The 63,643-nt window shown below is 39.9% G+C and overlaps 2 protein-coding genes across 2 annotated transcripts; both read left to right on the plus strand.

Annotated features, from left to right (window-relative positions):
• The first annotated feature begins 392 nt into the window (after positions 1–392).
• Positions 393–8,831, plus strand: SALL4 (spalt like transcription factor 4). The gene is made up of 4 exons (XM_053453987.1): positions 393–607; positions 4,101–6,488; positions 6,766–7,058; positions 7,275–8,831. The coding sequence occupies exons 1-4, from the start codon at positions 550–552 to the stop codon at positions 7,692–7,694; spliced, it is 3,159 nt and encodes a 1,052-aa protein (XP_053309962.1). The 5' UTR covers positions 393–549; the 3' UTR covers positions 7,695–8,831.
• Positions 8,832–13,274: 4,443 nt separating this feature from the next.
• On the plus strand, positions 13,275–44,657 carry ATP9A (ATPase phospholipid transporting 9A (putative)). Its single transcript, XM_053452839.1, has 28 exons — positions 13,275–13,432; positions 17,620–17,764; positions 18,597–18,710; positions 19,657–19,765; positions 20,854–20,912; positions 21,127–21,178; positions 21,269–21,363; positions 23,775–23,855; positions 24,293–24,368; positions 25,199–25,275; positions 25,621–25,781; positions 26,426–26,568; positions 27,257–27,369; positions 29,300–29,506; positions 31,850–32,011; positions 33,853–33,945; positions 34,609–34,692; positions 35,345–35,515; positions 35,634–35,732; positions 35,819–35,908; positions 36,510–36,654; positions 37,170–37,234; positions 37,597–37,752; positions 40,214–40,278; positions 41,348–41,456; positions 41,834–41,891; positions 42,198–42,401; positions 44,371–44,657. Exons 1-28 carry the CDS (start codon positions 13,365–13,367, stop codon positions 44,505–44,507), a joined length of 3,138 nt encoding a protein of 1,045 aa, XP_053308814.1. The 5' UTR covers positions 13,275–13,364; the 3' UTR covers positions 44,508–44,657.
• Positions 44,658–63,643: the final 18,986 nt, after the last annotated feature.

The following is a 63,643-nucleotide window of genomic DNA, read 5'->3' on the forward strand; positions in this document are numbered from 1 at the left end:
AGTACCACTTGTGAATTTAACAGTTACTGATCAGTTTAAAAAACCTTTTGACTATTTAGCCCTGACTATTGTATTTCACTTGCAAACAGTTTTTTCTCCCCCTTTTCTATTCATTTGCAAACTATCCCATCCCCATTGTGTTTACTTGGAAATAATAAAAAAAAAAGCATTTCTGTTAGTGGGAGGAGGGGGGGGAGGGTGTTGTGCCTGAAAGTTGATGTTTTTGTTCTGGGAGCATGGGCTACTAGCAGAGAGGACTACATTTCCCATGATGCTCTAGTCCTTCACCCCACCTCTCTCTCTCTCTCTCCCCCCCTATCCAGTCCAGTATTATCCTACTGATCAATAGACCTTATTTGAATAATCTGTGAGTTTTTGGACTCAGGCCAATCAGCTGTCAGGGACCCATGATAAATCGCAATGCATTATTGATAATCATAATTACTCGGACATGCGCATTTCTCGGTGAAGGGGGGTAATTACCCGACTCTAGGAATTTGTTGAGTAGAAGGACATAATTGCTATTATTTGGCTTCTGATGCTTGGACCATGTCGAGGCGCAAGCAGGCTAAACCCCAACACCTCAATTCGGAGGAGCAGACATGTGGTAAGTGCGTGGGATGTGGGGGTCCAACTTCTACTGTCCTTCACAAACCCCTGAATGATAGTTTGGGGTTAATTTAAGCTTTTTTGATTAATTTTTTTTTGTATTTTTTGGAAAGTATGAGGTTTTTTTTTCCTGGACTTTCTCTTGTTGACCACCTTATTTTCCGTGTCCTACAAATATAACTTCGATTAAGTGGATTTTGGTTAATTTGGCAAACTGGAACATCGTGATCCAGCGCTGGAGACCTCAGGGGGTTCTGAGACCGTAATTAGAACGTTCGGCTTTAGAATGTTTTGAAACATTCGAATAGATATTTACAAATATTTAGCTTTTTGTTGCTATTTCCAGATCGCTTTATAAATAGTCCTATTTTGTTTTTTTTTTTTGATCTTCGCTATGGTTGAATCTCTCATCTCAAACCAAAAGCCACCTGTTTTTAACTCCTAGGCGGTCGCTTGTGGTATTTTTAGGGTGTATTTTTGGAGGGGGGTGTAAGCGTGTGATGGGGTACACTGATAGCCGATGTGTGCTGTTTTAACCCTCTCCTTGCTACCTACACTTTTTTTTTCTTTTCTCCCAAATAACCCATCCTATTTAGATCGAGATGTAAGTAAATCGAGTCTGATCCACAGGGGAATTTTAAGGTCTAAGAATCCATTTTTCTAGATAACAAGTAAAACACTAACTTTATTCTGGCTTCTTCTAGACCTTGTTCAGCTGATGTTGGTATATTTAACTTGTGTATATATTCGTATTTCCTTTTGATGTATCCCATCATATTAATATCTGAATTATAGATCGCGTTCTGGAATAAAGTGTGTTTGGGGGGTTTACAGTGAATGAGATCTGCTGTTTATCTTGTTGCAAATCAGGCTAACACCCCCCCCCTTAGGTCAGTTAGTATTAACTCCAGAAATAGGCTGACCAGAAGGCTATAAATGCCATGTTTAATGCATGACTGTTTCTCTTTGTGTGTATATGGTTGGGATGGGGGTTGGGGGGTGCATGTAAACCTCTGTGCACTGTAGGGGTCCCACCTCTATGAACTTTAAAATAGAGGCAGTAAGTAGTCGTCTTCATACACTGCCCCCCTCATACCCAGTTCACATTTTTTGGTCTAATTTTATTTTGTGTGTATAATAAAAGCCTTTATAGTTGGTGTAGTTGGGTTACCTTTCTGGTGTATTGTATTACTGTATCCATTGGAAGTTTTCTGTATAACTGGAACTATTGGTGCACGGGCGCCACCTCCTGGCGCATTATAGTCACTGCACAGTAAGGACGGTATAAATGTGGCCTTTGACTCCCAGGTGACATTTGAGCTTTAATTTGTGTTTTAAAATGCCCCTATTGTATAAAACCTATAAATCATGAAGGTAATGAAGACTGCATAAAACTTTGCACTCTTTATTTACATTTTTTCCCTTTTGCTTAAATTTGATATCCAATTAACACTTCAAGGAGTCAGCAGGTAGTATTGTGGATACAAATACTACATATTGCAAATTAGCATTTAAACAAAAGGGCCGGAATTACAGCTTTTCTTTTCTCAACCCCCCCCATTCTAAAATATATCTTAAAGCTCTCAACTGAGCATAGTTAACTTTTTTTTTTTTTCTTTTTTTTTTACTGAAACTTTTTTGTTCCAGTATACCCTGAACTGTATCTTTAATTCATTGAATAATTACAGTACATTTTGAGGTATTAAGGGAAACCTCATCACCACCACCCCCCTCCACAAAAGTCCTTTCCTATGGGTTTAACAAATCTAATTCATCACAGCAGGAGGTTGGAGGATGTCAATGAGCTACTCAAATGCCAGATGGTCAGACAGAGATCTGGAACTTGTGTTAAGGTTTTGAGCTAAAAAGGATATGTTTGGGGGAACTGTCCAGATTGTAGCCAGGTTCCGCACAAGCTGTTAAACTCGTGTTAAGTTTAATGTATTGTTTAGGTATCTTCTAGGGATGCCCTATCCCCCTAAGTACTCCTGACTTGTGTCAATTTGGTAGTTTCTAAGTTGTCTCTTATCTACAGTGTAACTTCTACTAGATCTCCTGTGATGTTTGTTTTACCTCTCACTACCAGCGAGGTGGTTTATTTTAGTCTTCTCAACAAGAGGGTTGCCCACCCTTCCACTCATCTCTGCACCAGGAACTGTGAACAATTACTGGTTGCCTTGTTGCTAGCCCTCAGGCGAAAGCCCAATTGACTTTTTTTTTTCTTCTTTGACTCGGCCTCCGATGTGAGGCTGATGTAACCTTTGCCTCCTCCTAGCTTGCCACGGGTGGTAATCTGATGTCAAGCTTACAATTAGGGCTTCCACAATTGACCTTGGCAGCAGGGTATATGTCTTAAACACAGCATCCCTGCCAAGTGTAGGAGCGCGGTTTCTTTCTGCTGTCATTGCTCGTCGGAGGTAAAGCAACTCTCCATGTAACAAATATTGATGTGATACGTCCCCCTAAAGGCGTGTTGGGGGGGGTGTTTTTTATTCCCCCCATAAATGTATAACTGAGTGTAGACAACAAAAGTTATTAGAACAGTGATTTGTGTCGGGGTATGAATGTCTTTGTGGGATCCGCATGGTACTCTAGCTATCTCTCACTCACACATACATTGTATTTATTTTTTTATCTCCCCCACCTCCTAACAATCCATTTGTTGATTATAATCTAGCCCCCTGCTGGATTCACTGCATTCTCCTAACTTATTGGATAATTAGATGCTGAGAGATAACAACATTCCAGAAATTTAGGGGCGGAGAAATGTTGATATCTGGAACTTTCTGGATCTCTGCTTTTGACAATGAAAGGGTTTTTTTGTTTTACCTACATTTGCTTGTTATAGATTGTAAACAGCAGGCAATCGATCAACATTTTAAGTGCTAGATTATAGATCACACAGACGTGCAGTGTGAAGATCACTTTTAGTAAAGTTACTTTATTTATTTCTTCCTTCTCTTCATCCCCGCTTATCAAGGATCATTTGGTCTCTTGTGAAATTAACTTACAGAGAAACTTAATTGACGGGTCCAACTTTATTTTAGTACTTGGAAGTTTCTTTACAAAAATTGGTTGTTGTGATAAATCCATCTCGATCGGATCACTTAACAAGGAAAAAAAATATATAATCAGTTTGTGTAATGGTTTTGAGCTGTGAATCCACAATCCACAAAATATATTTCTATAAATTAAAAAAAAATAATAATAATAATAAAAAAAAGCTTATAAAACCTTTTTTTACTGATGCAGAAAACAGGAGTGATGCCTATTAGGTCAAAGGTCTGTAGGAGGCGCTCAATAGCTGTTGTGAAAATGTTAAGTGTCTGTGTAAACATTGTATCACTTGGAAAGTTTACGCATTCGTGTGAATCCCCCTCCCCAAAACAAAAGCATTCTTTTCCAAGAAGTTTATGGTGTGACTTTAAGAATATGTATAGTGTGAACAGCTGGGCTAACTTTTGTTTTTTAACTTTTCTCTTTACATCCAGCTGACCAGCAAGACTGCCCAAATGACAATGGGGACTGTGAAAGGAAAGTAAAGATGTGCAGGATGGAAGAAACTCATGTCTGCGAGAAGTGTTGTGCCGAGTTTTTTGAGTATTCAGAATTCCTCGAGCATAAGCAGAGCTGCACCAAGAATACCCAGGTTCTTATCATGAATGATGGGGAGTCGGGAGTTCCTGGCGACTCCTGTACGTCCGCTTCTTCTGAAGATGCCTCCGAGCCGACCGATAACATCGCAAGTGACTTCGCGACAAAGAACTCTCCTGACCCGGTGGAGAAGCTGGATGTCAAGGCGGATGCTGCAAAACTTAAAACCGTCCCTCAGCCCGCTCCTAAGACCAATGGTCATGGCTACCTTTCAAAAACCAGTGTGTCGAACACGAACGTGACTTTACAGACTATCAACAGCACTAAAGTGGCTGTTAACCAGCATGTATCGGATGGGGTTACAACAACGACATCCAACCCCAACGCCATTCCCATGATCCTTGAACAATTAGTATGCCTACAACAGCAGCAACTTCAACAGATCCAACTCACTGAGCAAATCCGCATTCAGATAGCAATGATGGCTCCCAACTCCTTACACCCATCAATTGCCGCAGCCACAGACCCTTTAAAAGCTTTGGGTGCTCATCTGTCTCAGCAGCTGTCTGCCGCTGTTGCTTTAATTGGACAAAAAGCAGGAACGCAAAATCTTACCATGGAGTCTTTAAAGCAGGGCAAGCTACCTCATGCTAACATGCCCATACCGTCTAGCACTATTCCTCTAACGCTCTCCAACTCTCTCTTGAAACCTGAAGCTAGCAGAGGCCTTTCAAGATTCCCAAACCCTGTGCTACCTCATTCCCCTGGCACTGTTATCTTCCAGAATCCCCTTTCAGCCGCAGATTCTGCAAAAAAACTCAAAGGGAAGTTTCCGAATATGCCCACTCCTGAGAGCAAGCCAAGTAACGAAGACCAGTTCTTCAAACACAAATGTAAGTTCTGCGGCAAAGTGTTTGGCAATGATAGTGCTTTGCAAATTCACCTACGCTCCCACACCGGAGAGAGGCCTTATAAGTGTAATATTTGTGGAAACCGGTTTACGACCAAAGGTAACCTGAAAGTCCACTTCCAGCGCCACAAAGATAAGTATCCACACATAAGAATGAACCCATACCCCGTTCCAGAACATCTAGATAACGTTCCTACTACAAGTGGGATTCCATATGGAATGTCTGTTCCGTTGGACGAGTCAAACGTACTTGCGGATATAAAACCAGTCTTGACAAGCCATCCCGGCCTGGGAGTGAACAACGGCGTTGCGGATGCTTCGTTAGGAGCTTTTCCCCTCAACATGCAATCCAGGCCGTCTCCTGGAAGTGAAGGGGAATCCGTCTCATCTGGAGTTGTTGGTCATGAATCTGGAACTGACCAGAGTTTAAACTCTCCATCTGTAAGTGGATCGAGTGAGCAGGGTTCAGAAACCAACAAGCTTCAGCAACTGGTGGAGAAGATTGATAAATCAACATCTGATCCTAACGAGTGCTTAATATGCCACAGGGTGTTAAGCTGTCCTAGTTCGCTAAAGATGCATTACCGTACCCATACCGGCGAAAGGCCTTTCAAGTGCAAGATTTGTGGACGTGCCTTCTCGACAAAGAGTAACCTCAAAACGCACTATGGTGTTCACCGAGCAAATACTCCTCTGAAGATGCAACACTCTTGTCCTATCTGCCAGAAGAAATTCACCAATGCTGTTGTGTTGCAGCAACATATAAGGATGCACATGGGTGGTCAGATCCCCAACACCCCCATGCCGGAAGGAGCAGGTGATGACCTTGATTCTACCATTGATGAAAAGAATGGTGAATTGAGCAACAGCTTTACCGATGAAAATATTGATGATCTTGACATGGAAGAAGACTTGGAATCTGCAGATGCTCCCTTGGGATCTAAGCCGCCATCGCCCCAAGGTGAAACTCCTGCAGATTCTCCAACCGTTGTGTCCCAAGAGAGTGCAAACATGCCTCCAAGTCTGAATTTGCAGAGACAAAATAGTGTAAGGTCTAGTGAAAATATGTCCATGGAATGTGACGACTTGACAAACGACTCCTCATCAGTTGGCGATCAAGACCTTGTTAATGGAAAGAGCCCTTCACAGCCTGACTCTAGGGCCTTGTCACCAACCAATAGCCAAGATGGCAGCCTTCCGTCCAAGTCTCCTCTTTCTTCTAATGGTAATGATGATGTCGGTATGCCTATTAAAGGAGAACATCAAGAGAACGGCTTCTCTGATCCTGATGGAGATGGGGCTTTAGATTTGACCAATAGTGGCCTGGGTCGGAAGATCAAAGAAGAGCCAGGCATCCTGCAGAATGGAGAATTTGGTAATTGTGCTTTTCTTTGATGTTCTGTCTGGGGTTTTTTTTTTTTTTTTTTGTACAGTAAAATGTTTAAATATGCCCCCTCCCCAAAGTGCCAACACTTGTTACTAGGTCATTAATTGGTGGCGTACAATGGTGTTTCTAGAAACAGATTGGTTCATACACTAATCTAATTTTTCAACTGTAGTGTAAGAAGGTTTAACTTTGATGGCATTAACCTTACTAGTGTTGATTGGGTCCCTACATCCTAAAGCTCTGTTCTTCTTTAATTTCTTTACAGGTAGAAGTGCAACCCTGTATGCTGGGGCACCACCGGCACTTATAAAAATGGAAAAGCCTACAGAACGTGTCATGGGAACAGCGCAGTTTGTTGGGCCACCGATCTTGACTCCTGGAATGACGCCGCTCGTTGTTCCTCAAAGACGTTCAGCAAAGCAGCATATCTGTACGACTTGCGGCAAGAACTTCTCCTCGGCTTCTGCTCTACAAATCCATGAAAGGACACACACTGGTGAGAAGCCATTTGCGTGTACAATCTGTGGAAGGGCTTTCACAACCAAAGGAAACCTTAAGGTTAGTAATTTTTGGCTTTTGCCAAGGTTGCACCTTCAGTTTAAGTGGCTGTGCAGTCGTTTCTCTTACAGTAGACTGTTCATCTCATGAGTCTAAACACCAAGTATTAAATCCTCACGATTATATAAGCTTCAGGGAAGCAGACACGGCTTTAGTTTCAGGTTTTTATTTATTTTTTTGTTCATAAATATTCTAATAGCTGATTTACCTCAACAGGTTCATGTGGGAACTCACATGTGGAATAACTCTGCTCGACGGGGGAGAAGATTGTCCATTGACAGCCAAGTTCCAGCCCTGGGAAACGACAGCAAGAAAGTAGGGGATATATTTCCAAAGTATCTCGTCCCATCGTCGGTTAGCATGGATCCAACTATGTGGAACCAGTATGCTGCGGCTCTTACCAATGGCTTGGCGATGAAGACTAACGAAATATCTGTTATACAGACTGGTGGCATCCCTACGCTGCCAGTCAGCAACGGAGGGGGATCCATAATAAGCTCAGCCACAATATCGAACATTGATGTTTCTCAGTCTGGAGTAAGTCAAATGATGTCAGAGATGGAGGAAGCAAATACGGACAGTGCACCAAAACACCAGTTTACTCACTTCATGGAAGAAAACATTGCAGTGAACTAAAATGCGGGACAGTTTCTGGGTCAAAAAAAAAATGTTTACCTGACTTAAATGTTGGCCAGAACTCAACAGGGCTGCGGATAAAGTCACTAGGTCAATAATAACTAAAAGGAAGGACTAAGGAAAAACTGAGTCGGCGGCCTTTATCTGATGTCTCTTACTTTCCAAGGTCAAAAAAAAAATGTTTACCTCTCGACGCAAATGCTTATCGAGGATGAATTTAAAAACTCGTGAGAACGGTTTACCGCTTGTGGTGTTTAAAGGAAAACTATGCGGGTAGATATTTGTGGAGTAACCGCCATCCTTTTTAGAAGTAGACTTCTAATGTCTCCAACGTTCATTTTTTACTCTGAAGACGGACGTCTCCTCCTTCTGTGCATCGGCTGTCCAGGCTTGACGCTTATGTCTGTCCAGGTCCGATGTCTGCACTCTTAAGACTTTTATTAGTTCTGTCCCTGGCCTTTGAGGAGTTACTGTGTGAATGTGGGGTTTAATACTCAAAATTTGCAGTTTTTTTTTTTTTGTGAATATCCATTTTTATTTTCTTTAAAGCAATCAGTATTAAATTATGACCACTTTAACAATCTACCTTAATCATTCATTTATAATGGTTTCAGGAAGAGCTGTTTAAGTTTATCTACCTCATCTGTATATCCCCATTCCCTTCTACAGCTGTACATTAAATTAACTTTTTTGGGGGGGCGCACCAGGCACTGGAATTCTTCAAGTTGGACTTATTGGATTCAATTATCTTCTTCGTTTAAAGACTTGTTTTGAGATGTGTACATATGAGGAAAAGAAGCTTCCGAAAGGCCGAATTACCAAATACCAAAACTGTACTTGCACCTGACTTGTTGCTTCTTCATATCATTGCCATTTTGTGCCTTTCCTGGACTCGTCTGTTTGGACTCTGATTTTCCTGTTTACAATGTCGAATGAATTCTGAGAACGGTGTAACAGTGCCATGCTCGTGAATGTATTTTGTTTTTTATTTTATAGAAGTTTATGTAGTTGACACCTACTGAATGTATTATTGACTTAATTTTTTTTTCTTTTATTTTTAAATGATTTTTTTTTTTTCCCACAACACATGGAATTTACTACTGAAGAGTGACTGGATTAAACTGAAATTGGGATAAACTTTGGCATAATTGTTGTCTTTGCTTAGCCAACCTTACCGCCCCATATGGGAGCGGTCCAGTGTGCCTCTTTCCTAGCCCGTCTTTCAATGTTTGGCCATTCTACAGTATAGGCATGCCTCTTGATCTGTGCTGCATGCAATGTATTAACTCAAGTTTGATCCTTTTTGGTCATCTTTGCTTGTAGGATAATTGCGATGAATTTGGCCCATTTTTTTTAACCCTAGCGCGATTTTTAAATTGAACCTGGCTTCAGTGTCCTCCCATTATGAATGTCTAACCCTAGTGAGCTTCTGCTGTGGCAGGAGCTTTGTTTTCCCTGTGTAATGTAGTTTAACTATTTATGAAGTCTCCTTGCTCATTGGCTTATACTGTGGGTTTTTTTTTTATAGGGCCAACTCAGGGCTTCTTGTTGGGGATAACATTTCATAATAAGTGAAGGGAATGGAAACCCAAAATTCGTTCTAACACTCGGTTTAGTGAATAAACCCAAATGTTAACTCCTATGGGTATATAGGCTGAGGTCCACACTTTGACTTTTTCAAAAAGTGCTTGGTTTTGAAAGGTAACAGGATACTAAGCAGTGAAAGGGGCTGGCCGCTGTCAGTGTGCCCCTTTTTACATGGCATCCTGTGTACATTAAATACATCAAATACCTAAAGCGCACATGTTTGTGTTCTAATGACTGTTAGGACAAGAGTTGTGCAGCATGACTAACAACGCAAATTATTTATATGCAGGTGGCAACGACATCAGCCCATTACTTTTTGGGGTTATTTCATTGCATAGGGTGCGTTCTGCAAACGGTTCCCATATGCATTTCCCCATTTTGTATAATGGCTTTCAGGTAGCTGCATATCAGCCATTTGTATGAGTTCTCTTGCTGGTATTGGAACCCAATCTGCTACACAAGCTCCATGAACAGAATGGCCCAGTCTTAATCACCAACTTGGATTAACAAAAGTCTGAGGTGTGTGTGTGTGTGTGTGTGTGTGTGTGGTGGGGAAGGCTTCCTTTAGCAATGCCAAAAAGCATCATCTCCGTGTGGTGTTTGAGCAGCGAAAGTCACTCAAAATATCACACGAGTGACGATAATGGCGTCCTCCGGATAAAGGGAGTTTGTTGGGGCAAAATGAGAGAAAACCAGGTCTCGTCATTTACTGTATATAACGCTTCCCGTCAGGCCCTACAACGGAGCCGAGTGGGACAATTGCCCCAGGCGGCACTTTTGAAGGGGCGGCACTTTGCCGCCCCAAACGTTTTTTTTTTTTGTTTGTTTTTTTTAAGCGGGGGGGAAAAGAGGGGCGCCGAGTGGTTTTCGCTTACCCGCTCGGCGTCCCTCTCTCTCCTCTGCGGCGAGTCTCTCCGTTCGGTCTCGGTGCCGGCTTGTAATGCTGAGCGCCGGAAGTGACGTCAATTTCCGGCGCTCAGCATTACAAGCCGGCACCGTGGCAGAGCAGGGAGACTCGCCGCAGGACTGTTTAAAGGTAAGTACAAAGGGGGGGTAAGGGTAGATAATGCTGTTGGCGACGTTTAAAACGCTGAAGCCCCCCCCCCGGCGTCGGCAGGGGCGAGGGGCGTCGTTTTAAACTTCGCCCCAGGCGGCATTAAGTCTTGGGCCGGCCCTGCTTCCCGTAAAATACAACAATGCAGGACCCTCAGCCTCCGCTCTAACGGAGTTGGTGTGTAACAGGCGGGAAAAGGACACGTGACAATCAGTGGTTGAATAGCTTTATTGTTCATCCAAACAGGGACAAAGATCCATTTTGTAACCCATACCATTACTGCCACGTTGTAGACATCTCCCATCCCCACTGCAATCTAACCCTTTATTCAAACGCAATCGACGGAACAAAAACAAGCTCCGGTATACATTTGCATTATGTTTGCAAATTGCCGGCCGTGTCGCTTAACCCTGTTGTTGACAGACAGACAAACTGTTGAGTGGAGGATCATTTGGCAAGGATTCTAAGACTTTGTCCTGAGCTCTCCCTCTATGACTGTATATTCAGCCCAAAGCCCTCAATGAGGAGGCCATAAGCAAATGTTAAGCTTTATTTTGTGTTTGGAATATATTTCTACTTTATTCTGCAAAATGGCATTTTTCATAACCTTTTTTCGATAGAAGACCAAAGTCCGATTGCTTGTCATTCCAACTACAATTCCCATCCCGGAACCGTAATGAAAATGGACGAATATTGAACGTCACTGACACTCCAACTACATAATAAAGGTCCCTGTGAGTAACCCTAACTCTGTGTGAGAATAAGCCACCTTCAAAAATAAGTAAATGCACTTCCGTGGCATAGAAGCTGCAGCAAATGCCCTCTTCCTTGCGGTTGGGCTATTCTTGCCACTGATTGGCTGCTTGAAGCAGCCAAAGAGCGGCCAGGAAACTGATCCCAATAAATTCAATGGGTGCACCTTCCGCTCATGCCCACATGAATAGACCACCACCCATGGCGTTTGCCGAGGCTGCGATGGAGCTGATTGGAGGTTAGCATATCATGTTACCTTTTGGAGCAAAGTCCAAAAATACCTTAACTGGGGGGGTTTTGCCTTCAAAAGCAGGAAGGATAGGTAGAAGGGTTGAAGTTTATGGACTTAGGTCTTTTTTTCAACCTAAATTAATGTTTTTATGTGCGAGGAGGTATGTTTGACCAAAAACATCTCCACCGAAAAAAGCAATGGGGGGGTTGAACAAAATGTAAAGAGGCCGCACAGCTATTGTATGCATTAAAGCGGTGGCTGGATTGTCCTTCAAGGCTTTATGTAAGACCTTATATTTGTCTTTGGTTTTAATATCATTAATGGAATTTACCCCCATCCCCCCCACCCCCGAAACTTCTTAATAGCAGGAAACAACCATTGTATTCATAATCAACTCATGAGAGCGTCTGTAAACCCAGCACAGATCGAGTGTCACACCTCTCGACCAATCACAGGCTGCCTCACAACAGATAAGCTTGGCTTTAAGGCATGCAAAGTTTATATGAACAACCTCATGGGTGTTAAGGGGTTAATGCCCCCATCTCCTTTTTTATTTATTGCATTAGAATATTTCAGATACCTTTATTTTTTTGCTATCTCTGCTTTAATTCAGGTGTTGGGAATGCTGTGTCGGAGATTCCATTAAAATTGGGTGGAAAAGTGGGAGTTTTACACAGTATTCCACAGATTATATGTATTGGGCATTAAAAGGTTAATATTTTTAATGGCCTCAAAGGACATGGCTATAAATATTCATGCAGCCCTTTCCATTATTCAAGGATTTTTTATTGGATGTGACTCTTAGATTCCGGAAAATTTGATCACAAAACCATTTTATACAGCGACGTAATCGCGATTTTTTTTCTTCGTCATTTTTTAGTTCTGTCTGCAACGTCACAGATTTTGTGACGTCCCTTTGTCTCTTACTTAGTTCTTTAGTTCTTGGTCGTGTATGTTTAATTCCTTCACCGTATTAACCTCTACCACTTCCGCTGGAAGGCTGCTCCACTCATTCACCACCGTCTCAGTGTAGAAACACAGTCTAAATCGAATTGAATTCTTGTTTGCTGCTATGTAAGGCAAAAACATTTTTAATGCAGCTTTGCAATTTTTTGGGGGGTGGGGAGCGCATGTTTTGCAAAGACAGTATCTTGTGCTCTGTAAATTTATAATTTGATGTATTTTAAAGACTGCTGGAAAGCTGTCTCGCAGGGTGTTTAACATTCATACCCATTGTACAGCGCTGCAGAATATGATCGCGCTATAAAAACAATAAATAATGATAATATTAATTCATAGGTGTCCTTTTTCTAAATGGCCACTCTAACAAACCCCCAGCCTTGGTGGAAAGGTAGGATAGGGTTAATTTAGGCGCATGTATTTTAAAGACTCCTGTGAAGCTGTCTCGCAGGCTGTAGAATTGTGGTAGCGCTATATAAAACAATAAATAATAACAATGATAATTCATAGGTGTCCTTTTTTTAAATGGCCGCAACTAACAAACCCTCAGCCTTTGGGGGAAGGTAGGATAGGGTTAATTTAGGTGCATGTATTTTAAAGACTCCTGTGAAGCTGTCCTACGATGGCGATATATAAAACAATAAATAATAATGATAATTCATAGGTGTCCTCTTTTTAAATGGCCACAATCAAATGGCCTCAGCCTTGGGGGAAGGTAGGATAGGGTTAATTTAGGTGCATGTATTTTAAAGACTCCTGTGAAGCTGTCCTACGATGGCGATATATAAAACAATAAATAATAATAATAATAATAATGATAATTCATAGGTGTCCTCTTTTTAAATGGCCGCAATGAAATGGCCTCAGCCCTTGGGGAAAGGTAGGATAGGGTTAATTGAGGTGCAGCCATTGTCTCTGATTGAACACAGCCGGGGCTGGGTGATGCAGCAGTAGCACAGCGCCTACTAGCTGCCAGACTAAGGAAGTTACCAGGAGATCCAGAGGGTTGGAGGGAGACTCCACCTTCCTCCTGCAGTCCTAACATTCCCATTTCCCAGCAACACCCATAGCCTCAGCAGCCAGCATGACGGATAATATCCCCCTGCAACCTGTCAGGCAGAAAAAGAGAATGGACAGCAAACAGAAAAGGGGGTAAGAGGCCTGAAATACTGTGGGTTCCGGTAACCGGTGCCTTCTCTGGTGTTAGAGGGAAGGGTGGGGAGGACATGTCTCTGTTGTGATACAATGTATGCAGGGATCACTTCCTACTGCAGCTCGGTAAGCTGCAGGTGCTGCGGCTGTAATCAAATCAAAGGGGGGCGAAGTGTCACCTACACCCGGAAAGGACAGCGAATGACGGTACGACTCGATTAGCTAGAACAGACAATGGGAGCGTTATTTAACCCTTTGTTGTCGAAATGAATGAGAGGTGTGTATATAACGGAGGCCTTCGCGTACGAAACAATATCGTATGTATCCATATCTGTCGTCGGCTTTATGTTTCCTGCATTTATTTTGACTGGACAAGCACCTTTTTCATGTATTTCAATGCTTTCTGGTGTTTATTTGGTAGATACGTAATATATGTGGTTCGCCGTATAATGTAGGGCGTGATATAGTGTTTATAGAACAGCGTTCATATTAGAAGGGGGAAAATCACCTGAGGAGAGCAGATGGTATGCGCCTCCACGTTCCCGGGTTTGTAGAGCCGCCCAAAACCCATTTGGTGAACAGTAAACGGAATTTGCGTACCCCCAAAGGCACTTTGTAGAAGCACGTGAAGGAAGCACAGAAGGGATCCGGTACGAGTACAAATACCTTCAGAGGTTTATGTTAATCTTGACACCCCAGTGGCTATATGTGGAATTGCAAGTAAAACAAAAAAGACTTCCTCATAGTGGCCCATAGTGCTCTGATTTAATGTTTGTGAGCCAATCTTGGAAGCTTTGCAGTTCAACCTTCTGCCACTGGGGTGTCTTGAGTAACATGAACTTTCGGCAGCATTTACACCCCAACTAGATTCTTTCTAAGCTCCTTTCAGGTGTTTCTATTAGAAAGAACGGTGAGGGAAACGGGACAACCCCCTCACTTCCCCGTGTTGAATTAGGTACCATCAAAAGTGTCTCACCAGTTTAACGTACGCTGACTTGCTGGTTGTAGAATCGCTGATGTCATGCAGTGATGTCATACGAGTGTATGAAATCACATAATGACCTCACACAAGGCACTGTGGTTGAGGATTGTGTTAGACAGGACTGGACGGTGTATTCACCCAAATGCGTTTGGGGCTGTATTATTACTGGGTCAATTTACTGGTCTTGGCCAATGGATTTTAAAAAAGAAAACTCACTGAATTGGACCCGTGTCATATCTTCATAGCTGACCTCATAAAACAGCTGGCCAAATCACCATATTTGGTAGTATATATTCCAGTGGATTTGATGAATTTTAAATGAATGTATGTTGTGGTTATGTTATGGTTTTCAGTGTTTATGGAAGGTGGAATCTGAACAGATGTGACGACACACACTGTATAATCAGGTGTGGTGCAAACGGCGTTCTACTGTATACAGATACACCCCTCTCTGCTCTGGAAAGTCATACAGAATCCTGCCAGTGACCTCATATAGAGTACCTCCCAAGTGTCCCTGATTAGCTGATACAATCCCTTTTTGAGTCCCAAACCCCTGTGTTCTACTGCTCCAAAAGCCACGATCATATGTTTAAGAACAACTGGAAATGTGGTCTATTCATTAAACCTGATGCCACTATGCATTGTAATGGGCGCACCTGAGTGAGTTCCTCCTGCTGGAAGGGCTGAGCTGACCCTGTAAAATGCATAGTTTAATCAATGGCAGAAGTTTAAAGAACTCTTCCACCTATGTCTGACGCCGGGCCAACTCAGGGCTTCTTACAGGGTTTGTCCTTGATAAAACACAAGAGATTTCGTGGAAGGAAACATTACTCCCCACTATTAATTATAAATTAATTATAAAGACGTGTTGTGTATATCGTATCATGGTGGCAGTGTATACAGTCTACATACGTAAATACCTATGAGGAATAAAATGAAGACACTGAACACTTTCCTTATTGCCCAACGATGAGTCTCAACATGGACCAGGTCAAGACAAACCAAGTCCACCTGCTCATGTTGGGACCACCTTCAGTACTGATCCTGATGGAGTCTTAGGTGTCAAAGAACTGGCCGAGTTGGCCTGGTTTGGGCTGGAGGAGTGAAGTAAGGAGATGCTTTTGGTAAACTAAGTCCACTTTGTGTTTCGACAATGTAGAACCGGAGCCAAAAACTTTGTTATTGTTTTCATGGAGGCTTTCCTCTATATCTGACGTGGCGTCTACCTCGTGCTCGGCCATTCCATGTTCGGCTTATGTTAGTTTGCTGAAAATTACATAAATATTATAACATTTGCGGTGATGCTGTAGGGCACAGAAGAGGACACGTGGTGGCACCAACATGGGTGGTTATTACTTGTTAACTTTTAGCTATTTTTCCACGAAACCCGGCTATCGGTTATTTATGAAACAACTTAATTCCTATTAAATTCATAAAAAAACAAGGTATTTGAAAAATATATGTCGTAAGTCCTGCGATTTAAACTGCATTCTTTCAAATTAGGCCCAAAACACGTCCAGTTTAGACATACTTCTGAATCCATTGTATGAAGGGTAATGAATATGTTTCTTAAACTGGTTAAACTGGAATTTCTTGTATTCCTTGTCAGAGCCTTGTTGTCGTTCTATCTGGAAGAAATGTCCACGTGTTCAGAATAGCCAATTTTTCTTAACCTGTTCAATGATCTTATAACCGTAGCCCCCAACACTACAAATGGCCCAAGGGGGGCACTTTTGCTTAGGGTGCGAGGTTAGAGACTTGGCTAACAACTTTGTGACTTATTGGCTAAATGTCTCATATTCTACTCTGATTTAATGCTATCTTGATATCTGAGCACACCAACTGGTGCTTCTCTAACATCTATATCACAGCCGATATCCCTGCTTGAATACAGGTGACTTTATTCAGAATATCTTGACAATTTGTGGTTTCCTTTAAAGATCTTTTTTATAACCATTTGGTTGCCACCATTGGTGAGTTACCACAATGATAGTCTATAAAAGAGGGTCATAGGAGATGAAAAATCATCTGGTAAATACAGAGACAGTTGAGTTGAAAGGAATCCCCAGTGAAGTGCAACTGGAAAATAGTAAATACCCCCTGGATTACAGAGGTGGGGTAAATATGCTTTTTGAGAAGACAAGTTTGGAGTAAATGGCATTTTAATTAGAATAACAAAAAGCTTCTAATAACATATACATTTTTGGGGGTGAGCAACAGTTTTGTGCTTAGAGTATCTAGGGATACAAATACTGTCCTTTTTGGGGTATATTGGGACCCCAAGTCCTGATAATCTTGAGGAGTAAGCAGGAAGAGTCTGAGAGTGAAACATGAATGTTCCGTGCGCCCATATTGCTGGAAAATCAGTTTTGTTCTTCTCTCTCCTCGTCTGTACCTCTAAATATATCCACCTTTGGCGCCGGGAACTAAAGAGAAGACCTTTTGTATGAAGATACAAACACCTCCGTAGGTCTGGAGGGAATTCTCACGCGGGAAGGTGGACATTATAAATGACATTGTTGACTCAGTTGTCGAGAGACTTGGCCAACTCATTGTGTAAACAGTCTTCTGTGTGTCCGCCAACTTTCCGTGCATCCTGGTGGCGCACGTTTCGTCTTGCTTATCATCATATGTTGTATTGTGGACGTGATATACAATCGTAAAAGGACACGCAGGACTTGAGAACTTTTTAAAGAGTTATAAACATGTATTAATAAATAGAATTATTTTTTTGCTTATTATTATTATTTTTTTATTGCTTATTTCTATTTCTTAGACAATAGAAAGAACATTTCTAAAGCAAAATTAAACAGATTCTAAAATGTTTGGATCAACCTGTTTAGTTAGCTTAATGACTTAAGCAAATCCCTTTTGCCTAGAACAGGGGTGTCCAACCTGCGGCCCTGCAGCTGCTGCAGGACTTCATCTCCCATAATGCTCTTTCAGCTAAGGGGCTGGCGGAGGAGTATGGGAGATGTAGTCCTGCAGCAGCTGGAGGGCCGCTGGTTGGACACCCCTGGCCTAGAGTGTCTTGATCACCTACAAGAACGATCCTACACATATCTGCTGGATCAAACAATCACTGCTGCCAGCCCAAGTAGAAGGCTAGGGGTATTTCCTCTAAATCACTTGTGTTGGTTGGGAGAAACAAACTCCCAACGTGATAATCACTATGACCTAACTCTTAAAGTTCTTCTGCTCTTAGGTGCTGTGAATGTTTGGGGTGCTGTGGCCGTGGAGAACTGAAACCTCGGACAGTTTGGCTCGGACACCCAGAAAAAAGGGAGCAGAGGTATCCTCGAAATGTCATCAACAATCAGAAGTACAACTTCTTCACATTTCTCCCGGGGGTAAGAACTGGGTTACTTGTTTCTCGAAAAGCCTGATTCTCCATGAGTAGGGAAGGAAAGTTATATTTATGGTGGTGGTGGTGGCGGCGGCGCAAAAAGTATGGTGGTCCTTGGGGGTACGGTGAGATTATTTACCATGCTCGGCTACACAATTGTCTCATTGTGAGCTAATTCTCTCTAAGCATTTTTTAATACATCACTTAATTCTACTCTCTGAGACCAATCTCTTAAAACCAAATAATATATATGTTTTTGTTTTCTCTTGCCTTTTAATGCCATGACCCACCCCAAACACATCACGGCCCGATGAAGACTAATGACATCGCCATAAGAGTAGCGGTGATCGGTATCTCCAGGTTCCTGGGTGGCTGTAACTTTTTTTTCCGCTCTTGTTTCTTTGTTTTCGTGAACAATGTGATGAGTGTGAGGTTGAACATATACTAATTTATTTTCAAAATATCAAGGTTCTCGGCATGTGTCTGATCTCCTGCTGCTTCTCCGGTCACCAATACATCAGCACCACCTCCCCCAACCACTTAGGAGACTTGTTGCAGGCTGGAGGGTTCGGTGAACTTAATTGTTTGACAGCAGGGGGTGCAGCAGATGTGGGGGCTTTGGCCAAATGTATCATTTTTTTAAATCTTTTTTTTTGACATTTTTTTAATGGAATTTCAAAAAAAAGTCAAAACAAATAAAAAAAAAAAATGTAAATTAGATTAAATTATATTTTAAAATTCCACTTTTTCACATTACAGTTCTTAATACTGTATATAATATTTTACTATTCATTTTTTTTTTCCATTTAAATATTAAAATTCGGTCTCTGTTTCAGATCCTTTTCAATCAGTTCAAATACTTTTTCAATCTCTACTTCCTGCTCCTGGCATGTTCGCAGTTTGTGCCGGAGATGCGTCTCGGCCCTCTGTATACCTTCTGGGTTCCCTTGGTGAGTAAAAAATATCCACATTCTAAAAATGTACTTAGTTCTTAATTCTACATTTATTAAAAAAAAATGAGAATATGGATAATTTAAAGGGACACGATCAGAAAGAAAGAAATATTGCTGTGTTTTAAACGTCCAGAAATACTACCCCATGTGACTAACGTAGAATTATTACCCTTATAAATGATGTCTGAAGAAGAGGGAAATCACATTTTGCCGTGTTTATGCTATCAAAAAATACAATTCTAGTCCCTTTGGAAATTTTATAAATCATTTCTGGGGTATATTCTGAAAGTATTAATAGTTTAAAATGCTGGTGGGACCCTTTCATAGTCAGACTCTCTATAGCACCATTTAGTAGAAAAATGCCAAATCTGTCCACAAGGTAACTATAATTACAAATAAATGCTGTTTTGTTTCAGGAGTACTCCATCCAGTACTATATATAGATTTACATTTCACCAACCAAAGGAACAAAGTGTATCCTAATTAACGGTGGGGTCCTGGAAATTGTCCTGTCTCCTTGCAAGAGTATAGGTGAAATAAAAAAATAAAATAAAAAGTTACTCAGAGGGTGGTAGATAAATGGAACAACCTCCCGGCAGAAGCAGTAGAGGTAACTTCAGTGAGGGAACTGAAACATGCATGGGATAGACAAATGGCTCCTGAATCCAAGACGAGACCAACGACTGATTAATGTTTTTGGAAAAACTAGTAGACTGGTAGATGGTTCTTATCTGCTGTCAAATGTTATGTTTCTATACAGTTTATAATTAATATATCATTGTCTTTCGTTGTGTTACTAGCCTCATAGGTCGAAAAATTTGCAAAAAGTTTTAGAATTTATCAGGTTCTCCATCGCGGTGACTTTATTCTATACCTAGAATGCGAATACGTCTAACTGAATTACTGAGACATTCGTTTTTCCCCTCTCTCTCTCTCTCTCTAGGGGTTTGTCTTGGCCGTCACCATTATTCGCGAGGCGGTGGAAGAATTCCGATGTTTCTTACGTGATAAGGAAGTCAACTCGCAGATCTACAGCAAACTCACAACCAGAGGTCAGATTTGTGGCCTCTCTATGATTCTCGCTTCCTCTCCGAGGCTTGGAGAACGGTAGGGAACTTCTGTTGGCCAATTACTACTGACAGCTAAAAAAAAAAAAAAAAAAAAGAAAGCTGCCCAGGGAGCTGAGGTTTGTGGTAGAACCTTCAGGTGTACTAATTGGTTATCTTCCGCCCCTGTTTCTGTCGAACATCTGTACTATTTCTAGTTGAGTTACATCTGGACAACATCGAAGCTCTTCACTGCCAGGAGAAAAATCTCCCTGGGCTATCCTGAAAAACATATTATTATACATTATTTTTTTTCTTTTAAATAAAAAGTATTAACTAGTAATAACTGTTCAGACCGGGAAAGATAATTGCAAATTGGTTAATCTGAAGTTCTCTTAGCTTTCATTAAATCGAAGATGTGACATGTTCTCCAAACCTCCAGGAGATGTGTTTTCACTTTTACTGGTAATCTGATTCCAGAAGGTCAATTCCTGTTTTCATGTTAATCCTGATAAAAGGATCAGTTAAATTAAAATTAAATCCATGACTACGTGATTCATTTCCACCTGTTAGTCCATGAACCTGGGTACAGTATAAGTGTTGTCCGCGTCGTGAATTGAGTTTTAGGTTCCTCATCGAATTGCTTGGGAAACCCAATCAATGAAAACAAGCGTTTCATGAGATTAACCAGACATTGGTCATAAAGTTGACTTTAGCTGATAATTTATCGCATGCCACTAATGGGGAGGTGGACGCCTTTTAAGGTCTTATTATAATTATTAAGATCTGATTAAAAGCCCTCAAGAATTTGGCACCTTGGTCAACACAAATAGACTTGAAGCACAAAATAATGGTAACCGCTACGAAACACAGAGGTCGTGCTTGGATTACAAATGATAAATTGTATATCTTTCATAAAATGTGTGGATTAAATGATGGAGTCTATACATCTCCTTATGAGACCTAGATTTATTTTTAAACATGATCCAAAATGGTGAATTAAAATGAGTTTTCGGACAAAAAAAAAAAACAAAACATAAAAATATTTTTTTAAAATTGTGTTTTTTTTTTTTGTTTTTTTGGTTTTTTTTTAGGTACTGTGAAAGTCAGAAGTTCCAGCATTCAAGTTGGAGACTTAATTATTGTGGAAAAGGTTTGTTCCTATGCTATTTCTACCTTAAATTATGAGCATTCGGAAATTTAAATTCCAAAAAACACATGGATCTTCAATTTTTAGAGTTTTCTTATGAATTTTAATTTATATAATCTCCTATACAATCTGTTTTGTTTTTGGGGAGAGGTTGTGGGTTCTACGTTGTTCACATATATGTATATAAAATACCGTAATTGTACTTATTTTTCTATAGAATCAAAGGATACCGGCTGACATGATATTTCTCAGGACATCCGAGAAAAATGGTAAATGTGTACTATAAGATCTGTTTTTTTTAATATTTTTAAGGGAGGCGATGGATCTCGGTTTACTAATGAATGTTCCTCTGTTTGCAGGGTCCTGCTTCTTGCGTACGGATCAGCTGGATGGTGAGACAGACTGGAAGTTACGTTTGCCCGTGGCCTGTACGCAAAGGCTACCCACGGCAGCTGTAAGTACACAGCGCCTCTTCTTAGACTATGCTCAATACATTCCAAGTGTCCCTCTTTAAGGGAGACAGTCACTCTTTGGTCTCCAAGCCCTTCTGCCCCTCTTTCCTCCCCTGATGCCCCTCTTTTCTAGGAGCTCGGAATGTTTGCTGGGTATGAGGGTATCGCAGGGTTCTACAGCCCTAAAAGCCCCGATAATGTGTATAGAAACAGCATGAAACGTGTCTCTAGTTTTCCAAGCAGAGTTGGTTGACATGACCGGAGAGCAGATGTCCCAGTCCAAAGACGCAGTTGTTACAATGGCTCAAAAAACATATTTGCCAAACTCGCCACGCTATTAATAAAGCCAGCTTCCCCTCAATACTCATTTTTCTTCATTTTATTAAAATGAAGAAAAAAAATAACCTGGGAAGGTAGAAAACCAGCCTACATCTGCCTAAATCAAGGAGGCCCAGCTCTGGATTGACCCTGATCTATGGTGACATCCCACCAATGAGAAGAAAACCGCGTTGTAAACAAAAAAAATCATTATTTATAAGTTTTCTAATGTTAATTTGTTCTACTTTTGCTACACTTTTTTAGTAAAAGCAAGTAATATACCCAAAATAATTCATATATTTTTAGTAGAAAGAACTCTAGCATTGGGCCACCGTGTATGACTCCACGTCAATCTGGGCATACATTGACCCATTAAATTCTATTTACCGAAAATGACCAGTTTAAATTGCCAGGTCTTGTAACGTCGTCTGTCAATAATTAATTCATCGCCTGAGGGTATCCAGATGGTTCATCTTTCATTATTTCTGGTGAAGTAAAAATACGTTTATTCTAAGAATAACGCCGCTTTTTCGCGGCTATGAAGGAATGTTTATGTTTCACGCACTAAACAAACACGTGGAGGGGGTGGAATTTATTGGCGACTGTTCAAATATTGGATATCTGTCCCTTTATCGGCAACCACAGAGGGTCATACAATAAGTCTTTTGTCACCTTGCTATACAGATGTCTCTCGTACATGTGACAATCCTAGAATCTCTGTGGACTGTAAATGTTAAAATGTTTTCTTTTTCTTGAATTTTTCTTGAATTTGTCCTAATAGTGTTAATTCAACACATATAATTTATTACTTTGAAGAAAAAAACAAAAAAGTCAAATTTTTTTAAAAAAAATTTGTGTACAATATTCCAAAAATCCCTATTTTTATTTTATTTTCTAAATCTGAATATAGCTCTCCTACTTGAAATATGCACATTAAAACTTTATTATTTTTGCTTTACTTAAAGTTTTAGAGCTATAAGGTGACGCTTTGATACCACGTAACTTGTAATGAGTATTCAACAGAATTAAAATAACATTTTGGGATGGATAAAACTTAAGGATAATTATAATACCTTTCTATTAATACAATTCCTAATAGAAATCCAATTAAAATAATATTTTGGGATGGATTACATTTAGATAATTATAATACATTTCTTTTAATAAAATTCCTAATAGAAATCCAATTAAAATAATATTTTGGGATGGATTACATTTAAGGATAATTATAATACATTTCTTTTAATAAAATTCCTAATATAAATACAATTAAAATATTTTGGGATGGATTAAATTTAGATAATTATAATACATTTCTTTTAATAAAATTCCTAATATAAATCCAATAAAAATAATATTTTGGGATGGATTAAATTTAGATAATTATAATACATTTCTATTAATAAAATTCCTAATATAAATACAATTAAAATATTTTAGGATGGATTAAATTTAGATAATTATAATACATTTCTTTTAATAAAATTCCTAATATAAATCCAATAAAAATAATATTTTGGGATGGATTAAATTTAGATAATTAAAATACATTTCTTTTTAATAAAATTCCTAATATAAATCCAATTAAAATAATATTTTGGGATGGATTAAATTTAGATAATTATAATACATTTCTATTAATAAAATTCCTAATATAAATACAATTAAAATATTTTGGGATGGATTAAATTTAGATAATTATAATACCTTTCTTTTAATAAAATTCCTAATATAAATACAATTAAAATAATATTTTGGGATGGATTAATTTTTAGATAATTATAATACATTTCTTTTAGTACAATTCCTAATATAAATCCAATTAAAATAATATTTTTATAATGGATTAAACTTAAAGATAATTAATACCTTTCTTTTAATAATATTCCTAATATATTTATTGTGGAAAACTTTGTTGGGAGAAAATGAATTGTTAAGTAGTTAACACGGTTGTTTTCTCTTGCGTTATATATTTGTATGGCCGTAAATATAATTCAATGTGTTTACTGTACAACATTAGATTTGCTCAAACAAGTCCACATTAATTACTGAATGCCATCATCCAACTCGCTTTTGCCTTCTGTAAATGTTCTAGGACTTGCTTCAAATCCGATCTTACGTATATGCAGAAGAACCGAATATTGACATTCATAATTTTGCTGGAACCTTCACAAGAGTGAGTTCTTTTTTAAATTTATTTTTCAAATCTTCCCTATTTTTATTATATATAGAAGCTTTCCTTTGTTTTCTATAGAAACCAGCTCAAAACGATTATTCAGAATATATAAGTTCGATTTTAAACATCTAAAAATGTCATTTAATTTAAAAACATTTTAATTTCTTTTTTTTGTTATTTCTTTTGCTTATTCGTTAACGTGTCACCTCAGGGAACGTCATACCATCATGAGCTATCTGATGTTGATTAAAATGGACCATTTGATGGGTTTACTGAAATTACCCCTAACGTGAACATAAATGTGTTGTATCCTTGTCATAACAAACCCCCGACCTTCCGTTTAAGAACGCACACTGGGGTATGAGCAGTTTAAAGCCAAATGGTCCATCCTCGTATAAGTCTTCTCTCTGAAACCCATTTTTCTAAATGTTCTTTAGGAGGACAGTGACCCCCCAATTAACGAGAGTTTAAGCATTGAAAATACCTTATGGGCCAGTACGGTCATAGCTTCAGGTAAGAAAACGATTGCTTTCTTTCCTCTGGACGTGTTCCCTGCATGTTAACAATTTAATCCCTGATTTATTTGTCTATAATTGAAAATAATTGTGTCTGTCATTGAGAAAATTAGTGTCAAATTTATTTTTTTGGCAATTGTGTTGACTTCAGGAGGGAACAAAGTGATGGGCGGTCATCCCTCCGGGACATTTTTAAACAAAGATTAACCAAAAAAGTAAAATAAAATCAATGATTGCCACCGGTCCTTGTAATCTATTGTGTTTGTTTTCAATTTCCAACGTGTATATCCAGAGCTGAGAACACATTTTGATTGAGTGAGCAGCGCACAGGACTTCTTACATGATATCGAGAACTTGACGGCGTATCGAGTCGTTGGATTAATGACTTAATTTAAGGAAGCTTTACTCTACTGAGAGGGCTCTTGGGCAATCGAGCCCCGCGTTGAGCTACTGCTCAATGAATCTCTCATCTCTCCAACCGAGAGAATCCTATGGTTATCTCCCAAAGAACTCTGAGACATGTAGTTTTGTTACCTACAAATATCCTTGGTTCTTGGTTTTCTTCCTTAATCATTTAAAATGTATAAAGCAATGAAGAAAGTTGGGCGAACCCACTTTAGTAAACTCCATCTTGGTCCCAACCTCTCTTCAGCGTTGGGATCTCCATCATGGGCCACAGTAAGTGGTGAAGGGTCATGCACGCATGATGTTCTATTGTGAAAGTATGGTGGACCCTACTTTAAGACTCGGTGGGATTGCGTGGGCCCTAGATGTTTGCGCTTTGATATATCGGGTCCAAAATGTTGTTCTACTTGTGATTTCTTTCAGGAACCGTCATTGGTGTCGTTTTATACACTGGACGAGAACAACGCAGCGTAATGAATACTTCAAATCCCAGAAGTAAGGTATGGACACCAGTATAGTAGATATTAATCTTTGTGAGTGAGAGTGTTAACTAAAAAGGAGAATAAACATTTTACTTTACAGAATTGATAAATGTCCATGTCTTTGTTTTTAAACAATATTTTCAATATGGAGTTCATGAATATGATATCTTCCTCTAGAGTCTGGCACCAGTAGTAAGTTAGAAGAACACTGAGATATCCTGGACAAAAATGTAGTTGATACATGATTAGTTATAAAATGTACGGTGGTAGGACCTCGACACAGATGATTACCCTTATTCCGTACAAAATCCCATACTTGGAAATCTAAAGTGATGGAAATTGGTTCTCCTTCTCTTTGATTAGATTGGACTCTTTGATCTGGAAGTGAACTGCCTGACGAAGATTCTGTTCAGTGCTCTGGTGGTGGTATCGCTGGTCATGGTGGCTCTCCAGCATTTTGCAGGCCGTTGGTACCTTCAGATCATCCGGTTCCTCCTCCTGTTTTCCAACATTATTCCTATTAGGTATGGATAGTTCTCACCATTATTAATATTTTTCCCCACAATTCTAAATTCTTCTCTAACCACTTATTTTCTTCAGATGAGTGTGAAACTGGCAATTGTCACCCACCAATGTAACATCAGATAAGTTTTCTAGGATCCATATCCCAGCACGCCGTGTCTTTAAGGCATGCAGCCCCCTTTTAGTTCAGTTTATGGAGGCTGTGTGACTCAGCGTAAAACGGCCAGTTGGGGAGATCAAAGATCTCCCTTGTAACCGGCCCATTGTGCGGTGGGACACCAGGGGGCTTGATCACCAGAAAGGGCAATCTGCCCCCCCAGTTTTGCCCTTGGCCTAGGCCAGGATACATTACTGCCCATCTATTAACCAAAATAACCAAGTTGAGTGTTTCAGTAGAAGGAAAGTTTTCGCTGTGATATATATATTTTTTTATCAGTTTTGATTATCACTAAATAAACATGTTAGGCAAATGCTGGTGGAATTTAGGAGCCAGACAGAAACTTTTGGAAACCAGCCCCAATCACCTTTTTCCTTAAAACCCATTGTATGGAGCTTTAGTTGTGATACTTGTAGGACTTTCAAAAAGTATTAGGAGAAGTTGTTGAGTTGTAGGCTTGTGAAGTGATGCTCGGTTCTTGATGCACAGCTTGCGTGTCAATCTGGACATGGGGAAGATCGTCTACAGCTGGATGATTCGCAGAGATCCCAAGATTCCCGGGACGGTAGTGAGATCCAGCACGATTCCCGAGCAGCTGGGAAGGATCTCGTACTTACTCACCGATAAAACCGGTAAGCAGACAGGAACTTTTTAGGGATGAAATGAGAGCCAAATGCTTACTCGCAGGTCGAGGTGTGGAATAGCCTCCCAGGCTTCGCCAAATCATCCAATAGCCTAAAACCCATGAAAATGAGTCTTCCAAACTTCTAAAAAAAAACCCAGAATGTATCTGTTTATTGGTTTACTAATTCCTATTTATTCTGTTCATGTCTACTAGTGTTTGTTTTTTTTCTGTTTACTTTTATTAAATCTGTATACTCTGTATGTAAAACCGCTTCTGGATATAGCTCCCCAGGACATCTAAACGAATTCTTCCTAGTAAAACACTTTCTAAAAAGAATAATACATGTAGCTAAATGTTCTCCTCCCCTTTTCTCTATATGCCCCTCTAATAACCATTTTTGGTTTCTGTTTTATGGGTTTTTGGCATTTGTATTGTTTTTGTAAACACTAATGTATGGCTAAAGGTAATCGGAGACTGATGGGGATTGTGGTGTAGTTTGGGCTGCGATTCACTATTACTTCTAGTTTTATAAAATTATTTGATCAGGGCCATTAAAAACCTGTATGTAATAATATTTAAATAACTTTTGGTGAATTCACATGATATGGAATATTTCAGCTTAGTGACTTCGATGTCTCCCGCAAACTCCCAGTTTAGTGAATGCAGCCCCTTGAGCTAATTATTTCCATCCTCAGGGACCCTGACTCAGAATGAAATGGTCTTCAAACGCCTCCACCTGGGCACGGTGGCCTATGGTATGGACTCAATGGATGAAGTGCAGAGCCATATATTCAGCATATATACCCAGGTGTGTACGTGTATATTTTGTTTTTTTTGCTGCCAACTGCCCTAAATTTGCCTGGCCAGTCCTGACCTAGTTTGAAAGCTATGGTCCTTGGCGCCAGCTCCTAATATTATCCCATGACAAATGTGAGATGCATTATGGTACCAAAGTCCTTTGAGATGACCTCACACAGGTTTGTGCATGCTAGTTTTTTAATGTAATTACACTAAACATTTACTGATAATTTTTTTACTTTTAGAGATGGTGGAATTTATGGAAATTTACAAAATTAGTTTTTTTTTGTATTAATATAAAAAATAAAAAGTTCTATCCACAGAAAAAAATGTTAGATTTACTTATTGAATTTTTTTTTTCTGTTATCTTTTATCGTCAATTTGTGGAATTATTTTTCCCGGCATACAATAAACTTTATTGACAAATAAATATAACGCTCGTTAAAAATACTGCGGGGTCATATTGTATATGGATAAAAATACTGTCTATGCTCACGTGGCGATTTAACTAAATAGAAACAAAATTAGTACCCACCAAAAAGAATATATATATATATAAATATTTAACTGATCTGTATTCTGATAACGTGCAGGTCTGGAGATTTTGTTTATAGAATAGCGATTCAGTTAAGGACGCATTCTATGTATTGAAAATTAGAAACATTTGTTGCCTCCAAATTCACTGGCACGATGGATCTGATTCATTGCTTCAATTATTATTTCCATTTTGCGACCTTTTGACCTGGAAGTGAAACTTTTTTCTCCCTCTCCCCCCCTCCCCTGACACCAGAGGTTAACAGAGCAGGAAGCTGCAACCTCTTTGTCCTCTGTGTGACCAACCTAATTAAGTAATTGTCTAATTGCACCAGGAGTTTTGAAACTGGCCCTATAAATAGCCCACGCAAGCTTAACCCTTCGCGTGCCGGGGGGTGACGCGGCGTTCTCCAACGCGTTTCTTGGCTCGTCGGCACCGTGAAGGGTTAATTTAAAAAACCCACAGCCCGGGCGCTTTTAACACACACGGCATCTGTTTTGCGTTCACGTTAATCATATCCATAGAGGTCGACTCTGCCCCCCCCCAAGTAGGAGGTCATTTGGTCTTTGTTCATTGAAATGTGTTTTTAATGGAGCCCATAGCCGGACAATATATTATAAATCGGTGACCCGGCTCCTGTTACCGGCGCAGCAGGAAGCAAGGATTAAAAGAGTATTATGCATGGTATTAATATACTGTGTGTGTAGGCATGCTTTGCATGGCGCTTTTAATCCTACATTTTACACACAAACACGCGCACACACGCTTACAGCCTTTTAAAGTAGGTGGCTTGGTCCTAATTACTGAAAGACAACATATCGCTGTGTGCCGTAACGCAGTCTGTGGCAGAACTGGCATTCGATCATTGGAGATAAATTATGTCGGGGAAAAGAATCCGGCCAAAGAGTGATGCCTTGGAACTCTCGGATTTTACTCGATTCTGTGGGTCAAGAAGTAGATTCTAAAGGTATCACGCGGTCTAAATCTGATTCATTCATAATCTCACTCTTGTGCTGTGTTTGAAATCCCTGCTTGAATACAGGTTAAATATTTCTGGGTGTTATTAAAGACTGGTTCCACTGAGGGACGATGCTTTAGAGTAATTGAGGTCAATTTGCAACTTGGTATAACAATGTCTTAACTTCGCCAAATCCAGGGATTAGTAAATAAATCCATTTTTTTAATGTTTTTATTAATTTTCCAACAAAGATTAAAATATGACGACACCTGTTGCGTTGTATTCTTTTACCGTTTGTAAAACTGGTGAAAGCGTTTAGGAGTTTGACCTCGTCCAAACCATTTATGTTCGGGGTCGCGAGTCTTTTCACTCACTGTATACTGAATCGTATTTTTCCAGTAAATTTTGCTGATTTATCTTTTTTTCCCCTTTTTTCATCCTATCCAGCCCTCCCAGGATCCTCCTTCACAAAAAGGTCTGGCCACCAAAGTGCGGAAGACCATGAGCAGCCGCGTGTATGAAGCCGTAAAGGGGATAGCTCTGTGCCATAACGTGACGCCATCCTACGAGTCCAATGGGGTGACGGACCAAGCCGAGGCCGAACGGCAGTTCGAAGATTCCTGCCGGGTCTATCAGGCTTCTAGTCCCGATGAGGTATGGAGATAAGTCTGCGTTGTGGCCATAACAGCACCCAACAGACGAGCCGCCATGTATTCATTGTGGAAACATCTCATGCCCAATGTCACCAGATCGGGTCTAGTAGCAAGAGGGCAGAGAAAGGTGTTCAGTAGGGGAAGCCCAATCAATTACGAAGCTATTCCCTTAAGGCTTTTTTGGGGGGGTACTTTACTCTCTTGGGGTACTTTGAACTTATACCATGGTTATATGGCCACGAGACGTGACAAAATGTAGAGGTATGTATAGCGATGGGCAAAAAAACAAAGAAAACAACACTTTCAAAGTACAGGAGGCGTAAAGGAGGATAAATGTTAGAAGAAGAGGCCGTAATCCAAGTGTATTGGATATGAAAGTGGGCCTTTACCATGAAAAGTTATCATTTCTGCGCATATAACGTACAATTATTTTCACACCATTCTGCCGATCCCAAAGGAGAGCGAAACCTACGCGACCTATATTATTTCTAAATCTCGGGTTTCTAAATGGTCGGAGGTACAGACGGTGCTTATTCGGAGTGCGATGTTTTAAGAGTCGCATAGAACTCAAATATTAGCATAACCAGGAAGCTGCGACTTTTAATTAAGTTGGATTTGGGTTTGTTTAGTGTCTTCTTACCTTGAAATATATTATTTTTTTTTATTTTTGAAACAGAAGTCAGGATTTCCTAAAATTTGTTTCCTGTTCTTATTCCCCCTCGGAAACCTTTTTTTTCTCTTTATAAATATCGGTTACAGCCCAAGGCCAGACGAGGCAGACCTACAGTAACAGGAGGGAGGATTAAACTGATATAAACAGAGCAAGGTTATCAGCTGTCGGGCCCCGGCACAATTTAGTAGAGGTCTATCATTTAAAGTTAGGATTTTAAAAAAAGCACATGATCTTAAAACTGATTGGCTGCCATGACCACAGCCCAATATGCAAATGCAGCTGAGAATAATTTGCATATGGAGCTGCACTGAGATGTGAAATAAGGAGGAGCCTGAATTTATTAATAATAATAAAAAATATTTAAAAAAATATATATTTTAATCCTGCTTAACCACAACTGTACTTTATAATTAACACTATGTAAAATATTTTTATTTAATTTATATATTACATTATAAATATATATATATTTATTATTATTATTATTATTATATTTTTGATTTTATTTTGTTTAGTCTCCAGAAAAATGTGTTGCTTACTTTGCATAATTAAATCTATATTTAATAATTATTGTATTGCAAAGCTGGGTTACTCTGATATTGCCAATTCACCTTATAGTGTTAATAATGCCCTGGCTGTTGCTTAATACCGATTGTAAAATATATTATTGTAGCGGGGAAGGTAGTAGACCCCACACAGTGTTTCTTCCCCTATGACTAAGTGCGACATAAAATACAATTTAGCAGACATGCCATGATTTTAAAAAACCAGACCGCATTGTTTGGTACAAACAGCAGTATAACTACGAATGTCCTCCTACAATGTCATTTGATTATTTCACTCCTTGTAATCAAGAGCCGGTGGTTCTAATATATACAAAGTGTCAGTCTGATTGACAGCCCCAATAGGGCGTGACAGCCTTTCTCCTGCGCATGGATGAATTCCAACCTTTTACGTCTATGACTGGGTGATCATTACATTGCTTTTACAATGCATCCCTGAAAGGGTTAATCTTTTAACAGTGAATGCAAGTCACTTATTCTTTTTTTTTTTTTTTTTTAGATATATAGTATCTAGGGGTGTCTGTTTTATTTATTTGCCCATATATAGAATATTATGAAATTCATTTTATTACCTGTTTTGCTATGTTGAAACAAAGTTGACGCCGTACCCTTTTTTTTTTTTTTTTTTTTTTAGTAGTAGTATTACATTGCGTTTGTTGGTATAATTATGCCTTTCTTATAACAGTTACGATGCTTAACCCTCTTTTGCCACTGTATCAGTTCTAGTTTTGTCAGACCCATTGGATGTATGGACTGTAAGAAGTTCTGCCGAAATTGTTGGCGTTATATAAATATAATAATAATAATAATAATAATGGATAAAACAATACAGATGGCAAATCGACTTGTCAATTCATCGTAGACCAACAGTGCCCCCTGCTGGCAGATGTTTGAAACACTAATTGATAATGATTATTGAATTATTGAAGTTAAATACAAAAAGACAAAGGATCACATTTAAGGGGATTCACCTTTCAGTCCCCAACATATATGTTTTAAGTGGCTGCTCCTCAGTTTAGGGTGAGATTAGAGAAGCAGAAATTAATATGTTGTTTACAAATGGTACTGGTAAAAAATATTGTTTTTGTGTTCTTATATTCTCCTGTAGGTGGCGCTGGTGCAATGGACTGAAAGTGTGGGTCTGACTTTGGTTGGTAGGGATCAATCGTCCATGCAGCTGAGGACACCTAGTGGACAAATCCTGAACTTCACGATCTTGCAAATATTCCCGTTCACGTATGAAAGCAAACGAATGGGCATCATTGTGAGAGTGAGTACCTTTGTCTTTATCGGGGTTTTGTTTAATTAGGCCGTGTTCACAACTTCTGCACTTGAGGTCTCGCGAAAAAGTAGAAAGTCATGAAGTGTTCTTGGATACGTTGCCGGGAAGAAAATGTAACTTTTAGCCCAACTCTAGAGATGTCCTACATACCCATGCCCTGTCCATGGGTTTCTCCAACACCCCTTATACAGCATACACTTGCCTAACATTGGAAAAGACCTCATGATGGTGGTACTGGTCTTGCGTTAGTCTTGGCCATTATGAAGGCCAGCAGCAACTAATAATTCCCAAGTTGTTGAACTTTCTTACGTATTCCATAAAGTTCATAAATTATACTTGCATGCAAGGAAGAAGCAGCTTTGAATTCAGACATGTAAACATATAACAGACTTCAGAGGTCTTACCTTTAGATGGAAGCTGATCGTACTTGGCCCTAACTTCTCATCATAATATTAGCCATGTGGCCAATGCCAAAGCATCATTTTTTGACATTTTACTGAAAGTCCATAGACATATTGGCTTCAGTCAAGAGGCAATAACACTCATTGAAAAAAGGGAATTATTATAAAAATCATTCCGAGCTATTCTACACACACACAAAATGAAAACTAGTAGCAAAGGAAGAACCTTTTTGGGTTAGGGTTCTCCATTCCAAACAAACGCCTGGATAACGGCCACCTCTTAACGTGTCAAAAGAGGACTGCCACCCTGAAACAATACAATGTATTATAGCGGTTTCTGTGGATTTATGTTGCGATCCATCAATGAGCTGTGAAAGCTCTAACCTTCTCCTGAACCACTGAAGAGGAAGTGACTCATGCGATGAAACCGTTGACATACTATTTATGTTGGATATCAAACTGTTAGGTTTCGTGGGCCAGTACTAATTCACAGGAAGCCAGGCTGTGCACCGTTTCCTACGTAGATGTTGTTAAACACCTTTAATAATATCAACAATTAAAAGTTGATTACACCAACAATAACCTTTTGCCTCATTCCTGGAGAACCCTACATACCAGGGTTGGAGCGGGTCCTTGAGTAGAACTCTCAGAACTTTCAGCTACATGTAGGTCACTTTGATCCCTTTGAGAATGTATTGTGTGCTACCATTAAAAGTTCAACTGGCTAACCTTTAAGTATTTTATTTCTTGTACTTGGCATACATAAAAAGAAAAAAAAACAACTAATGTTCTTCAGCATCTAAAAGGGATCGACAAATAAAGCAATTTTTTCGGCTAGTCAAGTTCTGCGCAGTATCTTTGGGGGCTTCATTAGAATCAAAGACATAACTGCCAATACGTGAGGAATACTCTTAATGTGGCTGGTTCCGGACACCCACTGTGTTGTGAGTGGCATGTCTGGTTCTTTACCAACACTTCAACAATTGTCCACCACGGTATGACCCAATATTGTAGGCATTATGCGGGCAGCGTCATATGGAAGGTTCCTTGTATCTGCAGTGTTCTGATTTGTATCAGCGGAGAGTAGACCTCAATTGTCCTCTGCTGGGCCAAACGTTCTAGTATTCAAGGTCTATTCTACCAGCTTGTGTTTTATTGAGGTTTCGCTAATCATCCTCTTTGAATATATTAACAAGTCAACTCCTTAAGGAAATAAATGTCATGTTCTGATAAGTTTTAAGCACAAAATTATCTTTAAATGATTTTTAACTATCTTGATAAATCAGTGCTAATGTATCAATGTATTTAATTGACAGCTGGTGTTAATTGTATTTTTTCATTTGTATTTGTCCTCGTAGGATTTGCATATATCCCTAAATTGTATTCATTATTTAATTCATTTATTCAATTTGTTATTTTTCTTGCCAGGACGATTCCACGGGAGAAATCACTTTCTACATGAAAGGGGCTGACGTGGTGATGGCAGGAATCGTGCAGTACAACGACTGGCTGGAGGAAGAGGTAAGCCGCTCATTCAGATTTAAAGTAAAATAAAAAAGTACTATTAAAGGTACGGTAATAAGAGTTGGAAAAGTAAAAAAACCTTTATTCAGCAGAATTCAAAAAATAATTTCACCAGAACTGTTTGGCCATAAATATGTAACCTAAATGTAGAATTCTAAACCAAACATATAATCGAAACTATTTACTATAATTTAAATTATACCAGATGGAGAAATATGTGGTATGTTTAAGTTAAGTATTCAGAAGAAAATTACAGCCTTGAGACTGCTCTATTCCTTTAAACCCGCTGTGAAACTGCCTCTAGGCCTGGCGGGCACTGGGTGGCGCTGTTGAGGCATCAATTCCTGGGAATGTTCCCAGCGAGTCGATCCAGGATCCCTTTAAATCTTTCCTTCTCCAGTAAAAACACTCCTGTTTCAGCCTAATAATAATATTAAAACTCACAGAATTTATTCTGATCTCTGTAAAACTTGCATGAAATGTACAGGAAAATAAATGAAAAATAAAAGTTTTAGGTTTGTTGATGGTGCGTCCCTTCTGTGACATCATCGTGCGGCACCGTAGGCAAATTGGGAAGTACGCAATTGGTTGAATTTTTACACTACGTAGATCCATATTTTTGATGAGATTTGTTCCACCAAGAGTTTTCTTGTCTTCCAGTGCGGAAACATGGCCAGAGAGGGATTAAGAGTCCTAGTGGTGGCCAAGAAGTCTCTGACCGAGGAGCAGTATCAGGACTTCGAGGTAAAGTCGTCTTTTGCTTTTTTTGTTGACTTTTTACAATAATTACAATGTATTTCTCTGTAAAATAAGTGTATATTTTTAGGCACATTTTGAAATGACTTATTCCCAGGCAAAGTGTAAATTATGATAAAGAAAAAAAAACAGACCTTAATCCCAATATATTTAGGACTAATCTTAATTTTTCCATATTTTAAATTAAATTTGTTATATCTGAAAAATGGGAATTTTTGAAAACATTAGTTTACCCTCACATTACAATTTGTAACATAATTTGGAAAAAGGTTTTGTAACGATCAATTATCCTTTTAAACTTAAATTTGGATCAGCAAACACAACGGGCCATTGGAACACAGGAGTGATGGGAGTGATAAAGGGCCATTGGAGCACATGAGTGATGGGAGTGATAAAGGGCCATTGGAACACAGGAGTGATGGGAGTGATAAAGGGCCATTGGAACACGGGAGTGATGGGAGTGATAAAGGGCCATTGGAACACAGGAGTGATGGGAGTGATAAAGGGCCTCTGTACGCCTATGAAGAGATTCCATTAAAAATCAGCTGCAATAGTCATTTACATTATTAACCCCGCCTGCGCTGGATCTCTGATCGTTAGTGTGTGTTCTAATAGAGTCTTGTTTTTTATGGTTCCGCAGGCTCGGTACGTCCAGGCGAAGCTCAGCGTTCACGATCGCTCATTGAAAGTAGCAACTGTGATAGAGAGTTTAGAAATGGAGATGGAGTTGCTCTGTCTCACTGGAGTTGAGGACCAGTTGCAGGCCGATGTCAGACCTACCCTGGAAACATTAAGAAATGCAGGCATGAAGGTACCATGTATCACCCATACCCTATATCCACTGATATCCTTTTAGCTTGGTGCGCAGCTCGCCATCATGATGTTTATGGGAAAAGACAGAAACTCACCATCTCATTTCATAAATCCAGGTTTGGATGTTAACCGGAGATAAATTAGAGACTGCGACATGTACGGCGAAGAATGCACATCTGGTGACCAGAAACCAGGACATCCATATATTCCGACCTGTGAGTATCTAGAGTTGATAAAGATCGACTATAGGCTCCATTTTCAGGTTCTCTGGATCTTACCGCTCTTTGCTTGGTTTCCATAGGTTACTAACAGAGGAGAAGCCCATCTGGAGCTGAATGCGTTTAGAAGGAAGCATGACTGTGCCCTCGTTATATCTGGAGACTCCTTAGAGGTATTTACACCCAACCGTTGTGCATCTTACTATATGGTCTTTTGGAAGCCAATTCACATTATTCAGACCTAGGTGATTGTAGACCCAAGGTTGTGACAAAACTAGCCTAGTCACTGTGCCTAGGAGCCAGATATGGGAACCAGGGCCGGACAAAGCAGCTCTGACACTTTCAGGCTGGTGTCCGTCAAATGACACCAGATACTCGCAACCGCGTATTAAATTTTTACATTCATGCATAGGGCCGCACACCGAAGGACCCAATCGTCTACTGGGCCACCAGGCAATTGTCTGGTATGCCAGGTGGCCAATCCTGGCCTGATGGGAACATAGGAAGAAAATTTGGTACCACTTGGTGGACAAGTCATTCTGCTTGACTGTCTCATGGCCACCCAGATTGGTCCACCCCACCTCGTTACACGCTAGGGGAAGGTATGAGAAGCAGGAAGTCCCCCAAAAGTTGAAGAATCAAGACCTCCATTGCTTTGCTCCTCTGCCCCCCCCCCCAGCAATATTTAGCATATACATTCGCTTTTTGGTATTCTACTTTATCTTTCCAGTAATAACCCAGGTCTCCTGCCTCTCATTTGTCACCGTGACTTAGGTATGTCTGAAATATTACGAGTACGAGTTCATGGAGCTGGCGTGTCAGTGTCCGGCTGTCGTGTGCTGCCGCTGCGCGCCCACACAAAAGGCTCAGATCGTTAGGCTGCTGCAAGAACGGACCGGGAAACTCACCTGTGCTGTAGGTAAGTAGCCACATTGCGATACATTTCATCACCGCTGTGTCTCATTACGCTCAACACCTGCCTCTGACATTCTGGCCATGCTTTGGTTGAAAATAAGAAAATATTTCATGTATTTCTGGTTTCTAACATAAGTTAAAATAACCGACAGATAGAATTGAGTAGGAGAATCGCTTACAATAATTTTTTACCTCTTGGAGGAGTCTCGAGATTGTTATCACCCCACATGTGATGTTTTGTGGTGAGAAATGTTTGAGTTTTTGGGTTTTTTTTCCGGGTTTGTGCACATATAGGTGGGGTAGGTGCTAGAAACAAGAATGTTACATTTTAACGCCAAAATCTAGATTGTAAAAACAGATATCCAGCAACCAGCAGATTTAGTGTTCCTGCACCGTGATACCACCGTGAACATCCATTAAATCTTTTTTATAAGCCTCCCCTGAAAAGCCTTTCCATGTATCCACATCTGCCGAAAACACTGAATACCTAGCTGATTACCATCATTGTATCTCTTATAGGTGATGGAGGCAATGATGTCAGCATGATCCAGGAAGCTGACTGTGGCGTAGGGGTTGAAGGAAAGGTGAGCTTTGTGGTGTAAAACGCTCTCATCTGATATCATAGTAAAGCATTTGAGCAATTTTAGTAACTTTGGTGCCAAGCCCTACACTTGGAGTAATCAGAAACATTCTATTGAGTCTTAAAATGCTCCAGATTATTATATTTTATTTAAAAAGTTTTTTGAATGGCCCTAACAAGCGAGAATGGCGAGGCCAAGATATGAAGAGCAATGAACAGAAATGCGAAAAAATGTAAACTTTAATAACATAATAATAAAAACGACATTATAATAAAACTAAGCAAATTAATATTTGTAAATTCCTGATGAGGACAAAATGTGTTCGTCTTCTAATGCCTCTTAAACCGGTGGCTTTGTCATTTCAGGAAGGGAAGCAGGCGTCTCTGGCAGCGGATTTCTCCGTCACTCAGTTTAAGCACCTGGGAAGATTATTAATGGTACACGGAAGGAATAGCTACAAAAGATCAGCAGCCCTGAGTCAATTCGTTATTCACCGGAGTCTGTGTATCAGCACCATGCAGGTTAGCAGATGGTCTTCTATTCTGTTTGTGAAGCTAGCGTTGGATGTGCCAACACGTCCATTGGTGTGAATTTCCAAACCGGATTTATGGCTCCATCTAAATTAATCCCCTGCTTTTCCCCAAAGTTTCCTCACCCATTGACTTATACATTACACAGGGCCAGCTCAGCCCTTCATATTGGAGGAGCCTGCCAGTTGGTGATTTACAATGATTAATAGAGTGAAGGAAACCACAACTCTTCTCCAAACTCACCTTCCAACTCTTCTTTCAGTGAATAGAGGTTGCAGTATGGGTTTCCCTAATGTTACATTGAAATCAGAAAAAACAGCAACATCTGGGCATTGAGGTGTGCCTAACCCCTTAGGAAATGAGTTAAAACGGGTAACTTTTGGTTAAGTTTTGCCCCAAGGCGCCATTAGTCAAAGAGCTGGCCTTGAGCGCACAGAATCGGTTCTTCTTACACTCCAGGGTTCAGATGAACGCGACGCCAGTTTGTTAAGCTTTTGCTTTTTTTCAAGCCACATTCTGATTGGCTTTCTGGTTTGGCTCTTTTCAGCCAATCAGAATGCACGTAGAATTCACATCTTGGACCTTGACCTAAAAATGCACATTTACGACTAAATCGGGTTTAGCCTCTACCGTTAATTCTAATTTAGGAAGCCAAAGAACTTTTTGTATAACATCAAAGTATGCATTAGAATTCTGACCTTATATTCTGAAACATAATGTAATGCCGTGAATATCAAAACCGATTTAATTTTTTTTTCTGGAATTCGTCTTGAACGATTCAGTATTTACATAAAAAACCGGATAGTAACGGATCGGTCCACTTTTTAGGTCAGAATCTCGATATCAATGACATACTTTGTTTTACGTTGGAAGCGAGTACATTCTTAAGAGGCAATGCTAATATTCTACAAATAGCAGGTTTTGTAAACAGAAGGAAACGGTACAATCAAAGTGGTGAAAGAAATCATCGTGTTTGATTAATACAGTTTAATAGACGGAAATTCTTTCTTCTGCAAACAATGTTATTCCAAATAAACAAACAGTCTGCGATATGGATGTGAGTATTAAAAAAAGAAAAGCTGGCATTCATTCAGTAATTCATATTTTTACATAATAACTTCTCATAATTATTCTGATTTTGTGTATTATGCAGTTATTGAAATATTTATTACCAGTAATTGAAATTTTCTTTGCCGGTTCTAGATTATCATTCCTTACTCTTGTCCAAAAAATGTATAATTTACATTTATTTTATTTTTTTTTTTAAACTATTTTAATAATTTTCAGGTCTTTTTTTTATGGGATTAAGTTTTCAATATTTATTTCAGTACACTATTAAGTATAGTTATTGGAACAATAAATATGGTTGGGATTTGTCCGGGTTTGGGGCAAATGATGCACGTGATATCCTTTAAAACTTTAAAAAGATATATTTTTACAAAATAGAAATAATCTATGTTTGATGATAAAGAAATAGTTTGGCGCTGATGATACAATAAACTGAAATTTAAATTATTATTCAAATGTTTTTAAATGATAATTGAAACATTTATGAAATTCGGCCTGCCATCTAAGAAGCTCATTGTACGGTATGGCCAGGTTTTTACAATGTTACTTTTTTGTAGAAACTGCGCTTCAATTTTGAAAGTTTTTAGCTTCTTTACACTTAGGCGACGGATCCTTATTTTTCTGTTTGGGACCTTAAATCCCCGATAACCAGGAAAACTTTTCCATAAGTCGTTCCTTCAAAGCAGGATTTCCACAATTACACTATATTTTTGACCTACATTTCCTCCCGCGAGAATACTAAACTCAAACACTCGGCATTGTTATACTTCTCCATTCAGTCTGACCTCAGATAAACTTACCGAGTTCTATTGGATAACGATTAACCCTTTCAAGTGAACGTACCTTCTAATTTCATTAGTAGATTGTTGGGGCCCCATATGTCTAGTGTGTCTTAACGCATGCTAATGTTATTGTCAGTTTGAGATATTTTCAACTTTAATGCAACTGCTAATTTTCACTGTCCCCCTATTATAATAAAATGTATTCAGCTGGCGCTCCGTAAATAATTATAAAATATTAATATTTTTTCATGTATTCCAAAAAAAAAGCATTAATCAGGAAAATAGAAATTTCCTTGGCTATTAGCATCACGCCATATGATGTCATCTTGGTATCTGTATTTGTATTTTATTACTTTTTGCCCAACCGTAGTCCCAATGTGGCTTTACTGATGGTGGGAACATCGATCAGATCTGATCAAAGTCCTGGAGACAATGAGGCTCAGTATCGTCACTTATCATGGTTGGGTAGGGTCAACCATCGGAGTGTCAGAGACGGTCTTTATCTGGATGGAATTTTAGGGTTACACTGCAGCAAAATGGCTTATCTTTAAAAAATAATAATAATATGTTAATAATAATATTTCGAACCATGTCTTTTGCAGGCCGTCTTTTCGTCTGTATTTTATTTCGCCTCGGTTCCGCTCTACCAGGGATTTCTCATAATTGGGTAAGTCATGCATCCTTCATGCTCATGATATTTAAAGTCATAAATATCTAAAGCATTAAAATGTCTATATGCCATGCTAGCATTTTTGTCAAAACATTCTGTATCATGCTTTATAATTGGCTTGGTGCGAGACTCCCTAGTTGCTCCTATGGTGGTTACCATCTTTTGCCCTAGAGCTTGCACCCAGTGGCCTAGGTCACCATATTCTTTAGGACTGACCCTTTTTTTGATGGAATTGCGATTGTCCTTGTTCATCAAGATCTGTATAAAACTGGTGAAATATTAAAAAAAAATCAACAAATACACAGACCTTTTTTTTTTTTGTTCTCAATGGGTTGGCTTTGAAGGCGTGCGCTTTCTTTCATGTCAGTGCTATGTTGTAGAGCTTTATTTTTTTTATGGAGGAGAAATTGGAAAGATGTAAAAGGGACTGATTTACTATTTTCAATTCTCTTTATTCCACCCTTCCTGACCGGTTTTGATCAGTGTCACGGTCAGTGTAAGGCATCCCCGCCCTGACCGCACACGAGAGCCGCTCTCTTTGAATTCGTGGCCTCTGGGGGCCTGTGTGATGTCATTAGGATAAAGAATGGGTCTTTTGGCCAAACAGTCTTTGAGTTGCAAGCAGGCATTATTATTATTGTATTGTGGGAATTAAAGTCAGGAAGGGGCCGACACGGTGAGTCACTGACCCGCTAATAAAAGATTTCAACTCGGCGCACGACATATTGAATGAACCCTTGTGCTAGACGGGGCAAAACTTTGGACTATCGCGAACGTGCAAGGAGGGCCGATGCGGGATTTATAGTGACTGCCACAGTGTCGCCCACAGCTGAGGTCCCCAGTTTCCAACATATGGCCCCCATTTGCTTCATTGCCTTCCCTGGTGATCCATACTCTTTATCTAATGGCAAGGAAGCAAGTAATTGCCCCAGATGCCTCGATCTATCTTGACCTCCTGGATTGAGAGGCTAAGACTAGAGTCTCAAGTTAATGGTGTAATTTTTTGGGGGGCCGTTGGTGTTCAGTTCTTACTTATAATTCTTACTATTTTATTAATTTCCTGCAGATATTCCACGATCTACACCATGTTCCCAGTGTTTTCTCTGGTCCTCGATAAAGATGTGAAGTCTGAAGTTGCCATGCTTTACCCGGAACTCTACAAGGACCTGCTTAAAGTAAATTAATTTAATACTATTACCTGTGTAATCTGAACTTCTGAGTTATAGGGGTAACAGGTTCCATGCGTTGAACCTGGGCTAATTCTGATCAGGTTGCATCCATTCCTCGTCGATGTCTTTCCTCTTCTGTTCTCTGTTAATTAGTCCTGGAAGCTTATCACTGGCTATTCAGGATGGTCACTTAAAACATAAGTGACCGGGAGCGTCTCTGGGACAACGTTACTACAGAGAAACTGTCTGCGGTCCCATAACGTCTTACACAAGACACAAATACATAACAAAAGTTGTATGTTGTCATACGGGATAATGTCCCTCGAATGTAATGCTGGACATTTGTGTGCAATAACTAAACTGCTGATTTTGAATTTTTTCAGGGTCGGCCTTTATCCTACAAAACGTTTCTGATCTGGGTGTTGATCAGTATCTATCAAGGTAAGCATGTGTTCTGTGTCTGTTGACCGTGTTGCGAAGCACCAAGTAGACATAGAGGTGTATTCACTAATCAGGGGGGTCTGATGGAAGAAGGAATATTTCAGTTCCTTGATTTCACTAAGGTTGAGTACTCCCGAAGAAGGGCTGAGCTGGCCACCCATCATGCATACTTAAATCTGAAATTATCCAACATTACCCATACTCTGCACCAGACCAGCTCGACCTCTCTTGTTGGAGTAGCTTCCTCAGTTCTCACGATGTTTAGTCAAAGGAAGAGAATACCGAATCTTTGTCTCGTCTTTACAGGAAGCATCATTATGTACGGAGCTCTGCTGCTGTTCGAGTCGGAATTTGTCCACATCGTAGCAATTTCCTTCACGTCTCTGATTCTAACAGAGCTGCTCATGGTGGCTCTTACCATCCAAACATGGCACTGGCTTATGATCGTGGCTGAGCTGCTGAGTCTGTCCTGTTATGTGGCTTCTCTGGTCTTTTTACATGAATTTATCGGTAAAAAAAGAGGGCACTTCATTTATTTAATGATCATATGTTTATTTTTGGAATGTTCCTCAAAATTCTCTTCTGGAATAATCATAAGCTTATAACATTCTCAACATTCTACAAACATTCTAAATGAGAACTTTTATTAGGAAAATTTATAGAGAAGTGTCAAAGCAACACAGAGGTTGAAAACTGAAATACACATTCATAAGTAATACCTGGTTTACACATTGACATAATAATTAACAATCTTCACGTGTGTGAGAGAGTGTGTGTATGTGAGAGAGAGTGTGTGTGTACATGCACTTACAAGCTGTCGCCGCACATCACATCACACTCTGAAAGGCTTCACCCAAAGAAGTTATCAGACAACCTGTCACTCTTGACCTCCAGGAAACCCTGCGGAGTGCAGGCGTCAGATAATAGAGAGCAAAAGGGGATGTCTCCTCTTCCTCACTTGAAAAGAAAAACAATGTTAGGAAAGGTTATCTGTCATATAAACATTCTGCAGTGGGGCCAGGCCCCCCAAACCACTCAAAATAAATGTTTTTACATGTTTTCTTTATTATTCTGAATGCTGGTATGATAACAACTGCCATAGAATATATTGCCCCATACCTCCAAAGTGTCCCTGTTTAGGAAAGACAGTCCCTCCTTTGCACCCAAACCCCTGCATGCTTCTTTCCTCCCCTTATATGTTGTATCTAAACAACATTTTTATGTGTTTTAAAATAAATTATTTAAATAGACTATCTTATTATTTTTAAAAATTATTTAATTAGTAAACCAGCCATTAATAGGTCTTCCCCACAGCTAGGGCTGGCAGCCTAAGGGGCAGCAATAATAATCCTCCTCCTCCTCCTCCTCCTCCTCCTCCTCCTCCTCCTCCTCCTCCTCCTCCTCCTCCTCCTCCTCCTCCTCCTCCTCCTCCTCCTCCTCCTCCTCCTCCTCCTCCTCCTCCTCCTCCTCCTCCTCCTCCTCCTCCTCCTCCTCCTCCTCCTCCTCCTCCTCCTCCTCCTCCTCCTCCTCCTCCTCCTCCTCCTCCTCCTCCTCCTCCTCCTCCTCCTCCTCCTCCTCCTCCTCCTCCTCCTCCTCCTCCTCCTCCTCCTCCTCCTCCTCCTCCTCCTCCTCCTCCTCCTCCTCCTCCTCCTCCTCCTCCTCCTCCTCCTCCTCCTCCTCCTCCTCCTCCTCCTCCTCCTCCTCCTCCTCCTCCTCCTCCTCCTCCTCCTCCTCCTCCTCCTCCTCCTCCTCCTCCTCCTCCTCCTCCTCCTCCTCCTCCTCCTCCTCCTCCTCCTCCTCCTCCTCCTCCTCCTCCTCCTCCTCCTCCTCCTCCTCCTCCTCCTCCTCCTCCTCCTCCTCCTCCTCCTCCTCCTCCTCCTCCTCCTCCTCCTCCTCCTCCTCCTCCTCCTCCTCCTCCTCCTCCTCCTCCTCCTCCTCCTCCTCCTCCTCCTCCTCCTCCTCCTCCTCCTCCTCCTCCTCCTCCTCCTCCTCCTCCTCCTCCTCCTCCTCCTCCTCCTCCTCCTCCTCCTCCTCCTCCTCCTCCTCCTCCTCCTCCTCCTCCTCCTCCTCCTCCTCCTCCTCCTCCTCCTCCTCCTCCTCCTCCTCCTCCTCCTCCTCCTCCTCCTCCTCCTCCTCCTCCTCCTCCTCCTCCTCCTCCTCCTCCTCCTCCTCCTCCTCCTCCTCCTCCTCCTCCTCCTCCTCCTCCTCCTCCTCCTCCTCCTCCTCCTCCTCCTCCTCCTCCTCCTCCTCCTCCTCCTCCTCCTCCTCCTCCTCCTCCTCCTCCTCCTCCTCCTCCTCCTCCTCCTCCTCCTCCTCCTCCTCCTCCTCCTCCTCCTCCTCCTCCTCCTCCTCCTCCTCCTCCTCCTCCTCCTCCTCCTCCTCCTCCTCCTCCTCCTCCTCCTCCTCCTCCTCCTCCTCCTCCTCCGTTCCAGAATAGCATCATTTTACAGATAATGCCATATTTTCATATTGATTACAGATGTTTACTTCATTATGACTCTGTCATTCCTGTGGAAGGTCACAGTGATTACGCTGGTCAGCTGCCTCCCGCTCTACGTTCTCAAGTATCTCCGAAGAAAGTTCTCACCTCCGAGCTATTCCAAGCTGACATCCTAGAACTTTGCGCAGAAAGAACTCTTAAAGAATAGCATCAAAACATTGTGAATATTTAAAACAAAAAAAAACAAACCTGAGGGATATTTCTGGATTGCAGCGGAACTGATACTTAAGACTGCTTTACTGAACAAGGGATTTTAAGAAAAGAAAGGGAATTTGTTATGTCCACCAAAAAACCCTTGCCCGTTGGAAAATGAGGCGAGCCCAGACATAGCATTGACTGGTATTGGTTCTCCTTTGAGTTTAAGAACTTTAAAAAATGAATATTATGTTCAATGTAGCAAAGGACTTTGAAATTCATGTCTTACCCGCCATCAACTGGGCTACAAGACTTGAAAACCCGTTATTGGATGTAAATGACCACAGCCCCTTGTCGGCTGGGAGCGGTGAACATGGGTATTTATTCTGTACTGTTGGTTTCTCTGTACTTTTTACTCTTCAACAAAGAATGATGGTGGAGGGTAAAAAGAAGAAGAAGAAAAAAAAGAACAAAACAGGGTATTTTAACTGGGTGCCGGGCTTACCCCTAGGCAATTGTCTAGGAGTCTTGAAGACCAGATAGGACTTCTACACTATAGACTTTGATGGTCCATGACCACCGACCATGCCTGGTAGAATAAAACAAACTGTGACTTGGAGAGATGGTGGGTGTGGGAACAGTGGTAGGAGTCCATGCGCCTAGTGGCCCCAGGGGGTCTTTATGCATCAATGGTGTATTCAGACCAAGAAAAGGTTTTGTTTACCTATTTGAAATTACAATTTTTTTTTTTAATGTACTGGGAAGTTATTGCAACCACTACATATTATCCTCCACTAATGCTTTCTGACTATTATGTGCCAAAAGTAATTTATATACTGCAAATGTCTAATACCATAAAGTCAACAGATTAGGTTTTCGTTATTTTATTTATACCTTTAGCAATCCCGTGGATAAATGGCTCCGTTATTTGCAGTTTCATCCCAGTCATAAAAAAAAAATTAGACTGTGCAATAGAAGTCTTTTCTTTGGATGTTATGTGCATATCCAAATTATTATCTGGATAATTGTTGATACCATGGCATGGAAAATACTGACTTTATATGTATTTAGCATTATTCTCAAAGCTATTCTGCTCCTAAAAATTAAAGCTATGGGTGCATATAGAGGTTGCAAAAATATTTGATGTCTCCTAACAATGTATTTTATGGTGGACACCCATCCAGTTTGTTCATTTTTGACCTTGGGGTCCCTAAAAGTAGCATTATCAGTTTTGTCAACATGAAGAGCCAAGTATGGAAATCAAATTAATTGTGAGGAATACATACATTATGCTGATCTCAACACCGGTAAATGTTGATACCAAGACTGCCGCCATCCTCTCGGTGAAGATTAAAACCATGAATAATTGTGAATTAGAAAGCTTAATTGATTACAGTCGCATAACTCTTCCTCTGATGTTATAACCAGTTTTTAGGATAGACCCCCGAATAATCTTGAGACTTTGGATCAAACTACTCATGGTCCCGGTCGTTACGACAGCTGTATGATCTCGCCTGGATGACGGAATTTCTAAAGAGAAGAGCACATTTCGGTTAATTCATTGGTTAGAGCATAATTGGAAAACTCTGGAACCCCCCAAAAAATGCATGGTACCCAACCAATTGTCCAGACTGGCACCGTGGGCCTCTGTACTTAATGACCACTCTATGTGTTTTAATCTCGTTTGTATTCTGGGAGGTAGAGGTAGGGTTTGGCTCTCTGCTAATCAGGATATTTCTGCCGTTTTGTAAATTATGGGAACCTGGTGTTAGAAGAGAAGGTTGTTGATATGTTGACCGGTCTTAGTTTAAGGATTTGGGGTGTTCCTCAGTGTTTTCCTTTCCCTAGTGGAGCGCCTTGCAGAACCACAGACCCCAGACGTACCACAGACCCCATTTCTTTATCCCATGTATCTTATTTACCAAATAATTATTATTTAATAATGGGTTTACCCATTTCTGGTGTATTCCTGTACTGTGATGTTTTGTGTTCTATTATTGTATTTTTCTTGTTAATAAACATTAATTTTTTTTTTAACTTGATCACATTTTGGGTGCAAACAAAAGTTTATCCCATTAGGTTTTCAATGGTAGACTCAAGACCTCCCTGAGTATTATCTCTTATTTTTAGTATTTGTTAAGGATGATTAACCCATTGCGTTTTCGGGAAAACAACTAACTCTATGTCAATTCTTCTGCCGCAAGGCTTTAGTACACAGATAGCCGGAAAGGCATACCGTTTGCAGTCATTAAACCAGTAACCCCATATAGTCTGTCGCATATTATTATTACACAGTCACATAGTTGTACATGTATTTATACACGTTAATCAATCGAGCTAACCCAGCAGTGGATAAACCCATTTGCTTCATAGCAGCATGTTTCATATTTTTTCAAGGCCTTTGATGGATAAAGTAACTTATTTTTAACTTGCCTTATGCTAATACATATATAATTTATGAAACTGTTGATAAGGACCAGTGATGGTCAATGATCTCTTTTAACGAACCAATGACCAAGGTATTTGTATTTAAGACTCATCCTGTGTGGATACCATGGGTGCAGTTACCTTGACTTCATGTTCTCAAGCTTTTTACGATTATTTCTCCCCTTTTTGTAAATTTGCTGCTGTCTTTGGTGAAACCTGGTTTTCCAACCCATCTGAGCGGAGGGGAACCTCAGAACGGGAAATTTGTATACTGTTATGCCACAGTGTGTCACAGATTTCAGCTTCCTTTCAAGTAATAATAGTTCGTAACTTTTAAACCAAATACCTCTAAAACAATTACAAAAAAAAACAAAAACAAAAAGCACAAGCTATAGACATCTTCAACAAATGAATTTCCTTGTGCTAAAAGCTGTGAAGGTGCTAAAGATCTTTTTGTCGATACGAAACGTCTTAATTATATCCCAACAGGAGCTCGGAAAAGTCAGATGATGCTACATTAGCAGGACATTCAATGGTGGAATTCTGAAAGCCTGGGTTCTTTTGACATCAGAGACCATCACTGGTCCATCAGGGGTGAATCAAATACTGCTTCTTCATACATATATAATGCTTATAAATACTAATATCAACCATGTTGATGTGTATGACTCCAATGACGTCTCCTTAGATTTAACCATGGAATCGTCAAGCAACGGGGCTTCATCTAATAGAGTTCGCAAAATTATTTACTATGTTGATGGTTCTAAAACCTTTTGTGTTGACTTTTGATGTTGCAACGCTTGCAAAGCAGAGGGTTCTCTAATATCATGCCACTCGTGCCTTCTAATATAATTAAAGTAATAATCTTATGAGCTGTACTAAATAAACAAAATGTATAGGAAGGCAACAGTTCGCTTTACTTCCCCCGTTTATATTCTTATATTAGTCAACGTTAACTCCTAGAAGGTCAGTTTCATCTTCTTGATGCTTTCATCAGCAGCTCTAAAATATTTCCCTATTATTTCTAATGGTATCTGTGAACTACAAATCCTGCCGTTCAAAGTCAGCCATGTTTGTTCAAGTCTGGAAATATTTAAATGTTCAATTTTTTTTATTTTTTTTTTGTAATGTGTACATACAACATAGGATCTGAAAATGTAGTTTTGAATATCAATCTACAGGGAAAAACAAGAATGATTACAGGAGTATTTAAATTGTTTTGCAAATACAGGACTCCGTTAGCATAGAGGCTCTAGAAAAGGAATCTGGAGTAAAAATGGCCCCTCGCTTTGTATAATATAGCTTATGGGTCGATCAGGTAAATGTATGAATATTTTACGAGGATATGTCTCCTACTGAGATTGACTTTAAATCAATCTGTGACTTTTTATTATTAAACTAGGGTATATTGATGATATTTCCGGAATACACATTTGTCTAATACAGAATAAAGACAATGATTACAATAATGATATTGGTGGTAAATGAAACAAACTTTAGTTGCTTGATTGATAATTAATAACCATTTTTTTTAGGAAAGTGAAGTTATTCCAAAAGCTATGGTTCAAATAAGAATTCTGTTGTTTTGCATACTGGAACGTACTGTGTTACTTATCATTCTGTGTCTGTTTCTGAGTAACCACCATATGTACGTATTCTTAAACTGTACATTTATTTATTTGTGCAATGTGTGGAGTTTAATATTATTATTATGCCTGTCTGGAAACCTAAATGAAATTCACATGAAAATAAAAATTCTCTTGCGATATTCATATTTTGTCTATGACTGGGTACAATGCTTGAACAATGAAACCATACATTTAATGTACCGGTAAATTGATGACACAGGGTATTATCAGTAATGGCCCACGATCTGGACACACTTAAGGTTTTACACTCTTTGGGTAGTTTCTGGTAGTTAATGGTGCATTTTCAAAGGGAGTTCTTCATCTGGAATCGGCACTGGGACCAATACTTTGTAATATAACTAATAAAAATATTAGAAAGATTTAATGGTAATGTATGTCTTTTTACAGACAACACAAATGTCTGCAACAGGGTAGACATTGCTGGTGTAAAAAGATAAATGGATTATGATTAGAAGAATGTCGAAAAAGAGGAATGGTTGAGTGTGTGGCAGCTGTGGTTTAATGTTGATAAATGTAAAATGATGCACTTGGGACATAAAAATTCAAAGGCAGAATATAGCATAGGGGACACTGTCAGTGACAATAGAAGAGGGGGGCTTGGGAGTAAATATTTCTGAATTATTTCTTTAAATGAAAGCAGACAATGCAATAAAGCATCAGAAAAAGCACGTAGGATGCAGGGGTGCAAAGTGAGAGGCCGGAAGAATGGATCTGATCTGCCGGCAAATCCATGTTTCCATGAGCTTTTCAGCATTTAGAACAAGGTCTGCAGAAACTTTGAAGCAAAATAATCAGGAGGTTCTAATCTAAGTTATATAACCACAAATTACATCATAGTAAACTTGAAATCCCCAAACCCATTCGTGCAAACATAATAAAATTTAACGATCCACTGATCAAACGATAATATTTCAATTTCTTGGAGCTCTGAAAGCTGCTTTGAATGTTCTAATATTGTTTGTTGCTTTTTTTTCCCCAAATCTGCAGCTATATAAATATTATTCTGTTGTGAGATCTTGCAAGAAATATTCCTAACGCTGATGTGCCCTTAGCCACGTGGCGCAAGACAACCACAGAAGAACCTTTGCTGATTATTTCAGTGTTTGAAAATTAGAAACACCAAGTATTTGCATTGGGGATCCGATTCAACTCACAAAAGTCACGTGATTGATTTCTTTTGATCAGACTGTATAAATATTTGTTTAAAAGCTTAAACTGTAAATGACCTTATGACTAGATTGATTAAAATGTTAATTTTAAAATGTAATCTCCACATTCCTAAAAATGAACAAAGCAGATGTAGCGGTCTAGTTTTTAAAGTAGTTTATCACTTTGTGTTTTAATAACTCTATAAAAGTTCTTATTTCTCTCTGGCAATGAAACTGTTAAGTTAGTGTTCAATTGTACCAACTGGAGTTCTTAAGTGTTAGATAAGTTCTTACTTGCCTCTGACAATAAAGAGGTTAAGTAATTGTTGGATCATACCAATTGGAGCTGATTTAAATGTTGGATATGTTTTTAGTTGTTTCTGGCAATGAAAATCTTAGCCTTGGGTTGTAGAGCTGGAGCTGATATAGATGTTTTACTTGTCCCTGGCAATGAAGAGGTTAAGTTATCATTGGCTCATACCAAATGGAGTTCATATAAATGCTAGGTAAATTCTTACTTTTCTCTGGCAATGAAAAGGTTAAGTTATTGTTGAATTGTCATATAAATGTTAGATAACCTTTTCATTGCCAGAGAAAAGTAATGTTATCTAAGATTTATATGGCAATTCAACAATAACTTAACCTGTTCATTGCCAGAGAAAAGTAATGTTATCTAAGATTTATATGGCAATTCAGCAATAACTTAACCTGTTCATTGCCAGAGAAAAGTAATGTTAAGTTATTGCTGAATTCTCATATAAAGAAAAGTAATGCCAGAGAAAAGTAATGTTATCTAACATTTATATGGCGATTCAACAATAACTTAACCTTTTCATTGCCAGAGAAAAGTAATGTTAAGTTATTGCTGAATTGTCATATACATGTTAGATAACCTTTTCATTGCCAGAGAAAAGTAATGTTAAGTTATTGTTGAATTGTGATATAAAAGTTAGGTAACATTACTTTTCTCTGGCAATGAACAGGTTAAGTTATTGTTGAATTGTCATATAAATGTTAGATAACATTACTTTTCTCTGGCAATGAAATGGTTATGGTTGTATCGTACCAATTGGAGTTCACATAAATGTTAGATAAGTGCTTAGTTGTCTCTGGCAATGAAAAGGTTAAGTCAGCGTTGGGTCATACCAGCTGCCGCTGATGTAAATGTTAGACGGGTCCACTAGATGGCACTTGAAATTCAATGTTTGCGCTCAAACAACTTGCTTCTTACAACTAGCAAGCACCAGAGTTCCTTACTGTCCCAAGCTTGTTTCCAGTGGTCAAAGTGGCTTTAATAAGATCCACGTCTTGTTTTATGCCTGATTTAAAGGAACTGCGCTGAATAATATTAGGTGATGTTATTCTTTAATGGAATTTTATTTTAAAAAGAGGATGGTAGATAAATGGAACAGAAGTGGTAGAGCATTATACGGTGAGGAGATGCATGGGATAGGTTCCTGAGTGTAAGACAAGACCATGGAGTGATGAAAACCTAATGGGCCGAATGGGTCGTATCTGCATCAAATTCTATATTTTTTAAGTATATTTTTTGTTTTCAAAGGGTTTTGGTGCTCATTGTGGATTTTTATGTATAAAACCATCACCCAGAGAGTGTTACAGATACAGGAGGTGCCACTGAGTAGTAAAATTACTTTCCCAGTAACAAGCATTATAAGACAGAAGAGTTACAATACATACCCCCCCCAACATTTCAGGTGTCCAAATTGGAACAACCGTGACGATGAAGGAGCAGGTGGACACCGACTTTATTTCAGGCTGCCGGGGGATGAGTTTGTCCTACCAGTAACGCTTTTTGTATAATTTTAATTAAGGAAATCTTAAAACTCGGACAGGTTCAGAGCCCAAGAGGGCAGGACGGGACATTCTCGTTCCAGGTCACTGCAAATTATTACTCCTCTCAGACGTTCACTCAAAACATGGTCAGGAAGACCAAAATATTTGTTAGCGTGTTGTATCATGTTACAACTGTGGAGCTTAGCAACAAGTCACACATGTATAAAAACTGCTGATACTCATAATGATGGGAAGGGGAGCTCGGGGAACGTTATATGCCATGCAACCAGCCCCATTCACTAAGAACCTTCAACACCCTAAGATGGGACCAAAGACAAGAAGCATGTCTATATATGCATTTTATGAAGCATTTAAAAATAGTTAAGCCACTTACATTAAAAACGGCCCCATGTAATGATACGCCAGGGTCCCGCGCGCCATCATTTGGCCACTCTTAGAACAGCTTCAAAAGGCAAACATCTTGCTGATCAACCAAGGCCATCAACGCAAAGCCTGAAAAAAGACATCGCTGATCAATAAATAATTTATTTCTTAAACACGTCTACTACAAAATATGAAAAAAGTATCATGCAACAGGTTTAAGACCTCGGCAACCGTCATAATGCATTTACTATACGGGTTTTCTCTATACATGATGAAGGTCCATCCCCAGTGAGCTTCTGCTGCGGTGAAATTACTTTAGTCTCCTCATTCATTGAATTATGCATTATACAGGGCCAGCTCAGCTCTTCTTCCCGGAGAAACCTGTCTGTGTTGGCCCTTCATAATGAATAGTAAAGTTGTAGGTTTAACTCTATCAACTCTCACTTTAGTGAATAAACCCCACAGCAACTCTTCAATTTTGAGAGTTAAGCGTTTAGGTTCAAGAATAGGAGACCCTGCTTTGTAGCCTTGCGTCGGGTCCTGTGGATTGGGGCAGCCACCCCAATTTCCACCGATGAATTTCACGTTAATACCAACGAAGATACAATACTGGCGTATTTCTCATACATTTTTCTACGTTTCCCACACTTCAGCGATGTCTCAGACTGGCATTTAAATCTCCACAATATGCTGATGACTAATAGGAGGCTTTTATTTCCTAAGATTTTATTTTAAAAGTTCATTCAGATTTTTTTCCTTGTCTGAGAATCCGACGACTTCCCCATCAGAGCTCTTTATTAAGTACGGCTTTGACATTTAAAATGCCCCATGCTAAACCCTCATTTCAGTTATTAGAGGATTATATAAGCACTGCGTGTATTTGTTGGCATAATGTGATCCAAAAAAAAGCTCTCTCTGCTAAATTACGCATTTTCCAGTCGTTGGGAATGAACTCTTGTAACAAATTAGGCTTTGGTAACATTCCATACATCATTAGATAGAACCAAAGAATCAGGTTTATGATCACAGAAGGTCCTCCTACAGACTATTGGCCACATGCCTAGGACCCTCCACCAATGGGGAACCCAACTGGCTACTAACTTTATCTATATTTAATACGGGACAAACATGGACGATGGAGCATAGAACCTTTGTTTTGTCACTGCCAGGTCTCCAACTGGAGAACGTGGACCTGATGGTGACCAGTGGTGGGAAAATTATATATTTTTTAAATATACGACTATTTATCTAAAATATTAGTGTTATTACTTAAGAATGGGTAATGACACAATTCATGGAGTTTATTACATACAAACTGTAGATGGGACGGCACACAGTATGTCCAAAATTAATTAAAAAATATTGTAACATTATGATAGATCATTGTCTGCCCTTGAATGGAGGTCTTTGGATCAGCCTGGATCAGCCATAGCTTCCATGGGGCAAGAGGGTGGCAATGACCCTGCAACCCTTTCCACTTCCAGAAGTCAAAAGGACCTTTAACCCAGGAGCCCTAGTTACGTCTTGGCTGGACGGTTCCTAATCTCTTTATCCAGCATACCACTTATAGATAATATAGGTAGCTGAAGATCTTTTCACTTGAAGTTTATAAAGTACCAATATAGTACCTGATACTCCGGTCAAGTCATCTCTGCCTGCTTAGAATTCTCTGAACTGAATCAAACCACCACATATCATCTCAGACGTTCTATTAGTGATATTAACCTTTTTTTCACCCTTAATGTCACTAATTCCTAAAAAATAAGGTGCTAAGGAACCACAGTGAAACAAAATAAAGGTCTTAAGTTCCATTATCCACATTTGTCCGGTATTAAATATAGAAAAAAAAATTAGTAGCCAGTTGGGCATTAAGTTCATAGAAATTTCCAAGTCTTCTAATATGAATTGTTCATCATATTTTTCCACATAAACATAGCTTGCATCTCAGTTTCCAGTGGAATGGTAAGGGTATTCGCTACAAGAGAATCCTGGATCATCTCTCATAAGTAATAAAATCATAATCCATTATATGACAAAACCGTCGGATTTCCAGAGTCGACTGCTTATAGATCTCAAGCTTTGGCTCGGATCAGCTGCTCAAAATGTTCTTTAGAAAATGCATTTATTAGCTCGTAATGAATTATACATATGGTGGGTCATCACCAGAGGTCAACAGACATCATTTAAGAATGTAGACTGGGACATACTGTGTATATCAAAGAGGAACATTTGTTCCATAGGGTTTGGCAGGACTTCCGGGGGGTTCATGAAGACTTTTTGGGGGGATTTAATTGATATCTATTTACGTGAATGTGTCAAGTGTGTCAAAACCAACCAAACTCATCTCCAAATTGATACGTATTAAGTCTTAACACTGTGATACCCTAATACATTCAGCCGGTCTGAAAACCTAGGTGGTTAGAGGCTTCTGGGTACCAAAGAGGGACTGCCACTCCAAAACCATGTATATAGGAGAAGGTTGTAACCCGTAGGTATCAAAAATAATTGGGATCTAAGTATTCATGACAACTCCAGTGGAATTCTATGGCGCATTATGGGTCATTTGATAAGCTCCTTTAGATATTACCACCTTTGTGGGAGCAGGAGAAGACAAATTTGGTTGCTCCCACTAGACCACCGTACATTTAGTGATCTACCTCTATAAGTCCTTAATATTGTAAGGAAGTTTTAGTTTACCAAGAGAATGGAAGATAAAGGGAACAGCCTCCCAGCAGAGGTTAATACAGCGAGGGGATTTAAACATGCATGGGATAGGCATACGGCTCCTGAATCTAAGACGAGACCGACGACTGATTGAGGTCTGAGTTTCTACAGCAGGAGAAACAGGCAGACCAGACGGGGGCCGATCTGCCGGCAGAATCTATGAGTTGAGATTTCTCTCGTTTTTTTAGAACGTCCCGGAGATATATAATAAATAACCGTTTTGTAATATCTAGAAGAACACAGAAAAAAAAAAAAACACACAATGAGGTGTTGGAAAAAGAGGCATTCCCTTACGCTAACAAGCCAACTCTATATTTTCCTCCTGCATTTTCCATTCTGCAAACCTCGCTATGTACGCCATGCGAGCTGCGGTGGCTGAAATCCGACACTCGGTTTACACTCTTAGAGTAAACCAGTAGTGTTGTTCAAAGGATGATGTCAACGCTTAACTTTAAACGATTTCTATCTTGATTTTTAAATACCGTTTTCAGGGGGAGCTGGCTGCCACGCCGGGGCCAAATGGCTGTATAAATATTTATGTTCATTGAATTCAGTTTATGGTACAGGGCTTAGCGGATGATGGGATTCAAGTATATAGCACAAGGGTGCATACAGTTTTTAAGACATGCTAATTTCAAATCCGTGTCTGTGTTTAAGGCCCAAGCAGCTGCGTTTAGGTACTCCCTGTTTGTTTTAACCCTATAATTAAAAGAAAAGATCAGGAAAAGGCAAATGTTGCCGTCTTCTACGGCTCTTACCGGTGTCTCTCACTCGCTTTCTCTACATCTCTATTAGGGGCTTGGGGTAGTTCCAGGGTCAACTCAACAGGAGCAGGCTAGCCCAGAGGGCAGGGGGTAAATTTCCACCATGCCAGAAATGGCTGGCTGTAGGCCCGATTCAGGCTGGCCCAATTAGACAGGGATCAATAGGGTCACGTAACACAACGTTAGGTGACATCCCAGCAGTAGCGAGGTGAGTAAGGAGTAGGCTGTCCTGGGCACTGGGTTATGATCTGTGAAAGCAGAACATGAGTGAGTGAATGTATATGTTTATATGTCTGTGGGTTAGAGTGAGTGTGCTCATTAGTGTGTCTGTAAGGGTCTGTTAGTTATGGTGAAGAGTCGGCAAGAGGACCCTTTGGCTTTACATGGCCCATGTGCTCATTTAGAAAGTACCCAGGTTTTAACTAAAACAAAAGTTTTTGCGACATATACGGTAAAACATCATTCCTTGCCCATCAAAAAATCTGACTGGAGGGAACTCGCACGCAAGTTTTCTCGGGGGGAGTCTATTAGCAGTTAGGGCTGAAAAGGCAAAAACATTCGTCCTTATGGGCATTCAGTCCCTTGGAAATTACAGTGGGGAAAAAAGCAAACAAAACAGTATCTGGTCGCTTTGGTGTTCCTCTATTGCTCCCAATGCCATGAAAGAAGACAAAAATGCGAGGTTTTGGACAACTCTAGGGGCAAAACCTAGTTAAAAGCCGTACTTTTCCATTTATATGACATCAAACGGCCTAGTACACTATCCTCTCCTGACTAGTAGACTCTTCTCCAAGCTGGTGGACCTCGGCGTTACCTTTCCAGGCCTGCCCATAAGTTGTGGTTTTGATGTTTGCGGCAACTTGACAGTCAGGAGGTTTTCTGCCAGGAACTGAGATATCTGTCGTTAACAAGATGTTGACATAACTCGACCGATCCAGTTTGACGAAAACAGATCTGTACAGCGGCGAGGGTTAAAATGAGTTCAAATAAACCTTTAAAAAGTCTTTAAAGAAACACGGAACGTTGGTATTTTTGAATATAAAAGCGTATACATTTTTTTGGGGGGGGAAATATTCTTTTAGTTTATAGTGTATATTATATATATAATATTTATATTAGGAGGTTCATTGGAGTAGAACAACTACTGAAGACAAACTGAAAAAAAGTCATGAATGTACAAACTTATACAAGCTGGCTTATGTCGGAAGCAGAATTTTTATCATCTATCATACTGTTTTATTTAATTGAACCATTAAATAACTCTTAAGCCTATAAATATTCCCCTAAGCATTATAGAAAGTACTGTATATCTTTCAGCACCTTGGATTTAGGTTGAAGAGCGTGGAGGTCTAATAGCATCTGGTTTGATCGTAGTGTTGTGGGATAATGGACTGAATATTTGGCGTAAATGCAAAGTTAATGGACCCGTCTAAACCTGTGTTCAATCAGGCGTCTGGCTAATTATGGCTAAGACACGAGCCGTTTTAACGTAAAGTACCTTTATTTTCTTAGACAAATGGATTAAACTGCAAGACTACAAATGACTCCGAGTGCAAACGACGTCTAGACCATTATTATTTACTAGAATAGAGCATTTTAATTTAGGGCCGTGTTTATTTACAGGAAGACTAGGACTAAATTTGCAGTTCTGTGGCCAGCGTTCCGGCTCTAATTTTGGAACCAGGGAGCTATTCCAAGGAATACTGAATGCATTCCTGAAAAAGTTGAAAGAAAATCGAAATAAATCACATATCCTAGGTAGAAGCTGCAGCTCCCGGCCTCCACTGTGGTCCACACATTCACGCTTGATTGACAGCTTGAAGAAGCCAATCGGTGTGAGGGAACCTAGCTGAAATTAATGGGAGTGTTTTCTGTGCACCCCCTTACCATACCTGGGAACCTCCGGGTCTTGACAGGCCCCGCTCTCCATCTATTTCGCCTTTAAATGGGGGTGTTTCCCACGGGAAGGCCCCCCAACGTTGGCGGGAATGCCCCTGATGTCAGCAGTCCTGCAAGGGTAGGCTAGGGGTAGCCGGAACCCAGAAGTTCCCAGGTATGGCCCTTACCCCCCGTGAAGCTTGCGGTAACGATACCACACGGCAGGAGATACCTTCAGCTGAAGATTCTCCTGTGCAATAAATAGCTGTGGGCCAGGCAAAGGGCCAAATGTATTTGCAAGGGGGGCATCACAAAAATTTAAAGTGCGTACGATGGCTGGAGTGGCCCTTTAAAAGGAAGATTGGCCCAAGCTAGAGAGTTACATGACCATAAGTCATGGCTTCTATTCCCTACGGGTTCAAAGTGCCACCATGGCACGGACTTGTCCTTCAAACAATGGTCAATGAAATGCTTTGTTCCATATTGCGATCGCACTGCGAGGCGTCTGAAGAATAAGGTAATGGTTTTTAGTACTCAGATTTGATTTATCCCAGGGGAAGAAATAATTAAAAAAAATGGAACCAGAAAGGTTAATGGCAAAATGTACCAAAAGCTTTATTTTTATACTCAGAACGACTCAGCAGGAATGTCTAGATTTTAAATATTTGCTTGGGTAATTCTTAAATGTGGCCAATACAGGGATTAGCTGTAGACTCCCTGAGCTGCATAGTCATAAATAATAATCCAATTTACTGCGGAGCTTGCGCATGCTCAGGGCACCATTAATTAGTATTTTTTCTCTAGCGTGGCAGAGGATCAGAACACCGGAGAAAATCCTTGGAAAGGCAAGACAAATCGGACTGGCGTGCTATCTCGGGGACGAAACCTGGGCAAATCTGGTTACTCTACCCCTCTATACCGCATGTGAGCCACAAAGTGCCAGTGGGCCACAAACGATGGCTAGTGGCAAGCTGGGATCTGCCCTTGAGAACGAGTTATGTCGTATGGTAGTGTTGTCTTGTAAACAATAAAATCACAATCCCAAGGCACTTAAATGGGTTAACTCGGTAATCCAATCCAGCACAATAATAATAAAAAAAGTACAGTGTAGGAGTTGGGAAAACAGCAGAAATAACAACGATAAAAGGGGACTCCTCAGTTATTCGGTCAGCCGCGCTCCACATGGGACCCTGCTTGTTTTTTCCAAATGAAATGAGTTTGGCTGAGTGACTTGGCACCGACGCGTTTTCAAGTTGCTTAGCTAACTGGGAAAACCCTTTTTTATTCCTTTACTTTATTTATTTATTCTTTTTCTTTATCAGTCATAAAGCACTTTTCAGATTCAGAACCAAACCCTCCCCCCCCCCTTCAGGATACATTATAGCGCTGCGATATACGATGGCGCGGTGTAAATGTTCTGACAGTCATGGCAATACCGTGGAATTTGCCGGGATTGACTCGGAGTCTCTGAGTGAAGCGTTGCCTCCCCGGGTCTCAGGGCCACTTGTCTCTTTCTCCGCAACTACTCCCCACCCACTTTCCACCCTACTCAATGCTGTCTGTGGCTAGCCCTGCCCCTGTGAGCAGCTAGCCCTATGCCACCCATGGCTGACCCCACCCACACAATCAGCTAGCCCCACCCTTTACAAAGCCCCTGCCCCATAAGAAGGAGAGCTCCAGGTAGGCTACCCTGGGAAGTTTTTGATACAGTTTTATAGGTAACAAAAGTCAATGACATTGAGCTGTCATTTATTGTAAACACAAAGCCATCTTCAATCATTGGGGGGGGGTCTTGCAATATCCAGGGACCGATTTACAAAACCTCCCACTTTGATATAAAAAAAATGAAGAAGTCAATATAATTCGCTCCATGGTCTAATGGTTCCTACAGATGCAAAGAGTTTTTCCTAAATTGTGTTCCGAGGCTACTATCTGGGTAAAGCCCCCAATGGCGGAGGAGTTATGATGTGTCGAAAACGCGCTGGGTTTAAATGGACATGTTGCAGTTGCTAGCCTGCATGACAACAAACGCGAACTAGGACTCTAAAAGTGACAGCTCTGAAGCTCTATTGTCGGATTAGGAGTGTAAAATGGAAATATGATTCCCATGCCAGCCAGTACTCAATGCAGCTTAAGTTCAATCCAACATCTGCAAGAAAAAATGGGAGATGAGTCACATTCCGTTTTTTGCCCAGGATTCGATCTGACCTCTGTAACAATAAGTACTTAAACTGCACATTTAAAAGCTTTAATGGATCGGGGACAAGCCTTTACATTATGCCATAGCCCTTGGGTATTATTTTCGGAGGCCTTCTAAGCACGATGGAGGTCTAGATCCATAGGAGCATCCTCGCTCCAAAGAACTTCCGAACAGTAAAGGGTTTTTTTCCAAAAATAACCATTCTTTCGAAGAAAGGAAATTGTTTTTTGGGGTCTCAGTGTCTTATATTGATTGGAAAACGTTGAGAGACTAGAGTAGGGTGACGGGACAGCTGTATAAGGGATGCTTATAGAAAATCTATGCGGTCACAATGTCCTCCAAGGTTCTAAAGCCATAATATCATAATAATGTGTATAGGAACTGCAGAAAATGGGTTTATAAAGTAAATAGTGTAAATAAAATGTATTATTCGTCTAAAAAAATCACTTCTAACTCTTGGCAAAGCTCGGCAAAACATGTCCGTGTTCATATTCAGCCAATGGGAGTTAAGCATAACAAAGACTCTGTCTCCCATTGGCTCCTTACGGTTTTTCAGTAGAAATGTTTTGAAGGTCTAATTCTTAACGTAAAGCATACAAGGCCCAAGTATATAAATATTCAGATATTCAAAAGAAGAAAGGGTAATTATCCAAGACAAACATTCATGGTGGTATGAAAGGGCAGTCAAGGGCTTCACGGTTGGTGACAAAACTCTCAGCGATAACTGTCTTATTTCATTGGGTGAACATGCGAGAGTATAAGACCCTCTAAGACTATCTTCGTTATGAGATTGAAACGATCATTTTACTTTGAGTGACCTATATTGGTATTGATGGCCACTTCTACACATATAGTTAAAGCTGAAGTTTCATCAACTTGGGCCAGATGGCTTCACTAGTTATAGTGCCGTCCTAGTTATAGAGCCGTCAGCGACAGCCACTAATTTAACTCCTATTATTTTAGGATTACCAGCGCTGTCATGGCATTTACAGAGTCCGCTAGCACTAATGGAGTTAAACAGAAGCTGTTCTGTGCTTGAATTTTTTTTTAACAGCAGCCATGCACACTACGTTTTTTTGTATATATATAATATTCCATATTTTTTCTCCTCTCTCTCTCTCTCTCTCTCCCCTCCGAGCTCTGCGAGCAACAATTAAGTGCTTGTACTTCTGAGACTGAGGGATCCACAGAGTAGCTTTGGCTCGGAGCTGAGCGACGTCATGGATTCCTGAGTGTGAAGTTTGCAGGAAAGCCCTCAGTTTAGAAGATGGAGCGATTCCAAGCGTTCCCATAGCGATGGGATAAACAGGAGGAAACAGTGAGGGAATCCCGTTATTTTACACCATTCAAACATTATAAACACTCGGAGCGGGGAAGGAAGTGGCCTTTCCCTCTGCAGTAATCCAGATCACAGACAAACTCTCTCACTCTTAGTAGAACCCAGAGCTTCGCTGGTCCATCATCTCAGGATCCCTCAACTGAAGAAGACATCCCACCCACTTCATTCACCCCTCGACTTTTTTCTTCTTCGTCTTCTTACAAGTTTGTTGAATATGATCCAGAGAAGACTTTTTTCTTACTGAAACATTTTTGCATCTTCTTTTTATTTTATTTTTTATTTTTTTATTGCCTTTTTATCCAAATGCAGAGAGAAGCTGCCTGCAGGCTGGCACTGTATCACACCATGAGGTCTATGGTCTATCAAGGTAGGAAAATGGGGAAATATACCTTGGGGTGTCACTCTAGAATGTAGACGGGTAATTAGATTATAACGTAGCTATATACATATACTATATCGGTGTTTATACATATACAGTATATAAATATTTAATATATAAGCTGATATAGTTACATGTCTAAAAGTTCGTATATGACTAATTATATACGTGCAAGTATCTAAAATATCTCTGTATGCATTTATAAGTACCTAAATGCATATAGTGATATATAATATATATAATATATATATCTTGTAGATAATGTTTATTTTTTACAAAAGAACTATACTTATTTGGAATATAATGTACCTATAGTATGTAGAATAATGCTGGGTGTTATATAACATTAAACCACCTGTTTTCAAGCAAATAACTACAAATGTATTTAACTTGCGGTTTCGAGGAAGGACTTCGTCGGTGAATAATGTCATTAGGGAATGGTTTATATGGATATATAATAAAAAAGTTCCCCAAAGTGAAGCCGTGGGCTGAAGGAGAAACCAGTGCTGTTGTTGTGTTAGCGATGTAGGAATTGGGGGTGTGACTGGGAGCAGGGGGATTCCTCCAGTCTCTTGCTGGGATACCCCCGTCAGATGCATCTATGGTCATTCTGACAGCTAGAGTTTTTAACTCTCGCAATGCTAAGTATGTAAGGCTGAGCACTAATCGGAAAGAATGTCCCAATATTTAAAGTTCTATGATGGAGTTAATGGTGCGATACATGCATGTAATATGTGTGTAATGTGTCCAGTAAAGGACCAACTTCTTGGTATCGCTTTAGATTCAGGAGCCATATGCCCCGTATACATGTCTAAATTCCCTCCCTGTATTAACATTTACTACTTCTGCTGGGAAGCTGCTCCATTTATCCACCACCCTCTGCGATAACGCTGGAGTGGTATTCCAAAGCCATTGGTTACATCTGGTTTGTCATATACAGTATGTCCACACCAATCAGATCAGATAACTTCTTCCCCTCCAGAACTAGAACTCCCATCATGTTCTGATGTTCTGCCGTCTTTTGAACCGAAACTCCGATCACCCTCAGTCGGTTTTTCCTATCAGCTTCATTGGCTACCTTAGCTGATTGTGTGGAGACAAATTTGTGTCTATGAGAGAAGTAGTGAAACCTCAATATTTGTGAACAAATGTCGGGGAATTTCGCTCTATGTGTATAATAAAAAAATATGGAAGGCGTAGCATCAGTGACAGTTGAAATAAGGTAATACCCTTAACTTTTCCATTGTATCGTCAGTTAAATCTGCTGTGCTGTTTATGAATCGGCTGTATATGAAAACGCGTTTCGCTTTGGGAAATGCAGTGGAAAGTCTGAAGTTTGATGTCATATGGGCACCGGTTTGGGGAATACCATCTAATTAAAGCCAAATGAATGCAGTAACTATACACAGAGTTTAGTTAGAACGCGGACGCAACTTGTATCGGTGGCCGGAAAAATAGTTTCCAATAACGTTAGGTCACTCATAGGCAGAAGTAAAGGGAATTCCACTCGGGGAAAACTTCTTATTAATAGTTTGCAGCTTAACTTTGTGGTCCTTGGCTATTGGGAGGCTCCTGGTTGCCAAAATGTCTCCCACTCAGTTTTTGAAGAAAGTCCAATCTTATGCGGAGAGTATGAGTGTACTGCTAGGAGTCACAACAAGAAGAATCTGTCCAGTGCCCAAACCGACCATACAATGAATAATTCCCAGAGGGTCGAACACCGTGACTCATTTTTCCTGTCTCGTTTCACCAGGGGATACTTAGATATTATTTTCATGTGACATTTCAGACTAAAGCAGCCTTTTTCAGACAATTGACCCATTGGAAATGCTCACATTATTATTATTATTACGTATGGAGATTTGGAGCTACACGTACCATCTTACACGTACAATGTTTTGGTCTATTTGGAGATCTTCATCAGCACCTAGAGGAAATGTTTCTACTTAGGTGCCATGGATTTTTAAACTCTTTCACTATGCCCGTCTCTGACATCTGCATAGATTGTTTAGGACCTACTTATAAAGTTGTCGTTTTTGAAATAGTAACATATCTGACAAATATTAATTACATTTAGTTAAGTAATTAGTATCTTGTTATCCTACTGCTTCTACTGACCCTTTCACATTTACATTGAACTGCTGGTCACTTAATGACATGATATGTTTTTTTCCAGCTAGTGGGGGAAGCATTTTTGTGTTGCACCGTTCATTTCCTGCTATGTTTCACTGCATATACTCGGCCAAACGGTTTGTGCTCAGGGAAATCGCTTCCCCCAGCCTACTGAAGAACTGTACAAAATAGTTTACAGAGCTCCATTAATCAGGGATATCATTAAGCAGCATGTAGGTGTCGTGATTTCATAAGGGAGGGAAGGGGGTGTTTTCTGTGAAGACAAAATGGCTCCGTGCATACAGGGATTCCAGATGAA

The sequence above is a fragment of the Spea bombifrons genome, chromosome 13 (assembly GCF_027358695.1).
Source record: "Spea bombifrons isolate aSpeBom1 chromosome 13, aSpeBom1.2.pri, whole genome shotgun sequence".
Taxonomy (NCBI): Eukaryota; Metazoa; Chordata; class Amphibia; order Anura; family Pelobatidae; genus Spea; species Spea bombifrons.

Excerpts from the sequence above, each read along its gene's own strand:
- SALL4 (XM_053453987.1), top strand. The coding sequence starts at position 550 with ATGTCGAGGCGCAAGCAGGCTAAACCCCAACACCTCAATTCGGAGGAG. Across the intron at positions 608-4,100 it reads TTCGGAGGAGCAGACATGTG|CTGACCAGCAAGACTGCCCA; the intron begins GTAAGTGCGTGG and ends CTTTACATCCAG. Across the intron at positions 6,489-6,765 it reads CCTGCAGAATGGAGAATTTG|GTAGAAGTGCAACCCTGTAT; the intron begins GTAATTGTGCTT and ends ATTTCTTTACAG.
- ATP9A (XM_053452839.1), top strand. The coding sequence starts at position 13,365 with ATGACGGATAATATCCCCCTGCAACCTGTCAGGCAGAAAAAGAGAATG. Across the intron at positions 17,765-18,596 it reads TCTTCACATTTCTCCCGGGG|ATCCTTTTCAATCAGTTCAA; the intron begins GTAAGAACTGGG and ends TCTCTGTTTCAG. Across the intron at positions 18,711-19,656 it reads ATACCTTCTGGGTTCCCTTG|GGGTTTGTCTTGGCCGTCAC; the intron begins GTGAGTAAAAAA and ends CTCTCTCTCTAG.